The sequence below is a fragment of the Ranitomeya imitator genome, chromosome 7, assembly GCF_032444005.1.
Source record: "Ranitomeya imitator isolate aRanImi1 chromosome 7, aRanImi1.pri, whole genome shotgun sequence".
Lineage (NCBI taxonomy): Eukaryota > Metazoa > Chordata > Amphibia > Anura > Dendrobatidae > Ranitomeya > Ranitomeya imitator.
The window spans coordinates 214,090,884-214,162,972 of NC_091288.1; positions in this window are offsets into that span (position 1 = coordinate 214,090,884).

The window sequence follows — 72,089 nt, forward strand, 5'->3', positions numbered from 1 at the left end:
AGTTTCTGGTAAAGAATGAAAAGGAAGCATCCCAATCAGCTGATTTATAAGGTTATTGTAAGTTTGATCCCCATCAGTCTAATAATATAATGCCCTATACAATAATTTAATCACGAATTTGACATGGAAAAATAATTTCCACATATGTCAGTAGTTACCAAATGTTAAAAAAAGTCCTCAGTTTTAAGTTACAATCTTCATTCATTCATTTTTTTTACCTCAGAGTGCAGCTTGTAGCTTCACAGTAAGTTTCCAACCTAACTTTTGTGGATACAGCCCTTCCACTACTGCACACCGGGTGTGAGGTCTGTGCGTCCAGGATTCTCCTGTCTTCCCTGGCTCTCAGCACCTTCATTTCCAGAACATTTTTTTATTTGCAGCTCATTTGGGATCTCTCTTCTCTGTACACTTACAAAGTGTCTGTGTGATTCTTCCTCTTCCCATACAAAATATTTGATTTGCCGTCTATGAAAAATTCTGACCTGCCATGTACATCTTCATATGTAAATCTAGAAGTGGGAAACAGAGGGCAGAAAAGATTGATGCCCCATGGAGGGAGAGTAGGAGAGTTCTGGTTACGTCACCTGATGGAGATGTGACAGGCACAACTCCTATGAAGGCAAGAAGAAAAATATCTGCAGCTGCCCCGTGGATGGGGGACCAAACCTCCGAGGCATATTGGATCCAGTTGGATGAACACGTCGGTGGCCGCTCTTCTAGAGTAAATCAATCTCTCAGAAATGATGATGAGGAAAAGGCTATTTAATCACAAAGCGTTTGACCGCCATACCAGCATCCTTTTGAAGTGAGAAAACCAAACGTACATCTTCATGATATTTCTGACAATGACATAAGAGAGTGGGAGAAAAGAGATACCGACGTGCGCTATCAAATCTACATGAGAAGCAACAGCACAGCCGGCCATGTGAAGGAGTTACACTGACTCTGGTGTAGGAAAATAACAGGACATTTTTAATTAATTGAACTTTATCCTTATGTGAATTCCAGTAACTATTAATGATAAAAACAAGTTTTTCACTTCATCTCAGTAATGTTTACGTACGTGTTTCACAAAATGGCGCTTCAAAACAAATGCAGCTCGACTTGCAAAAGACAAGAGCTCATAGAAAAATAAAGTAAAATGAACGGACAAAACAAATGGGTTAATCATCTTGACAAGTTTTTCGCAGAAACGTCATTGTGCATATGTTATATATTCTTATCTGTAAGATTGTACTATGTATATGCGTGTGTAATGTTTAACCTTCATCCGGCTGAGTAGGTACAATTGTAACTATTCCGTTTTAAAATTGCAATAACTTTTTTTTTTCCAAAAAGCCGTAGAGGGCTGAATTTCGTGACATCTCTGCAGTTTTGGTCCAGAATATATTGGCCAAATTTCATTAAAATATATATGAAGGTACAATTGTACCTCTGCAGCCTATTAATGTTGTAAAATTATGCAGCCTGACTAAAGGTTAATGTAACAATGTAAATTTTATCACCAACACATTTTTCTCCTTCAAATATTATCCAGTGAAGGGTGTTTGTTTTGAGAAATCAGCTTCCACAAAAAAATTAAGTCAGTAAGCACCGCACCGAGATGACTGCCACGGGACTACTAGACATGACCACATGACTGCCTATATTTGGTTTTTCTGATTTTTAAAAAATATTTAATAATAATAATAATTTTATTTATATAGCGCCAACATATTCCGCAGCGCTTTACAAATTATAGAGGGGACTTGTACAGACAATAGACATTACAGCATAACAGAAATCACAGTTCAAAACAGATACCAGGAGGAGTGAGGGCCCTGCTGCTCGCAAGCTACAAACTATGAGAAAAAGGGGAGACACGAGAGGTGGATGGTAACAATTGCTTTAGTTATTCGGACCAGCTATAGTGTAAGGCTCGGGTGTTCATGTAAAGCTGCATGAACCAGTTAACTGCCTAAGTATGTAGCAGTACAGACACAGAGGGCTATTAACTGCATAAAGTGTATGAGAACATGATGCGAGGAACCTGATTATTTTTTTTTTTTGTATGGGCCACACAGGGATAGTTAGGGTAATGCGTTGAGGCGGTAGGCCAGTCTGAACAAATGAGTTTTTAGGGCACGCTTAAAACTGTGGGGATTGGGGATTAATCGTATTAACCTAGGTAGTGCATTCCAAAGAATCGGCGCAGCACGTGTAAAGTCTTGGAGACGGGAGTGGGAGGTTCTGATTATTGAGGATGCTAACCTGAGGTCATTAGCGGAGCGGAGGGCACGGGTAGGGTGGTAGACTGAGACCAGAGAGGAGATGTAGGGTGGTGCTGAGCCATGGAGTGCTTTGTGGATGAGGGTGGTAGTTTTGTACTGGATTCTGGAGTGGATGGTTAGCCAGTGTAATGACTGGCACAAGGTAGAGGCATCGATGTAACGGTTGGTGAGGAATATAATCCTGGCAGCAGCATTCAGGACAGATTGGAGCGGGGAGAGTTTGGTAAGAGGGAGGCCGATTAGTAGAGAGTTACAATAGTCCAGACGAGAATGAATAAGTGAAACAGTAAGAGTTTTTGCAAAGTCGAAAGTAAGAAAAGGGCGAATTCTAGAAATGTTTTTGTGGTTCCGGTTAAGAAGAGCGAGCCAGTGATCGGATGTGGGGGGTGAATGAAAGGTCAGAATCAAGGATGACCCCAAGGCAGCGGGCATGTTGCTTTGGAGTAATGGTGGAACCGCACATGGAGATGGCAATGTCAGGCAAAGGTAGGTTAGTAGAGGGAGAACACACGAGGAGTTCAGTTTTTGACAGGTTCAGTTTTAGATAGAGGGAGGACATGATGTTAGAGACAGCGGTAAGACAATCACTGGTGTTTTCTAAAAAGGTCGGCGTGATAACAGGAAAAGAAGTATAATTGGGTGTCGTCAGCATAGAGATGGTACTGGAAACCAAATCTACTGATTGTTTGTCCAATAGGGGCAGTATACAAAGAGAAGAGGAGGGGGCCTAGGACTGATCCTTGAGGAACCCCAACAGTAAGGGGAAGGTGAGAGGAGGAGGAACCAGCAAAAGATACAGTGAAAGAGCGGTCAGAGAGATAGTAGGAGAACCAGGAGAGAACGGTGTCCTTGAGGCCGATGGAACGGAGCATAGCGGGGAGGATCTGATGATCCACAGTGTCGAATGCTGCGGAGAGATTCAAGAGAATTAGCATGGAGTAGTGACCATTAGATTTAGCTGTTAGTAGGTCATTAGAGACTTTAGTGAGGGCAGTTTCAGTAGAGTGTAAAGAGCGGAAACCAGATTGAAGAGGGTCGAGAAGAGAGTTATCTGAGAGATAGCGGGTAAGACGGGAGTGGACCAGGCGTTCGAGGAGTTTGGAGATGAAGGGAAGATTAGAGACAGGTCTATAATTATCGGCACAGTTTTGATCGAGGGATGGTTTTTTAAGTAATGGATGTATGATGGCATGCTTAAATGAGGAGGGAAAAATACCGGAAGTGAGGGAAAGGTTGAATATATTTGTTAGGTGAGAGGTGACAGCTGGGGAAAGGGACTGGAGGAGATGTGATGGAATGCGTGCAAGTGGTTGGGCGAGAAGATGCAAGGAGCCTCAAATATTTGATATATTACATGTATAAATCAATATTACATTTAGTTAAGCTTGTAGTTTGCTACATTTTGTGCTAGTTTTCTGAAACACAGCTTGCGAACATTTAGCTCCTGGAAAAATTGCCTTGTTGACATTTTCTTGGCTCATTATAAGGCTGGATAGTTGGGGGTGATACTATGAGACACTTTTTTATTGGTGTGAATCAGTTTCTAGATGCAAAATAATTGTTGGAAGAAGTCAACTAAGCGTAGACGTAAAAGAAGAAAAGGAATCTAACGCCAATCAAGACGCCAAATCTATCACACAGTGTGCGCCACTGTAATAAATGTGGAGAAGGGGCGGCCATATTATTAGGTGCCAAAGTAAAGATGGGTCTTTTTGTTTATTTCTAGAAAGATCAAAAATAGTAATGAAGAATGAGACTTCTGTGAGATACTTTTACATGTTGCCATTATCTGAAGAGACAAGGAATAAACCATTAATTTCTACTTTTTTCTTTGTGATATATTTGGTCGGAGTTCTCGTCAATTCCTCCATTATCACAGTCATATATCTCGAAGTTCAGTTACATAAACCAATGTATCTTTTTATCTGTAATTTATCCATTGTAGATATATTTTATACATCGGTGATTGTTCCTAAATTACTGCACAGGTTATTGTCTGGGAATCACATTGTTTCCTTCTCACAATGTTACGCTCAGTTCTTCTTTTTCTCAGTCGTGGGTACTGCAGAGTGTATTCTCCTCTTCATTATGGCTTTTGACCGATATGTTGCCATCTGCCTCCCGTTACATTATCATCAGATTTTAAGTCAGAGAAATTGCCTCCTGATAACTATTGGGATTTGGCCAGCTGCTGTCATAAACTCTTTAATAATTGTAATCTCAGCTATGAACATGTCCTCCTGTCACTCCAACGTCATCCACCAGTTCTTCTGTGATGTTAAATCACTAACAAGGTCCACCTGTACAGGCACACTGATGTTTTCTGTGGTATCCAGTATTGATCTTTTGATCTTTGCATTTATTCCCATTATGTGCACTCTTATTTCTTATGTTAATATTTTCTCTGTCATCTTCAAGATGACATCGAGAGATGCCAGAAAAAAAGCCTTCTCCACCTGCTCGTCCCACGTCACCATCGTCTCTATTTACTATGGGGCATGCGTAATAGGGTATGTTATACCACCTTACTCTGATGTCTTGGATTTAGTCTTTAGTATAATATATACAAATATTGTTCCCGTGATAAATCCCATCATATACAGTCTACAGAATTCCAATGTACAATCGGCATTGCAGGGGTTAGTGAGAGGAATGTGGTTTTCAAATAATAGACTTTGGACATCTTCACCCTTGAAAACTGGTAACGGATGAGCAACCGAAACTCAAACATAAAGATTTATAAAATTATCCCCTAAGAACACAAGATGAAGAATTTTGGCAATTACACAATAGTACTCAGCAAAGTTGTCGCTAAATTCTTTATTATTTCTTAATACTCAGATAAAGTAATATGGTGGAACATTTTAAAAAAAATTGTTCTAACAACGCAACGTTTTCCTTTTTCGGGATTCGATGATAAATGCTTTTTACTTGGTATTAAACAATAAAAAAAACATTTAACACTACACAAAAGTCAATTCATCTCCTAAATATGTAGTTATTTGAACAACAATTGTATAATAGTCACCAGGCAAAAATGATGTTTTGGTAAAATTAGATGAGATTCCTTTTACATACTGATTTCCAGATGTTTTGTGGATTGCAAACATCGGCATACCTACAACTTCTGGGAGCATTAATGAGTGTGCGGCATTTTGTCTTTCACCACATATTTTACAACACTATAATAAACTTTTGACAATCTTCTCAACTCCAATTATTCAAATTTAGCCAAAAATAATGTAGGATTGCTAGTTAGGTAGGTAAACGATGGAAGAGGATGAGAGCAAAAGTGGTTGATGGTGTGTTCATATCTCCCAGGTTCTGTCTGATACTGTATAAATACATAATCCAAGCAGTTTGGTAATAAGCAACTCAGTATTTTTCCTGCTCCAATGAGTCACATAATAAACCCGATGCTTAGAAATGTTACTATATCAGTACATTGTAGGCATTTACTTCATCAGTATGTCAGTTCCTCTTTTGTGGCTATTTCTCATTTTACAAACATTTTTCAATATTTTGCATTTGAAATTTGTACTATAAAGTCAATTGAAGAATCTTCCCATGCTGTGCGCCCAAGCAGTAGTAATGAGGGCATTGCCACATTTGAAAGAAATTGTCAAACAAGTTTTTTGGATGCATTTTCTTTCATATCTTGTGGAAGTGAAGAAATGGAAGCTAAAGCAACATATTAGTTGAAATTATTTTTCAATTTTTCATTCCACTTTGCATTAATTCCTTTGAAGCGTCTGGAGGATTATCAAACTTCTTAAATGTGGTTTTGAATACTTTGAGTGATGCAGAGTTTAAAATAGTTTCAATTTTGGGTTTTCTAACATACAGGCCCCTTAAAGTTCGGAATAAAACTAATAAAGAAAAGATTAAGTGCATTTTTTTTAAAAATTATAATGAAACTTTTATCTCTCCTAACGTTCTAAAACAAAAAATAACAAAAACTTTGAGAGATGATTCCAACCAAGGTAAAGTAGACATATGGGATATGATATTTGTTTACTATGTTGTGTGGCATGACTATGTATTTAAAGACATAACAATTTAAAGTTTGAAAACCTATTTTTCCAAATTTTCCCAACATTTTCAATATTTTCAAAAAATAATACTGACTGACGTTTCTACTATCATCAAGTACAATATAGCACAGAAAAATCCAAATTCACAGGGATTGGAAGAAGCTTTCCACACTTATTATCACATAAAATGACTCATGTCAGAAATTAAAAATGGGACTCATTGAAGAAGGTCTAAACTGGCTTTGAAGGTAAAGGGTTAAAGAATCTGTTCATTCTGATCAACCCAGATTCAAGTGACCACTGGAGTGCAGAGATTAGTGCGCCTCGGCTGCCAAAGTGTAAGTCCTGTTTATTCAAGATGATGCGAAGCCGTGAACGATAAACATTCGTGCGCCAAACAATACTTTCACTAAATAATTGAGCATTTTGCTGGCTTGCAAAGTTATTGGCATCCTGCTTAGATTGCACATTTATTGACTAATGACTGTTACTAGGAACACAGGGTAGATGCACCGCAGGACTTCAGTCCTTCCCCCATATCAGAAACCGGAGACTCACTAAGAAGACTGATGTAGAAAATAAAGAGTGGACAAAATAAAATATATAGTTTTTGATAGTAACCATAATCAGTTGGGTTGTTTATCAAGGGAAAATAATGTCCTTTGGAAGTCTGGCTTTACCAAAATATCATTTTTAACTGCAACTAACACCACTGAATTACCAGAACTGAAGCAGAGACAGAGCTTGCTAAAAACCTTCTCTACCTGCTCATCTCACATCACTATCATCTCTATTTACCGTGGTGCAGGCTTAGTAGGCATCTGATACCATCTTACTCTGATATTATGTATTCTGTATTCAGTATAATATAAACAAATATCATCCCCACAATGAATCCCATCATATACAGTCTACAGAATTCGAATAATCGGTACTGCTACGGTTAGTGAGGCAAATGTGTTTTTTAGGAGAAATTACAGACACTAGCATCTGTGGAAGCTTTTAACTGAGGAGAAAGTGAATAATTACATGAGATGAAATATTTGACAATTACATAACATTATTTTGTGCAGTTGGTTTTCAAATCTCTTTTACTACTTAATGAACTATGGTGGAAAATTTCCAAAAAATAGTCCAAATGATGCATATGGTGACCACTTTTTTAAGACCCAATGATACTTTTTTTCCTTTTTATAAAAAATGTAAAAGAACTTAACACAGTGCTTAGAAATTAATTTGACTGACAAATATATAACAATTTGTCAAACACTTGTCATTTTATATAATATTTATCGGGTACCACTGATGTTTTGGTAAACTTTGGTGAGATACATTTATATGATGATTTCCAGAAGTGTTGATATTTCTTCCTACGTCTTGGAGCCATTATGGGTGTATCATGCGAGACTATATCAGATATCATGACAATGCATATCATGATATCTGATGAAGTCATGGGCTGGGATTTCACATTTGTAAAATATAGCCTGTTAGGGCTGGCGGAACGCACCGAGTAAATACAGAGATAATATAGGTTTGTTTGCCGCCCGGGGTCCACTGTGCAGGAGTGGAACCTGCTGCTAGTAAATGGTGGCACTATATGGCGGTACAACACCTGAATAGACATGGGTTCAGTCACCAGGTCTGTATAGGAGTGAACTCTGTTGCTTCACAGAGTTGCAAGGATTAAAGATAACGCTGTGCCATGTTAACCTCACAGAGGATCACAGCTCACTAATGGAGCAGGTAGTATACAGTGGTCATACAGTCAGCAACAGCACTCAAACAACTCCTCTCCAGAGGTGCCGGAATTCTAGTGGCAATACGCCATCCCTGAATTCACTCAAACAAACTCCTCTCCGGAGGTGCCAGATTTCTAGTGGCTATATGCCAGCCCTAAATTCACTAAAACAAACTCCTCTCCGGAGGTGCCGGAAGTCTAACAGCTTACAGCCGACCCTGAGCACATGCTGACACAGACCACAAAGTATCTAAAGCTCATACGCTCAAGAACATGAGTTGATACTAGCGCATGCCCGGCAGCCATGCAAACCTATTATAGAGGAAGCTCTCCAGGACCTTCCTAATGGTCCAATAGGAAATGCTTCAGGACCTGAGCATGTGACCCCCGACCTCCAATGAGAGGTTGTACCTTGGGCATGCTCAGTAGAAGAAAAGCAGGACTTAGTCCCAGGAGCATCGGCTCACAGCAGAACAGTGCTGGCTACAAAGGATGAGCCTGGAAGACCAGCAGTAACCAAGCGCATAGTAACTGCCTGAGCCGGCTCCACTGTGGCTGAAGAAGAATGGGAGACCGCAGCAGAGGTGGTTCGAGATTTCCCCTGTGCAGCGGCAGGAACTCAACATCTAACATTACTCCCCACCTTGATCCTTGCTACGCTCGAAGGCATCAATGAGTTGCAGAGCCTGAATGTGCTCAGCAGGCTCCCAGGACCAGTCCTCTGGGCCACAGCCCTTCCAATCTACTAAATAAAAATTTTTACCACATGCCACCATGATAGCGTTCACCTCATAATCATCCGTAAAGGAACTCGATGTCCTGGCAGATGACTCAGAAAACCGGGACATGTGAACGAGCTTAAGAAGAGACACATGAAAGGTGTCGGTGATACGTAGGCGTAGAGGAAGGGCCAGATGGTAGACCACAGGGTTAACCTGTTCCAGGACCTTAAAGGGACCCAAGTAGCGAGGTGGAAACTTAGTGTACTCAATTCGCAGCGTGATATTACAGGTGGAGAGCCACACTAAGTCGCCAGGAACAAAGGTCAGAGCGGGGTGCCAATGTGCATCAGCGAAGGACCTCATTCTCTCTTTGGAAGCCGGGATGGCATCCTGAGTGCGGTCCCAAATGTCACATGCTTCCACAGCCCAATCTGCCTCCCTGGATTCAGTGGAAGACAGGGACATAGACACAGGAACCTGCGGATGCTGGCCGCAGTTAAGGAGGGATGGGGTCTGTCCAGTGGAGTCGGCTACAGCATTGTTTAGTGCAAACTCCACCCACGGTAGCAAGGATGCCCAGTCATCCTGCCTAGCAGAAACAAAATGTTGCAAATATGTGACCAAGGTCCGGTTGGCCCTCTCTACCAACCCATTCATCTCGGGATGGTATGGTGAAAAGAGATTCAGTTCGATGCTAAGTAGATGACAGTGCTCTCTCCAGAACCGAGACACAAACTGGGGACCCCGGTCACTGACAATACCGTGTAGGTGGAAAATGTGCTTTATAAGCAACGCTGCCAAGGCCTGTGCAGAAGGTAGCCATGGAAGAGCCACCAAGTGCACCATTTTAGAAAAATGGTCAGTGATTACCCAAATGATGATGCAGCCACGGTATTTGGGTAAGCCCATGACAAAGTCCATCTTGACCATCTCCCAGGGCCTGTCTGCCACCGGCAGGGGGTTAAGTAACCCAGCTGGCCCCCGCAAGGAGACTTATTCTTGGCGCAGGAGTCACATGCCTGAATATAGTCTCCAACGTCATGGGCCATATGCGGCCACCAGTATGTCCTTGCCAGAAGCTCAGATGTCCTTTTGGTCCCAAAGTGTCCATCAAACCTGGACAAGTGAAACCAGGAGAGAACCTCCGGATGCAAATTTGATGGCACAAAAGTCTTGCCAATGGCAAAGACTCTGGCTCCTCATCCTCTCAGAAGGGACAATATGCATATGTTCCTCCGCTGATGACACTACAGAGCGGGAGAGAGCGTCGGCACAAATGATCTTCTCCCCGGAGAGAAAATGGAGGGTGAAATGGAACCGGGAGAAGAACAGGGACCATCTGGCCTGGTGAAAATTTAGCTGCCGGGCAGTCGGTATATAGACCAAATTCTTGTGGTCAGTGTAAACTTGGAAGGGACAGCGAGCCCCCTCCAGGAGGTGTCCTCACTCTGAGAAAGCCAACATCATGGCTAGCAACTCCCTGTCCCTGATGGAATAATTCCTCTCTGCTGGTGTGAAGGTCTTGGAGAAGAAGCAATGATGCTTCCGACCTTGAGCATCATTCTGGAAGAGGACTGCTCCAGCACCGATGGAAGAGGCATCCACCTCCATAATAAAAGGTTTATCAACATCCGGGCAATGTAAAATTGGAGCACTAGCAAAGTGTGACTTAATTGAGAGAAAGGCTCTGGAAACCTCTTCTGACCACAATTTGGGATTTGCTCCCTTTTTGGTGAGGGCAACCAAGGGTGCTACCAAAGTTGAGAAGTGGGAAATGAACTAGCGATAGTAATTAATGAACCCCATAAAGCGCTGCACTGCTTTGAGATAATGGGGTTCCTGCCAGTCCATCACAGCATGTAGCTTGTCGGGATCCATAGCCAATCCCTTAGCGAAGATGATATAGCTAAGGAAAGGCAATGACTCCTGCTCAAACACACACTTCTCCAACTGGGCATAGAGGGAGTTTGCCTGTAGGAGGTCGAAGACTTTGCAAACATCTCTCTGGTGGGAGTCTATATTTGGAGAGTAGTTGAGAATATCATCCAGATAGACTGTGACCGAGGTGGAGAGCATATCCCAGAAGATGTCATTTACAACGTCTTGGAGAATGGCAGGAGCATTACAAAGCCCGAAGGGCATCACCAGGTATTCATAGTGCTCGTCCCCGGTGTTAAATGCTGTCTTACATTCGTCCCCCCCACGAATGCAAATCAGGTTGTAAGCACCCCAAAGCACCGCTGTGTCTAGTAAAAATCCTCCTACGGTTACTAGACGTGGTTGTTTCCCGACCGCTGGGGACATTTCTTGGCATAATGTCCTATCTTCTGGCAGACATTACAGACCATGGGTATTTAAGCAGCCCAGGACTTAGGTCCTGCTCGAGATACCTCCATGGCCTCATGGGACTTAGACGCCTGAACAGGAGATTCCAGAGAAGTGGCGAAGATAGGAGCCAACTGGAACCTCCACCTACACTGGGTTCTCTCCAACCTTCGTTCGTTAAAACAAAGGTTGATGCGGGTGGAAATAGTTATAAGCTCTTACAGTTTGGCAGGAAACTCCCTGATGGCCAATGTGTCTTTCACATGGTCAGCCAGTCCCCTCCAGAACACCGGGATAAGGACTTTATCTGGCCACTCCAGCTCAGATGCCAAAGTCCGGAAGTAAACGGTGAATTGACCGACCATGGACGTGCCCTGTGTCAATGCCAGCAGTTAGAGCACCGTATCATGGGTGACATGAGGTCCCATAAAGACCTGTTTCAGAGAGTCCTAGAAGCGAGAAGCACTCTGCACCACACGATCATCGCGCTCCCACAGCGGCGTTGCCCACTCCAACGCCCTGCCCAGCAGAAGGGATAAAATAAATCCCATTTTAGCCCATTCCGTGGGAAAACGTGCAGCCAGAAGATCTAGATATATAGCACACTTACTCATGAATCCCCGACACAGCTCATGTCACCAGCAAATTTGTCTGGTAACGAGAGACGGGATAAAGTCGGAGCAGGGGCGGCAGTGGACAAACTGGCTGCAGCTATGCTAGCAGCCTGAACAGAGACTGTGTTGACATCCACAGCCAAGGTTGTGCGTTCAAGAACCACCAACCTACCCTCTAGCTGCTGTATGTACTGCTGTAGACTCTGATTGTCCGCCATTACTAGCCAGACCCTGGTGCTAGTATACTGTTAGGGCTGGCGGAGCGCACCAAGTAAATAAAGAGATAGGTGCATTCGCAGCCGGGGTCCACTGTGCAGGAGTGGAACCTGCTACTAGTAAAGGGCGGCACTATATGGTGGTACAACACCTGAATAGACACGGGTTCAGTCACCCGGTCTGTATAAGAGTGAACTTTGTTGCTTCACAGAGTCCCCGGGATTAAAGATAACGCTGTGCCCTGTTAACCTCACAGAGGATCACAGCTCACTAACGGAGCAGGTAGCATACAGTGGTCATACAGTCAGCAACAGCACTCAAACAACTCCTCTCTGGATGTGCCGTAATTCGAGTGGCTATACTCCAGCCCTAAATTCACTCAAAAAACTCCTCTCCGGATGTTAGGGCTAGCGGAACACACTAAATAATAAGATAGATTAAGGTGCGTTCACACCTCGGGGTCCACCGTGCAGAGATGGAACCTGCTGCCAAGTAATGACGGACTATATGGCGGTACAATGTGAATACACACACGGGTTAACTTCACCCTGTGTGAAGGAAGCGAACCCTGTTAAGTCACAGGGCAGCGGTACCGCACACAAGAGCGCAAGCAAGTAGTCACCAAGCTCAGTCCCAAGACTTGGGATCCGAGTCCGACTAGACTACTTGCGCTCGACACCGCTAAGGGGGTGTCAGCGTAACCAAAGTAATAATAACAGATGCACGAGAGTGCATGCGGTGCCGCACTGGCAGACGTCACTAACCACTTGGGTCAGGAAAGCGCTGTGAAAGCTCACGGCGCCGCAATGGCGGTCACAGCAATTAGACGCTGTATGGTGTGTAACGTGATGGTAGCTAAGTCGGGCGCTAGATAGCAATCACCCACCTTCCGCGAACAGTTATCCAATAGGGAGGGGATTTTAATTAATGACTTTCACTCACAACACACACATGTTTACAAATGTACACTAGCGCATGGCCATGCGGTCATGCGCAGCTTATATAGCTGCAGCACGTTCAGGACCTTCCAATAAAGGACCAATGGGAACCGCTGCAGCATCTGAGCATATGACCCTCGATCTCTAATGGGAGATCTCACCCTGGGCATGCTCAGAAGGGAAAAAGCAGGACTTAGATCCCAAAAGCGTCTGCTCTCCGCTGCCCAGCACTGGCTTCAATGGCAGAAGCAGGCAAAGCAGCAGTAATCCTATGCACAGAGTGAGACTGAGCAAGATGCTGGGAACGACGTCTCCGCTGAGCAGACTCCACGGCGGCTGGAGAAGAATGGGAGACTGCAGCAGAGATGGTTCGAGATTCCCCCTTTGCAGAGGCGGGAACTCGATACCTAACACTAGAGGAGCTGGAATTGTAATGGCTTACAGCCGACCCTGAGCACATGCTGACACAGACCACAAAGTAGCTAAAGCTCATACACTCAAGAACATGAGTTGATACTAGCGCATGGCCGTGCGGCCATGCAAACATTTTATAGAGGAAGCTCTCCAGGACCTTCCTAATGGTCCAATAGGAACTGCTTCAGGACTTGAGCATGTGACCCCAACCTCCAATGAGAGGTCGTCCCTTGGGCATGCTCAGTAGAGGAAAAGCAGGACTTAGTCCTAGGAGCATCTGTTCGCCACAGAACAGTGCTGGCTACAAAGGCTGAGCCTGGAAGACCAGCAGTAATCAAGTGACAGTATCTGCCTGAGCCAGATGCTGGGACCGACGTCTCCGCTGAGCAGGCTCCACTGCAGCTGAAGAATAATGGGAGACCGAAGCGGAGGTGGTTCGAGATTCCCCCTTTGCAGTGGCGGGAGCTAGACATCTAACACAGCTTTAGTCTCGGTGAGGACCCAATGCAGCGCAATGACTTTAGTTGTCTCTTGAAACTTTTGAAAAGTTTTTTTCACTTCAATCATTTCTGACAACTAAATATATACAAAATTTTTGAAAATTAGTTTAATACACCATAGTCTGAGTTTGAATTTTCAGTTACAGTCTCATGTGCTTGGGGTGTGACATTTACAGGTCAATATCCCTGATCAACTTAGACAGCAAAATATGGGAAAAAATATTTATTGCACAATGTATTGGTCACATGAAGAAGGCAGTTTTATTACTACAGAGAGTATAAGAACAGTAGTAACAGTCAGCACAGCAGATAAACTAAACCAGTCTGTGACCATTGTTCAGGTATTTGCTAACCCCATCCTTTTTTATAAGCCCTAGCTCTCAAAAAAAATTCCCATTTTAGCCTCAACCCTCAAATCAAATGTTGCCCAATGGAGGGTCTCCATGGTTGACATTTATGTCTCCATATTCCTTTATTTCATGTAGACATATACTCAAGGGTTTTTAAGTCTTACTAAAAACTAATCTAAAAAAGTAACACATGGTCCAGTGTTCATAGAACATTCTATTATTTTCTGTACCTGAGGCTTAAATCTAAAAGTTAATTTCAAATATTTTATTTATAGAATATTAAATAAAATTGTGGAAAACAAATCATAGTAAAATATTATCTCAGGACCCAGGGGACGTGCTTACGTGATCTTAAACACCTTTTTTCTCTTGAGTAATTATGAATTTATGATTATCAGAGATGATTGCCCCAACACACTATAAATCTCCTACATCGCTCTATTTTGACCCAGTAGAGAATTTTACATCAGGACAAGTGCTCGGCGACAATACTGGTAAGTCGACCAGACAATGACATTTTGGTTGTGAATTATTTGCTTTTATGAACTTTAGTACTAAAAGAATCAGAAAATTAATTCCTTACTGGGAAATAAATTCTGATATGAAATTTTATTTATGAATTGAACCTTTAACAAACTGCGCACTTATATTATTGGTGTGTCACTTCATATTGTGCTTATTTCAGTTTCATATTTTTTATCATTTACATTTTAGTTAAATCCTTTTTCCCAAAAATACGAAAGCTGAATCTCTACGGAACATCCTCTCAGATCAGTAGTGACGACTCTCTAAGAAATGGTCATGATTCTGAGAATATAAACAAAAAATGTAAGCCTGAAATAATCATCTAAAATGTGCAATGAATCATTTTCAAAATTGCTTAAATAATAAAGCTTTAGGTTTTGTTCACTGTGTTATTTTCATATCTTTTTTTTTTGTATGCAACTGAGCAGAAATTATTGAAGTATTCCCAAATGTATAGAGGAATGAATATCAGCAAGGCAGAAAAATCCATGTGGAGATATAATTGTAACTTCACAGACAAATTCAACCCTTTCCTCACTAGTCAGTTTTAAATCTGAAGAATTAAATATTTTGTTTAAATAAATTCTCATAAGAAATGTTATAAATGAATTGAACATTTAGCAATAGTGACATTATTGTTGTGTCACTTCATATTGTGCTTATTTCATTTTATATTTTTTATTATTAACATTTTAGCAAAATACATTTTAACAAAAAATCAAAAGCTGAATGTTAGGGGTCGTCCAGCCGCAGTGGAGTCTGCTCAGCAAGGACGTCGGTCCCAGCGTCTTGCTCATTCTCACTCTGTTCTGAGAGTTACTGCTGCTTCTCCAGTCTCTGCCATTAAAGTCAGTGCTGGTCAGCAGCGAGCGGACTTCTCTGGGACTAAGTCCTTGTTTGCACGTACTGAGCATGCCCAGCGTAAGGTCTTCAATTGGAGATCGAGGGTCATGTGCTCAGGCTCTGCAGCACATTCCATTGGTCCTCTTGGCAGGTCCTAGAAGGGCAAAAGTGCTGTGGCCACTTCCTGTGCTGCTGCTATATAAACTGCGCATGACCGCACGGCCATGTGCTAGTATTGTCAAACAATTGCTAATGTGTGTATGTTGTGAATGCAAGTCGTCCTTGGATACCCCTACCCTATAGTATGACTGTTCGCGGAAGGTGTATGGCTGCTACCTAGCGCCCGACTTATCCTACAGCACTAGTTACACATTATAGCATCCAGTTGCTGTGACCGCCAGTACGGCGCCGTGCACTTCCTCTGTGCTTTCCTTACCCAAGCCTGGGTGGTTAGTGGCGTTCGTCAGTGCGGCACTGCATGCTCTTCTGTTTCATTTCACAACCAGTTGCGGTGTTGCGCCAGCAAGGGTCTAATCGGACTTCAATCCCAGTTGGGGTTGAGTTCGCTGACTACTTGCTCGCGCTTTAGGTGCGGTAACGCGGTCCTGTGCCTTAACAGGATTGCTTCTTTCACGCTGGGTGAGGTTAACCCACGCGTGTATACTCTAGTGTACCGCCATATAGTCTGCTAATTGCTAGCAGCAGGTTTTCACCTGCACGGTGGACCCCGGACTGCGAACGCATCTATACCATCTGTCTTGGTGCGTTCCGCCAGTCCTAACAGAATACTAGCGCCAGGGTCTGGCTAGTAAATGGCGGACGACCAGCGTTTACAGCGGTACATCCAGCAGCTGGAGGGAAGGTTGGCGGCTCTTGAGCGTTCAACCTCAGCTGTGGATGTTACTGCTGTCGCTGTTCAGGCTGCAAGTGTGGCTGCAGCTGCCTTGTCCACTGCCGCTCCTGTACCGACGCTATCTCGCCTCCCGCTACCAGAGAAATTTTCTGGTGACAGTAAGTCCTGTAGGGGTTTCGTGAGTCAGTGCTCAATACATCTCGAGCTTCTGGCCTCTCGTTTCCCTACAGAGCGGGCTAAGGTGGGCTTTTGTAATTTCCTTATTGTCGGACAGGGCGTTGCAGTGGGCTACGCCGCTGTGGGAGCGTGGCGATCATGTGGTGCAGAGTGCTCCGTTATTCCTGAGCACTCTGAAACAGGTCTTTCTAGGACCTCGTGTCACCCATGACACGGCGCTCCAACTGTTGGCACTGACTCAGGGCTCGTCCTTGGTCAGCCTTTTTGCCGTCCATTCCCGCACTCTGGCATCTGAGCTGGAGTGGTCGGATTAAGCCCTTATCCCTATATTTTGGAGGGGGCTGGCTGACCACGTTAAGGATGCTCTGGCCACTAGGGAGATTCCCGCCACACTGGAGGAGTTAATAGCAGTATCTACTCGCATTGACCTCCGTTTTCACGAGCGGAGGTTAGAGCGAGTCCAGTGTAGGCAGAGGTTTCGGCTGGCTCCCTGTTATGGCTGGCAATCAGGCAACACAGCGTGCAGTAATCAGCGCACATACAGAGATCTGGCAATAACCCAAAACAATAGGACGAGCTCTGAGACGTGGAATCTCTGTAGACTGCAGTACCTGATCTATCCTCACACAACTGGAAGCAGCAGTGGATTGCGCCTATCAACTACCTATGCAACTCGGCACTGCCTGAGGAGCTGACTAGCCTGAAGATAGAAATACAAGCCTGACTTACCTCAGAGAAATACCCCAAAGGAATAGGCAGCCCCCACATATAATGACTGTTAGCAAGATGAAAAGACAAACGTAGGAATGAAATAGATTCAGCAAAGTGAGGCCCGATATTCTAGACAGAGCGAGGATAGCAAAGAGAACTATGCAGTCTACAAAAAACCCTAAAACGAAAACCACGCAAAGGAGCAAAAAGACCCACCGTGCCGAACTAACAGCACGGCGGTGCACCCCTTTGCTACTCAGAGCTTCCAGCAAAAGATAATAACAAGCTGGACAGAAAAAACAGAAAACAAACTAGAAGCACTTATCTAGCAGAGCAGCAGGCCCAAGGAAAGATGCAGTAGCTCAGATCCAACACTGGAACATTGACAAGGAGCAAGGAAGACAGACTCAGGTGGAGCTAAATAGCAAGGCAGCCAACGAGCTCACCAAAACACCTGAGGGAGGAAGCCCAGAGACTGCAATACCACTTGTGACCACAGAAGTGAACTCAGCCACAGAATTCACAACAGTACCCCCCCCTTGAGGAGGGGTCACCGAACCCTCACCAGAACCCCCAGGCCGACCAGGATGAGCCACATGAAAGGCACGAACAAGATCTGGGGCATGGACATCAGAGGCAAAAACCCAGGAATTATCTTCCTGAGCATAACCCTTCCATTTGACCAGATACTGGAGTTTCCGTCTAGAGACACGAGAATCCAAAATCTTCTCCACAATATACTCCAATTCCCCCTCCACCAAAACAGGGGCAGGAGGCTCCACAGATGGAACCATAGGTGCCACGTATCTCCTCAACAACGACCTATGGAATACATTATGTATGGAAAAGGAGTCTGGGAGGGTCAGACGAAAAGACACCGGATTGAGAATCTCAGAAATCCTATACGGACCAATAAAACGAGGTTTAAATTTAGGAGAGGAAACCTTCATAGGTATATGACGAGAAGATAACCAAACCAGATCCCCAACACGAAGTCGGGGTCCCACACGGCGTCTGCGATTAGCGAAAAGCTGAGCCTTCTCCTGGGACAAGGTCAAATTGTCCACTACCTGAGTCCAGATCTGCTGCAACCTGTCCACCACATAATCCACACCAGGACAGTCCGAAGACTCAACCTGTCCTGAAGAGAAACGAGGATGGAACCCAGAATTGCAGAAAAATGGAGAGACCAAGGTAGCCGAGCTGGCCCGATTATTAAGGGCGAACTCAGCCAACGGCAAAAATGACACCCAATCATCCTGGTCAGCGGAAACAAAACATCTCAGATATGTTTCCAAGGTCTGATTGGTTCGTTCGGTCTGGCCATTAGTCTGAGGATGGAAGGCCGAGGAAAAAGATAGGTCAATGCCCATCCTACCACAAAAGGCTCGCCAGAACCTCGAGACAAACTGGGAACCTCTGTCAGAAACAATATTCTCAGGAATGCCATGTAAACGAACCACATGCTGGAAGAACAAAGGCACCAAATCAGAGGAGGAAGGCAATTTAACCAAGGGCACCAGATGGACCATTTTAGAAAAGCGATCACAGACCACCCAAATGACAGACATCTTTTGAGAAACGGGAAGGTCAGAAATGAAATCCATCGAAATATGTGTCCAAGGCCTCTTCGGGACCGGCAAGGGCAAAAGCAACCCACTGGCACGTGAACAGCAGGGCTTAGCCCTAGCACAAATTCCACAGGACTGCACAAAAGCACGCACATCCCGTGACAGAGATGGCCACCAGAAGGATCTAGCAACCAACTCCCTGGTACCAAAGATTCCTGGATGACCGGCCAGCACCGAACAATGAAGTTCAGAGATAACTTTACTAGTCCACCTATCAGGGACGAACAGTTTCTCGGCCGGACAACGATCAGGTTTATTAGCCTGAAATTTCTGCAACACTCTCCGCAAATCAGGGGAGATGGCAGACACAATGACTCCTTCCTTGAGGATACTCGCCGGCTCAGATAACCCCGGAGAGTCGGGCACAAAACTCCTAGACAGAGCATCCGCCTTCACATTTTTAGAGCCCGGAAGGTATGAAATCACAAAATCAAAACGAGCAAAAAATAACGACCAACGGGCCTGTCTAGGATTCAAGCGCTTGGCAGACTCAAGATAAGTAAGGTTCTTATGATCAGTCAAAACCACCACGCGATGCTTAGCACCCTCAAGCCAATGACGCCACTCCTCGAATGCCCACTTCATGGCCAGCAACTCTCGGTTGCCCACATCATAATTACGCTCAGCAGCAGAAAATTTCCTGGAAAAGAAAGCACATGGTTTGAACACTGAGCAACCAGAACCTCTCTGTGACAAAACCGCCCCTGCACCAATCTCAGAAGCATCAACCTCGACCTGGAACGGAAGAGAAACATCAGGTTGACACAACACAGGGGCACAGCAAAAACGACGCTTCAACTCCTGAAAAGCTTCCACGGCAGCAGAAGACCAATTAACCAAATCAGCACCCTTCTTGGTCAAATCGGTCAATGGTCTGGCAATGCTAGAAAAATTACAGATGAAGCGACGATAAAAATTAGCAAAGCCCAGGAATTTCTGCAAACTTTTTAGAGATGTCGGCTGAGTCCAATCCTGGATGGCCTGAACCTTAACCGGATCCATCTCGATAGTAGAAGGGGAAAAGATGAACCCCAAAAATGAAACTTTCTGCACACCGAAGAGACACTTTGATCCCTTCACGAACAAGGAATTAGCACGCAGTACCTGGAAAACCATTCTGACTTGCTTCACATGAGACTCCCAATCATCTGAGAAGATCAAAATGTCATCCAAGTAAACAATCAAGAATTTATCCAGATACTCACGGAAAATGTCATGCATAAAAGACTGAAAAACAGATGGAGCATTGGCAAGTCCGAACGGCATCACCAGATACTCAAAATGACCCTCGGGCGTATTAAATGCCGTTTTCCATTCATCTCCCTGCCTGATTCTCACCAGATTATACGCACCACGAAGATCAATCTTAGTAAACCAACTAGCCCCCTTAATCCGAGCAAACAAGTCAGAAATCAATGGCAAGGGATACTGAAACTTAACAGTGATCTTATTAAGAAGGCGGTAATCAATACACGGTCTTAGCGAACCATCCTTCTTGGCTACAAAAAAGAACCCTGCTCCCAATGGTGACGACGATGGGCGAATATGTCCCTTCTCCAGGGACTCCTTCACATAACTGCGCATAGCGGTGTGTTCAGGTACGGACAAATTAAATAAACGACCCTTAGGGAATTTACTACCAGGAATCAAATCGATAGCACAATCACAATTCCTATGCGGAGGAAGGGCATCAGACTTGGACTCTTCAAATACATCCTGAAAGTCCGACAAGAACTCTGGGATGTCAGAAGGAATGGATGACGAAATAGACAAAAATGGAACATCACCATGTACTCCCTGACAACCCCAGCTGGTTACCGACATAGAGTTCCAATCCAATACTGGATTATGGGTTTGTAGCCATGGCAACCCCAACACGACCACATCATGCAAATTATGCAGTACCAAAAAGCGAATAACTTCCTGATGTGCAGGAGCCATGCACATGGTCAGCTGGGCCCAGTACTGAGGCTTATTCTTGGCCAGAGGTGTAGCATCAATTCCTCTCAACGGAATAGGACACCGCAAAGGCTCCAAGAAAAATCCACAACGTTTAGCATAATCCAAATCCATCAGATTCAGGGCAGCGCCTGAATCCACAAACGCCATGACAGAATATGATGACAAAGAGCACATTAAGGTAATGGACAAAAGGAATTTGGACTGTACAGTACCAATAACGGCAGAGCTATCGAACCGCCTAGTGCGTTTAGGACAATTAGAAATAGCATGAGTAGAATCACCACAATAGAAACACAGTCTGTTCAGACGTCTGTGTTCGTGCCGTTCTACTTTAGTCATAGTCCTGTCGCACTGCATAGGCTCAGGCTTACTCTCAGACAATACCGCCAGATGGTGCACAGATTTACGCTCGCGCAAGCGACGACCGATCTGAATGGCCAAGGACATAGACTCATTCAAACCAGCAGGCATAGGAAATCCCACCATTACATCCTTAAGAGCTTCAGAGAGACCCTTTCTGAACAAAGCCGCTAGTGCAGATTCATTCCACAGAGTGAGTACTGACCATTTTCTAAATTTCTGACAATATACTTCTACATCATCCTGACCCTGGCATAAAGCCAGCAGATTTTTCTCAGCTTGATCCACTGAATTAGGCTCATCGTAAAGCAATCCCAGCGCCTGGAAAAATGCATCAACATTACTCAATGCAGAATCTCCTGGTGCAAGAGAAAACGCCCAGTCCTGTGGGTCGCCGCGCAAAAAAGAAATAATAATCAAAACCTGTTGAATAGGATTACCAGAAGAATGAGGTTTCAAGGCCAAAAATAGCTTACAATTATTTCTGAAGCTCAGGAACTTAGTTCTGTCACCAAAAAACAAATCAGGAATCGGAATTCTTGGTTCTAGCATCGATTTCTGATCAATAGTATCTTGAATCTTTTGTACATTTACAACGAGATTATCCATTGAGGAGCACAGAGCCTGAATATCCATGTCCACAGCTGTGTCCTGAAGCACTCTAATGTCTAGGGGAAAAAAAAGACTGAAGACAGAGCTAAGAAAAAAAAATGATGTCAGGATTTCTTTTTTCCCTCTATTGGAAATCATTGAATGGCTCCTTGTACTGTTATGGCTGGCAATCAGGCAACACAGCGTGCAGTAATCAGCGCACATACAGAGATCTGGCAATAACCCAAAACAATAGGACGAGCTCTGAGACGTGGAATCTCTGTAGACTGCAGTACCTGATCTATCCTCACACAACTGGAAGCAGCAGTGGATTGCGCCTATCAACTACCTATGCAACTCGGCACTGCCTGAGGAGCTGACTAGCCTGAAGATAGAAATACAAGCCTGACTTACCTCAGAGAAATACCCCAAAGGAATAGGCAGCCCCCACATATAATGACTGTTAGCAAGATGAAAAGACAAACGTAGGAATGAAATAGATTCAGCAAAGTGAGGCCCGATATTCTAGACAGAGCGAGGATAGCAAAGAGAACTATGCAGTCTACAAAAAACCCTAAAACGAAAACCACGCAAAGGGGCAAAAAGACCCACCGTGCCGAACTAACAGCACGGCGGTGCACCCCTTTGCTACTCAGAGCTTCCAGCAAAAGATAATAACAAGCTGGACAGAAAAAACAGAAAACAAACTAGAAGCACTTATCTAGCAGAGCAGCAGGCCCAAGGAAAGATGCAGTAGCTCAGATCCAACACTGGAACATTGACAAGGAGCAAGGAAGACAGACTCAGGTGGAGCTAAATAGCAAGGCAGCCAACGAGCTCACCAAAACACCTGAGGGAGGAAGCCCAGAGACTGCAATACCACTTGTGACCACAGAAGTGAACTCAGCCACAGAATTCACAACAGCTCCCACCTTCGCCAAACCTTTGGAATCTCCAGTCCAGGCTCCTGAGTTCCAGGAACCTAAGGTGGTGTCACGAGCGGGATCTAAGTCCCAGACCGCTCGTGCACTCCAGGGTTGCCATGTTTGCCAACAGTCAGGACATCTTGCCACCAGATGTCATCAGCGGTCGAGGAAACGTCAGCGTCTAGTGGTAGTAGGTGGAGGTGCACTAGACACTGCGACGTTTGCCTCCAAATTGTCCTTTAAGGGGACAATTACCTTTGGCTCATCCTCCCACTCGGTAGACCTCTGCGTGGATTCTGGGGCGGAGGGCAATTTTATGTCTTCTGCCTTCACCCAACGTCACGCAATACCCCTGGTTATGCTATCTCAACCAGTAATGGTACGAGTGGTGAATGGGTCGACACTCCCCGCACAGATAACACATCAGACCATCCCTGTTACTCTGTCACTGTCGCCATCCCATCAGGAGATTATTTCTCTGCTCGTCATTCCTGAGGGTATTGATGAGGTCCTGTTGGGGATACCTTGGCTACGGTACCACTCTCCTCACATCGAGTGGTCCTCAGGCAGAATTCTGGGATGGGGTGAATCATGTGGGGGTAGGTGTCACCGAGAGTGCGTTCAGGTTGCTACTACTGAGGTACCCGCAGATCTATCCTCTCTCCCCAAGCAATATTGGTCTTACGCAGACGTGTTCTCCAAGAAGGCGGCGGAGACCCTTCCGCCCCATCGCCCCTATGACTGTCCTATCGATCTCTTGCCTGGTGCGGAGCCTCCCCGGGGTCGAGTTTATCCATTATCTCTCCCGGAGACGGAGGCCATGTCTCAGTACATTCAAGAGAATCTGGCAAGAGGGTTTATCAGAAAGTCAGTGTCACCTGCTGGGGCAGGGTTCTTCTTCGTGCAGAAGAAGAATGGGGAGCTACGTCCATGAATAGACTACAGGGGTCTTAACGCTATCACCGTTAAGAACAAGTATCCTTTGCCCTTGATATCTGAGCTCTTCGATAGGCTACGGGGAGCTAAGGTATTTACCAAATTAGACCTGCGGGGAGCTTATAACCTGATTCGCATCCGTGAGGGGGACGAATGGAAAACGGCGTTTAACACCAGAGATGGGCACTATGAGTATCTGGTGATGCCCTTCGGGCTCTGAAATGCCCCAGCCGTTTTTCAAGACTTTGTCAATGACATCTTCCGGGATATGCTTTCCGCCTCAGTTGTAGTCTATCTGGATGATATTCTCATCTTTTCTCCAGATATTGACTCCCACCGGAGAGATGTTGGCAGAGTCTTCGACCTCCTACGGGCAAACTCTCTTTACGCTAAGTTGGAGAAGTGTATGTTTGAGCAGGAGTCTTTGCCGTTCCTGGGCTATATCATCTCCGCCCAGGGATTGGCTATGGATCCTGCCAAACTACAGGCTGTGATGGACTGGCAAGAGCCCCATTCTCTTAAAGCGGTGCAGCGCTTTATGGGGTTCATTAACTATTACCGCCAGTTCATTCCCCACTTCTCAACTCTGGTAGCTCCCTTGGTAGCCCTCACCAAGAAGGCAGCGAATCCTAAATTGTGGTCGGAAGAGGTCTCCAAGGCCTTCACTTCTATTAAGTCCCACTTTGCTAGCGCTCCCATCTTACATCGTCCCGATGTGGATAAGCCATTCCTAATGGAGGTGGATGCCTCGTCCGTTGGTGCTGGAGCAGTCCTCTACCAGAAGGATGCTCAAGGTCGGAAGCATCCATACTTCTTCTTCTCTAAGACTTTCTCGCCAGCGGAGAGAAACTACTCCATCGGGGATAGGGAGCTGCTAGCAATGAAGTTGGCCTTTTCAGAGTGGAGACATCTTCTGGAAGGTGCGCGGTTTCCCTTCCAGGTTTACACTGACCACAAAAAATTTGGTCTACTTACAGACAGCCCAGCGGCTAAATTCTCGCCAAGCCAGATGGTCCTTGTTCTTTTCCCTGTTCCACTTTTCTCTTCATTTTCTCGCCGGGGAGAAGAATATTCGTGCTGATGCTCTCTCTCGCTCCCTTATGTCAACTGAAGAGGAGGAAGAGGAGCCTCGGCTTATTGTTCCCTCTGAGAGCCTGAGAACCGTAGCACCGGTTTCGCTTGAGTCTGTGCCTCCGGGCAAGACTTTTGTGCCCATTAATTTGCGACCGGAGGTTCTCTCTTGGGCTCATTCGTCCAGAGTGGGTGGACACTTTGGGACAAAGAGGACATCTGAGCTACTGGCGAGGACGTACTGGTGGCCGCATATGGTCCGGGATGTCAGGGATTATATTCTGGCGTGTGTCTCCTGCGCCAAAAATAAATCTCCACGTCAAAGGCCAGCTGGGTTGCTCTATCCCTTGCCGGTGGCAGATAGGCCCTGGGAGATGGTCGGGATGGACTTTGTCGTGGGTTTGCCCGAGTCTCGCGGCTGTACCATCATTTGGGTCATCACCGATCATTTCTCGAAAATGGTGCATTTGGTGCCGCTACCACGGTTACCTTCTGCACGGGCCTTGGCTGCGTTGTTCATTAAGCACATCTTCCGCCTACATGGTATGCCTGACAAAATTGTCAGTGACCGGGGTCCCCAGTTTGCGTCTCGGTTCTGGAGAGAGCTCTGTCGTCTTCTCAGTATTGAGTTGAATCTCTCTTCCGCTTATCATCCCGAGACGAATGGGTTGGTAGAGAGGGCCAACCAGACCTTGGTCACATACCTGCGACATTTTGTTTCAGCCAGGCAGGATGACTGGGCATCCTTGCTATCATGGGCAGAGTTTGCGCTGAACAACGCTGTAGCCGACTCCACTGGACAAACCCCATTCCTCCACAACTATGGTCAGCATCCACGGGTACCTGTGCCTATGCCCGTGTCTTCCGCAGACTCCAGGGTGGCAGACTGGGCTGTGGAGGCACGGGATATTTGGGACCGCACTCAGGATGCCATTCGGGCCTCTAAGGAGAGAATGAGGTCCTCCGCCGATGCTCATCGGCGCCCCGCCCGTCCTTTGCTCCTGGCGACTTGGTGTGGCTCTCCGCCCGTAACATCAGGCTGCGAGTTGAGTCCACTAAATTTGCTCCTCGCTACTTGGGTCCCTTCAAGGTCCTCGAACAGGTTAATCCTGTGGTCTACCGTCTGGCCCTTCCTCCACGCCTTGGTATCACCGACACCTTTCATGTGTCCCTCCTTAAGCCCGTATACATGTCTCGGTTTTCTGAGTCATCTGCCGGGACATCGGGTTCGTCTATAGACGATTTCGAGGTGAACGCTATCTTGGGGTGCAAGGTGGTACGTGGCAAAAAATTTTTTTGGGTGGACTGGAAGGGTTACGGCCCTGAGGATAGGTCCTGTGAGCCTGCTGAGCACATTCGGGCTCCGCAGCTCATTGCTGCCTTCGAACGTAGTGAGGCCCAAGGAGGGGGGGCCCTAGGAGGGGGGGTAATGTTAAGGGTCGAGTTCCCGCTTCTGCACAGGGGGAATCTCGGGCCACCTCCGCTGCGGTCTCCCATTCTTGTCCAGCCGCAGTGGAGTCTGCTCAGCAAGGACGTCGGTCCCAGCGTCTTGCTCATTCTTACTCTGTTCTGAGAGTTACTGCTGCTTCTCCAGTCTCTGCTATTAAAGTCTGTGCTGGTCAGCAGCGAGCGGACTTCTCTGGGACTAAGTCCTTGTCTGCACGTACTGAGCATGCCCAGCGTAAGGTCTCCCGTTGGAGATCGAGGGTCATGTGCTCAGGCTCTGCAGCACATTCCATTGGTCCTCTTGGCAGGTCCTAGAAGGGCAAAAGTGCTGTGGCCACTTCCTGTGCTGCTGCTATATAAACTGCGCATGACCGCACGGCCATGCGCTAGTATTGTCAAACAATTGCTAATGTGTGTATGTTGTGAGTGCAAGTCGTCCTTGGATACCCCTACCCTAAAGTATGACTGTTCGCGGAAGGTGTATGGCTGCTACCTAGCGCCCGACTTATCCTACAGCACTAGTCACACATTATAGCGTCCAGTTGCTGTGACCGCCAGTACGGCGCCGTGCACTTCCTCTGTGCTTTCCTTACCCAAGCCTGGGTGGTTAGTGGCGTTCGTCAGTGCGGCACTGCATGCTCTTCTGTTTCATTTCACACCCAGTTGCGGTGTTGCGCCAGCAAGGGTCTAATCGGACTTCAATCCCAGTTGGGGTTGAGTTCGCTGACTACTTGCTCGCGCTTTAGGTGCGGTACCGCGGTCCTGTGCCTTAACAGGATTGCTTCTTTCACGCTGGGTGAGGTTAACCCACGCGTGTATACTCTAGTGTACCGCCATATAGTCTGCTAATTGCTAGCAGCAGGTTTTCACCTGCACGGTGGACCCCGGACTACGAACGCATCTATACCATCTGTCTTGGTGCGTTCCGCCAGTCCTAACACTGAATCTCTACAGAACATCCTCTCACATGAGCAGTGATGTCTCTTTAGGAAATGATCATGATTCTAAGAATGTAAATAAATGAAATGTAAGCCTGAAATAATCACCTAAAATGTGCAGGTAGAAAAGATTTTTACTGAAATTTCCTTACCCAAAAACGTTTTAGGTTTTTTTTTACTGTGTTATTTTCATATTTTTTTTGCCTATAACTGAGCAGAAAATATTGAAGTATTCTCAAATGCATAAAGGAATGAATATCAACCAGGCAACAAAAATCTATATGGAGATATAATTAGATCTTCACACACAAATTTAACCCTTTGCTCATTAGTCAATTGTAAAAACTAAAGATTTAAATATTTTCTTTAATTTGAACAGATTTTAAAATACTTTTACTATTTTGCATTATATAATTTATTGCACAGAGGAGAAACTCTATGACTTTGTGGAAACGTTTCAATTTAGCTAAAAAAAATGGTGCTGATGTGCAACATAAAGTTCTGCCTTTACCAAAAGTATAGAGTTGTGTCTGGTAAAGAATGAAAAGGAAGCATCCCAATCAGCCGATTTATAAGGTTATTGTAATTTGATCCCCATCAGTCTAATAATATAATGCCCTATACAATAATTTAATCATGAATTTGACATGGAAAAATAATTTCCACATATGTCAGTAGTTACCAAATGTTAAAAAAAGTCCTCAGTTTTAAGCAGCAATCTTCATTCATTCATTTTTTTGACCTCAGAGTGCAGCTTGTAACTTCACAGTAAGTTTCCATCCTAACTTTTGTGGACACAGCCCTTCCACTACTGCACACTGGGTGTGGGGTCTGTGCGTCCAGGATTCTCCTGTCTTCCCTGGCTCTCAGCACCTTCATTTCCAGAACATTTTTTTTATTTTCAGCTCATTTAGGATCTCTCTTCTCTGTACACTTACAAAGTGTCTGTGTGATTCTTCCTCTTCCCCTACAAAATATTTGTCTACAGCCTATTAGATTTGCCGTCTATGAAAAAATTCTGATCTGCCATGTACATCTTCATATGTAAATCTAGAAGTGGGAAACAGAGGGCAGAATAGATTGATGCCCCATGGAGAGAGAGTAGGAGATTGCTGGTTACGTCACCTGATGGAGATGTGACAGGCACAACTCCTATGAATGCAAGAAGAAAAATATCTGCAGCTGCCCCGTGGATGGGGGACCAAACCTCGGAGGCATATTGGATCCAGTTGAATGAACACGTCGGTGGCTGCTCTTCTAGAGTAAATCAATCTTTCAGAAATGATAAAGGAAAAGGCTATTTAATCACAAAGCGTTTGACCGCCATACCAGCATCCTTTTGAAGTGAGAAAACCAAACATACATCTTCATGATATTTCTGACAATGACATAAGAGAGTGGGAGAGGAAAGAGATACCGACGTGCGCTATCAAATCTACATGAGAAGCAACAGCACAGCCGGCCATGTGAAGGAGTTACACTGACTCTGGTGTAGGAAAATAACAGGACATTTTTAATTAATTGAACTTTATCCTTATGTGAATAACAGTAACTATTAATAATAAAAACAAGTTTTTCACTTCATCTCAGTAAATCGCACTACATTGCCAAATGTGTTTCTGTCCCAGAGACCACAACACCAGTGAGAACACCGCCTAAAACCTGTTCAGCCTGAAAACTTAACCAGTAATTAAGAAAAGCGTAGACTCTTCCACAATCTTCCAAATGCAAAGACATTTCTTTTATATCTCATAAAAAATCCAGCAAAAAATGAATATGATTGTACCAATTTTGAAAAACGAAGTCACTGGACAAGCAATTCCCATGATGCTACTTATGTAATTGTGTTGGTGACCTGATTTTCTGGCACTCACTAATTCATAGATATTTCAGTTTATCATCTTTCCTTACAAACTGCACAGATCTGCTGTTCTTGAAATGATGGAGAACTTTCACAGGTCTGCAAAAATAAGTTTTAAGAGCTGTTTTGGTTATTCCATGTAATCTTTACGTTTTTAAATGTGCTGAATCCGAAAATGACCTCCGTTTTGTCATAGGACATCACCTTTTCTGACAATTTAAGCAACTATGTTAAATAAGACAATACCTCAAAATAAATGAAAATAGACTGCTAAAATTAAATTTTTATTACAAATGTTTCATGAAAATAATTTTTTAACTGCAATGAGCTCACTAACACACACTAAAATCGATTCTTCTTCCCTGTGAGGCTTCTCTTGGTACATTGACGCTTGTGAGGAGCATCTGGAATGTCTCTCTGAAGCGTCCAACAGTCGTCTGCCGTCATTGTAATGCTCCATCTTCCCTGGTATCTTCTTTCCATCTCTTTAATGTCCCGGTGGAATCGTTCACCTTGCTCTTCACTCACAGCTCCCACATTTTCAGGAAAGTTGTCAAGGTGGGAATGGAGGAAATGCACTTTCCAACTCATCAGGCGACCTAAAGCTTGAAATGCTTTCAGCATTCATCCTATTATTTTTTTGTAGTCAGGGTCTTTGTTATTGCCTAAAAATTTCTCCACGACAGCTTGAAATGCAAACACCCTTCTTTTTGAGGATATTCTCCACAAATGTAACAGAAACTGTCAGGTGAATTAATACACTTCCGCTTAGCCATAATGCTAATTTTGGGAAACACGGTTGAATATGACGAGCTAACACGAACTGAGATGAAAAAGTGTGAACCAAGATAAAACAATCGAATCAAGCCCGGGCATGTCAGAGCCTGCTCGTTCAGCTTGCAACATGTTGATGCTGGTTTCAGTAGCTCACTCTGAAAGTTCTTTTCTTTGAAATTTATATATTTTTTTAGCATTGTATATCTTCAATGCATTGATGTGAATTAATTAATAGTAATTTTGACTTTCAAAACTCTAAGATAAAAATTCCAAAAATTGAGAAAAATATACTAAACTTGAAGAGAATTTTGCATTTTGTGGCAAATCCTGACGTTCAGGATTTTTTCTATTTTTTTTTCATTTTCAGCACACCAAAATACATGGAAATAAGATGAAAATAATCAAACAGGTTTTAGTCACAGACCTGTAGTCAGCCCTGTCCACCAAACGCCTCCAACTGAGAAACACTGGACATTTTAAAACAGTTCTTCAACTGGAGAGTGATGATGGACATTTCTGGTCATACGTTTATTCATCAACAACATTTTATTACAGGAGAGCTGTGCAACATGATTAATCATTAAATGGGATTAAAAAGGAACGATTGTACTTTTTCTCTATTAAACCCATAAAAATGTAGCACAAGTGTAATGTTTACGTACGTCTTTCACAAAATGGCGCTTCAAAAAAACTGCAGCTTGACTTGCAAAAGACAAGAGCTCATAAAAAAAAGTACAATGAACGGACAAAACAAATTGGTTAATCATCTTGACAAGTTCTTTACAGAAACGTCATTGTGTATATACATGTGTCATGTGTAGGTGCATATGTGATATATTCTTATGTGTAAGATTGTACTATGTATATGCGTGTGTAATGTTTAATGTGTGCACAATGTAAATTTTATCCCCAACACAGGAATTACATTTCTTCTCCTTCAAATATTATCCAGTGAAGGGTGTTTGTTTTGAGAAATCAGCTTCCACAAAAAAATTAAGTCAGCAAGCACCGCACCGAGATGACCGCCACGGGACTACTAGATATGACCACATGACTGCCTATATTTGGTTTTTCAGATTTTTTTAAATATTTGATATATTACATGTATAAATCAATACTACATTTGGTTAAGCTTGTAGTTTGCCACATTTTGTGCTAGTTTTCTGATACACGGCTTGCGAACATTTATCTCCTGGAAAAATTGCCTTGTTGACACTTCCTTTGCTCATTATAGTAGGATAGCTGGATAGTTGGGGGTGATACTATGAGACACTTTTTTATTGGTGTGAATCAGTTTTTAGATGCAAAATAATTGTTGGAAGAAGTCAACTAAGCGTAGACGTAAAAGAAGAAAAGGAATCTAACGCCAATCAAGACGCCAAATCTATCACACAGTGTGCGCCACTGTAATAAATGTGGAGTAGGGGCAGCCATAATATTAGGCGCCAAAGTAAAGATGGGTCTTTTTGTTTATTTCTAGGAAGATCAAAAATAGTAATGAAGAATGAGACTTCTGTGAGATATTTTTACATGTTGCCATTATCTGAAGAGACAAGGAATAAACCACTAATTTCTACTTTTTTCTTTGTGATATATTTGGTCGGAGTTCTCGTCAATTCCTCCATTATCACAGTCATATATCTCGAAGTTCAATTACATAAACCAATGTATCTCTTTATCTGTAATTTATCCGTTGTAGATATATTTTATACATCGGTGATTGTTCCTAAATTACTGCACAGGTTATTATCCGGGAATCACATTGTTTCCTTCTCACAGTGTTACGCTCAGTTGTACTTTTTCTCAGCTGTGGGTAGCGCAGAGTGTATTCTCCTCTTCATTATGGCTTATGACCGATATGTTGCCATCTGCCTCCCGTTACATTATCATCAGATCTTAAGTCAGAGAAATTGCCTCCAGATAACTATTGGGATTTGGGCAGCTGCTGTCAAAAATGCTTTAATAATTGTAATCTCAGCTATGAACATGTCCTCCTGTCACTCTAACATCATCCACCAGTTCTTCTGTGATATTAAATCTCTAACAAAGTCCACCTGTACAGGCACACTGATGTTTTTTGTGGTAACCGGTATTGAGATTTTGATCTTTACATTTATTCCCATTATGTGCACTCTTATTTCTTATATTAATATTTTCTCTGTCATCTTCAAGATGACATCGAAAGATGCCAGAAAAAAAGCCTTCTCCACCTGCTCGTCCCACGTCACCGTCGTCTCTATTTACTATGGGGCAGGCTTAGTAGAGTATCTGATACCACCTTACTCTGATGTCTTGGATTTAGTCTTCACTGTAATATATACAAATATTGTTCCCATGATAAATCCCATCATATACAGTCTACAGAATTCCAATGTACAATCGGCATTACTGGGGTTGGTGAGAGGAATGTGGTTTTCAAATAGTTGACTTTGGACACCTTCACCCTTGTAAACTGGTAACGGATGAGCAACCGAAACTCAAACATAAAGATTTATAAAATTATCCCCTAAGAACACAAGATGAAGAATTTTGGCAATTAGACAATCGTACTCAGCAAAGTTGTCTCTAAATTCCTTATTATTTCTTACTACTCAGATAAATTAATGTGTTGGAACGTTTAAAAAAATTTGTCATAACAACGCAACATTTTCCTTTTTTCGGGATTCGATGATACACCTTGGCCTGGGACATTTCATAGAATCTCATGGCTTTCAGTATCACCTCTATGCTGATGACACACAGATCTACATCTCTGGACCAGATATCACCTCCCTACTAACCAGAATCCCTCAATGTCTATCCGCTATTTCATCCTTCTTCTCCGCTAGATTTCTGAATCTTAACATGGACAAAACAGAATTCATCATCTTTCCCCCATCTCACGTGACCCCCCCCAATGAACCTATCCATTGCAGTAAATGGCTGCCCACTCTCCCCAGTCCCACAAGCTCGCTGCCTCGGGGTAATCCTTGATGCTCATCTCTCCTTCAAACCACATATCCAAGCCCTTTCCACTTCCTGCCGACTTCAACTGAAAAATATTTCACGAATCCGTTCATTCCTCAACCAAGAATCCGCAAAAACCCTAGTCCACGCCCTCATCATCTCTCGCCTTGACTACTGCAATGTCCTGCTCTGTGGCCTCCCCTCTAACACTCTTGCACCCCTCCAATCTATTCTAAACTCTGCTGCCCGACTAATCCACCTGTCCCCCCGCTATTCCCCGGCCTCTCCCCTCTGTCAATCCCTTCACTGGCTCCCCATTGCCCAGAGACTCCAGTACAAAACCCTAACCATGACATACGAAGCAATCCACAACCTGTATCCTCCATACATCTGTGACCTCGTCTCCCAGTACTTTCCTGCATGCAACCTCCGATCCACACAAGGTCTCCTTCTCTACTCCTCTCTTATCTCCTCTTCCCACAATCGCATACAAGATTTCTCTCACGCATCCCCCCTACTCTGGAACCCTCTACCTCAACACATCAGACTCTCGCCTACCATCGAAACCTTCAAAAAGAGCCTGAAGACCCACCTCTTCCGACAAGCCTACAACCTGCAGTAACCACCGATCGACCAAACCGCTGCATGACCAGCTCTACCCTCGCCTACTGTATTCTCACCCATCCCTTGTAGATTGTGAGCCTTCGCGGGCAGGGTCCTCTCTCCTCCTGTACCAGTTATGACTTGTATTGTTTAAGATTGTTGTACTTGTTTTTATTATGTATACCCCTCCTCACATGTAAAGCGCCATGGAATAAATGGCGCTATAACAATAAATAATAATAATAATATATGCTTTTTACTTGGTATTAAACCATAAAAAACATATAACACTACACGAAAGTCAATTCGTCTCCTAAATATGTACAGTTAGGGCCAGAAATATTTGGACAGTGACACAAGTTTTGTTATTTTAGCTGTTTACAAAAACATGTTCAGAAATACAATTATATATATAATATGGGCTGAAAGTGCACACTCCCAGCTGCAATATGATAGTTTCCACATCCAAATCGGAGAAAAGGTTTAGGAATCATAGCTCTGTAATGCATAGCGTCCTCTTTTTCAAGGGACCAAAAGTAATTGGACAATGGACTCTAAGGGCTGCAATTAACTCTGAAGGCGTCTCCCTCGTTAACCTGTAATCAATGAAGTAGTTAAAAGGTCAGGGGTGGATTCCAGGTGTGTGGTTTTGCATTTGGAAGCTGTTGCTGTGAGCAGACAACATGCGGTCAAAGGAACTCTCAATTGAGGTGAAGCAGAACATCCTGAGGCTGAAAAAAAAGAAAAAATCCATCAGAGAGATAGCAGACATGCTTGGAGTAGCAAAATCAACAGTTGGGTACATTCTGAGAAAAAAGGAATTGACTGGTGAGCTTGGGAACTCAAAAAGGCCTGGGTGTCCACGGATGACAACAGTGGTGGATGATCGCCGCATACTTAATTTGGTGAAGAAGAACCCGTTCACAACATCAACTGAAGTCCAGAACACTCTCAGTGAAGTAGGTGTATCTGTCTCTAAGTCAATAGTAAAGAGAAGACTCTATGACAGTAAATACAAAGGGTTCACATCTAGATGCAAACCATTCATCAATACCAAAAATAGACAGGCCAGAGTTAAATTTGCAGAAAAACACCTCAAGAAGCCAGCTCAGTTCTGGAAAAGTATTCTATGGACAGATGAGACAAAGATCAACCTGTACCAGAATGATGGGAAGAAAAAAGTTTGGAGAAGAAAGGGAACGGCACATGATCCAAGGCACACCACATCCTCTGTAAAACATGGTGGAGGCAACGTGATGGCATGGGCATGCATGGCTTTCAATGGCACTGGGTCACTTGTGTTTATTGATGACATAAGAGCAGACAAGAGTAGCCGGATGAATTCTGAAGTGTACCGGGATATACTTTCAGCCCAGATTCAGCCAAATGCTGCAAAGTTGATTGGACGGCGCTTCATAGTACAGATGGACAATGACCCCAAGCATACATCCAAAGCTACCCAGGAGTTCATGAGTGCCAAAAAGTGGAACATTCTGCAATGGCCAAGTCAATCTCCAGATCTAAACCCAATTGAGCATGCATTTCACTTGCTCAAATCCAGACTTAAGACGGAAAGACCCACAAACAAGCAAGACCTGAAGGCTGCGGCTGTAAAGGCCTGGCAAAGCATTAAGAAGGAGGAAACCCAGCGTTTGGTGATGTCCATGGGTTCCAGACTTAAGGCAGTGATTGCCTCCAAAGGATTTGCAACAAAATATTGAAAATAAAAATATTTTGTTTGGGTTATGTTTATTTGTCCAATTACTTTTGACCTCCTAAAATGTGGAGTGTTTGTAAAGAAATGTGTACAATTCCTACATTTTCTATCAGATATTTTTGTTCAACCCTTCAAATTAAACGTTACAATCTGCACTTGAATTCTGTTGTAGAGGTTTCATTTCAAATCCAATGTGGTGGCATGCAGAGCCCAACTCGCGAAAATTGTGTCACTGTCCAAATATTTCTGGCCCTAACTGTAGTTATTTGATCAACAATTGTATAATAGTCATCAGGCAAAAATGATGTTTTGGTAAAATTAGATGAGATTCCTTTTACATACTGATTTCCAGATGTTTTGTGGATTGCAAACATCGGCATACCTACAACTTCTGGGAGCATTAATGAGTGTGCGGCATTTTGTCTTTCACCATACATATTTTACAACACTATAATAAACTTTTGACAATCTTCTCAACTCCAATTATTCAAATTTTGCCAAAGATAGTGTAGGAATGCTAGTTAGGTAGGTACACGATGGAAGAGGACAAGAGCAAAAGTGGTTGACGGTGTGTTCATATCTCCCAGGTTCTGTCTGATACTGTGTAAATACATAATCCAAGCAGTTTGGTAATAAGCAACTCAGTATTTTCCCTGCTCCAATGAGTCACATAATAAACCTGATGCTTAGAAATGTTACTATATCAGTACATTGTAGGCATTTACTTCATCGGTATGTCAGTTCCTCTTTTGTGTCTATTTCTCACTTTACAAACATTTTTCAATATTTTGCATTTGAAATTTGTACTATAAAGTCAATCGAAGAATCTTCCCATGCTGTGCGCCCAAGCAGTAGTAATGGGGGCATTGCCACATTTGAAAGAAATTGTCAAACACATTTTTTGGATGCATTTTCTTTCATATCTTGTGGAATTGAAGAAATGGAAGCTAAAGCAACATATTAGTTGAAAGTATTTTTCAATTTTTCATTCCACTTTGCATTAATTCCTTTGGAGCGTCTGGAGGATTAGCAAACTTCTTAAATGTGGTTTTGAATACTTTGAGTGATGCAGAGTTTAAAATAGTTTCAGTTTTGGGGTTTTCTAACATACAGGCCCATTATAGTTCGGAATAAAACTAATAAAGAAAAGATTAAGTGCATTTTTTTGAAAAATTATAATGAAACTTTTATCTCTCCTAACGTTCTAAAACAAAAAATAACAAAAACTTTGAGAGATGATTCAAACCAAGGTAAAGTAGACATATGGGATATGATATTTGTTTACTATGTTGTGTGGCATGACTATGTATTTAAAGACATAATTTAAAATTTGAAAACATCTTTTTCCAAATTTTCCCAACATTTTCAATATTTTCAAAAAATAATACTGACTGACGCCTGCTACTACCATCAAGTACAAAATAGCACAGAAAAATCCAAATTCACAGGGATTGGAAAAAGCTTTCCACACTTATTATCACATAAAATGACTCATGACAGAATTGAAAAATGGGACTCATTGAAGAAGGTCTAAACTGGCTTTGAAGGTAAAGGGTTAAAGAATCTGTTCATTCTGGTCAACCCAGATTCAAGTGAACACTGGAGCGCAGAGCTTAGTGCGCCTCGGCTGCCAAAGTGTAAGTCCTGTTTATTCAAGATGATGTGCAGCCGTGAACGATAAACTTTCGTGCCCCAAACATTACTTTCACCAAATAAATGAGCATTTTCCTGGCTTGCAAAGTTATTGGCTTCCTGCTTAGATTGCACATTTATTGACTAATGACTGTTACTAGGAACACAGTGTAGATGCACCGCAGGACTTCAGTCCTTCCCCCATATCAGACACCGGAGACTTACTAAGAAGACTGATGCAGAAAATAAAGAGTGGACAAAATAAAATATATAGCTTTTGATAGTAATCATAATCAGTTGGGTTGTTTATCAAGGGAAAATAATGTCCTTTGGAAGTCTGGCTTCACCAAAATATCATTTTTAGCTGCAACTAACACCACTGAATTACCAGAACTGAAGCAGAGACAGAGCTTGCTAAAAGCCTTCTCTACCTGCTCATCCCACATCACTATCATCTCGATTTACCCTGGTGACGGCTTAGTAGGCATCTGATACCATCTTACTCTGATATTCTGCATTCTGACTTCAGTATAATATAAACAAATATCATCCCCACAATGAATCCCATCATATACAGTCTGCAGAATTCGAATATTTAATCGGTACTGCTAGGGTTAGTGAGGCAAATGTGTTTTTTAGGAGAAATTGCAGACACTAGCATCTGTGAAAGCTTTTAACTGACGAGAAAGTGAAAAATTAGACGAGATGACATATTTGACAATACATAACATTATTTTGTACTGTTGGTTTTCAATTCTTTTTTACTACTTAATGAACTACAGTATGGTGGAGAATTTCCTCCAAAAAAGTCCAAATGATGCACATGACCACTTTTTCAAGACCCAATGATACTTTTTTTTTCTTTTTATTAAAAATGTGAAATAACTTAACACTGTGCTTAGAAATTAATTTGACTGACAATTATATAACAATTTGTCAAACACTTGTCCTTTTATATAATATAATATTATATAATATTTAACGGGTACCACTGATGTTTTGGTAAACTTTGGTGAGATACATTTAAATAATGATTTCCAGATGTGTTGATATTTCTTCCTACATCTTGGAGCCATTATGGGTGTATCATGCAAGACTATATCAGATATCATGACATTGCATATCATGATATCTGATGTAGTCATGGGCTGGGATTTCACATTTGTAAAATATAGCCTGTTAGGGCTGGCGGAATGCACCGAGTAAATACAGAGATAATATAGATTTGTTTGCCGCCCGGGGTCCACTGTGCAGGAGTGGAACCTGCTGCTAGTAAATGGTGGCACTATATGGTGGTACAACACCTGAATAGACACGGGTTCAGTCACCAGGTCTGTATAGGAGCGAACTCTGTTGCTTCACAGAGTTGCCAGGATTAAAGATAATGCTGTGCGATGTTAACCTCACAGAGGATCACAGCTCACCAACGGAGCAGGTAGTATACAGTGGTCAAACAGTTAGCAACAGCACTCAAAGAACTCATCTCCGGAGGTGCCGGATTTCTAGTGGCTATATGCCAGCCCTAAATTCATTCAAACAAACTCCTCTCCGGAGGTGCCGGAAGTCTAACAGCTTACAGCCGACCCTGAGCACATGCTGACACAGACCACAAAGTATCTAAAGCTCATACGCTCAAGAACATGAGTTGATACCAGCCATGCCATCCTTTTATAGAGGAAGCTCTCCAGGACCTTCCTAATGGTCCAATAGGAACTGCTTCAGGACCTGAGCATGTGACCCCCAACCTACAATGAGAGGTTGTCCCTTGGGCATGCTCAGTAGAAGAAAATAATAAAACAATCCCACAATGGCCAGCAGAGTACTTGGTCTTATACACATCCTATTAGTACTGTGTTAAAACAACAAGACCAAGATAAGCATAAAGTATAGGACACTCCAACACTACATAGAGACACTAGAGAGCATACGGAGTCTAAGTCCCATTAATCCAAAATATAAGTACAAATCTTTATTAGTAAAACCGTAAATTACATAACAAAATACAAGAAGACATAAATAAATTGTAACAGACATATAATATTCAAACAAGGAACCAAAAAGCAGCACTGAAAAGAGTCCCTGCTAGACGGCAACCCCTACAAATCCCTGTCAATTGTATGCTCATAAAGTGCCAGTAGTGCATCAAGTCAGGGTGAAGGACACCAAATAAACCCAAAACACTAGTACTCCATCCGTTTACCTCCCCTCATGGGATCCTACGTGCCAAAGTGTGGCTATTGTCATCTTAAGTCGGGCTCAGTGTCTCTTACCCATGGGACAGGAGTATAAGGGTCACCGCCATGGCCCCAACGCGCGTTTTGCGTTGGCTTCGTACTAGTCTTTTGGGTTTATTTGGTGTCCTTCACCCTGACTTGATGCACTACTGGCACTTTATGAGCTTACAATTGACAGGGATTTGTAGGATTAATGGGACTTATACTCCGCATGTTCTCTAGAGTCTCTCAGTAGAAGAAAAGCAGGACTTAGTCCCAGGAGCATCGGCTCACATCAGAACAGTGCTGGCTACAAAGACTGAGCCAGACCAGGAGTAACCAAGCGCATAGTATCTGCCTGAGTCGGCTCCACTGTGGCTGAAGAAGAATGGGAGACCGCAGCAGAGGTGGTTCGAGATTCCCCATCTAACATTACCCCCCACCTCGAGCCTTGCTACGCTCGAAGGCATTAATGAGTTGCAGAGCCTGAATGTGCTCAACCGTAAAGGAACTCGATGTTCTGGCATTTGACTCAGAAAACTGGGACATGAGAACGAGCTTAAGAAGAGACACATGAAAGGTGTCGGTGATACGTAGGCGTAGAGGAAGGGCCTTACGGTAGACCACAGGGTTAACCTGTTCCAGGACCTTGAAGGGACCCAAGTAGTGAGATGCAAACTTAGTGGACTCAACTCGCAGCCTGATGTTACAGGCGGAGAGCCACACTAAGTCGCCAGGAACATAGGTCAGAGCGGGGCGCTGATGTGCATCAGCGAAGGACCACTTTCTCTCCTTGGAAGCCGGGATGGCATCCTGAGTGCGGTCCCAAATGTCACGTGCTTCCACAGACCAATCTGCCTCCATGGACTCAGTGGAAGACAGGGACATAGACACAGGAACCCGCGGATGCTGGCCGCAGTTAAGGAGAAATGGGGTCTGTCCAGTGGAGTTGGCTACAGTATTGTTTAGCGCAAACTCTACCCACAGTAGCAAGGATGCCCAGTCATCCTGCCTAGCAGAAACAAAATGTTGCAGATATGTGACCAAGGTCTGGTTGGCCCTCTCTACCAACCCATTCATCTCAGGATGGTATGCTGAAAAGAGATTCAGCTCGATGCTAAGTAGATGACAGGGCTCTCTCCAGAACCGAGACGCAAACTGGGGAGCCCGGTCACTGACAATACCGTGCAGGTGGAAAATGTGCTTTATAAGCAACGCTGCCCAGGCCTGTGCAGAAGGTAGCCATGGAAGAGCCACCAAGTGCACCATTTTAGAAAAATGGTCAGTGATTACCCAAATGATGATGCAGCCATGGTACTTGGGTAAGCCCACGACAAAGTCCATCTTGACCATCTCCCAGGGCCTGTCTGCCACCGGCAGGGGGTTAAGTAACCCAGCTGGCACCGCAAGGAGACTTATTCTTGGCGCAGGAGACACATGCTCTCCAGGACCTTCCTAACGGTCCAATAGGAACTGCTTCAGGACCTGAGCATGTGACCTCAACCTCCAATGAGAGGTCATCCCTTGGGCATGCTCAGTAGAGGAAAAGCAGGACTTAGTCCTAGGAGCATCTGTTTGCCACAGAACAGTGCTGGCTACAAAGGCTGAGACTGGAAGACCAGCAGTAATCAAGCGACAGTATCTGCCTGAGCCAGACGCTGGGACCGACGTCTCCGCTGAGCAGGCTCCACTGCAGCTGAAGAAGAATGGGAGACCGCAGCGGAGGTGGTTTGAGATTCCCCCTTTGCAGTGGCGGGAACTAGACATCTAACACAGCTTTAGTCTCGGTGAGGACCCAATGCAGCACAATGACTTTAGTTGTCTCTTCAAACTTTTGAAAAGTTTCCTTCACTTCAATCATTTCTGACAACTAAATATATACAAAAATTTTGAAAATTAGTTTAATACACCATAGTCTGAGTTTGCATTTTCAGTTACAGTCTCATGTGCTTGGGGTGTGACATTTACAGGTCAATATCCCTGCTCAACTTAGAGAGCAAAATATGGGAAAAAATATTTATTGCACAATGTATTGGTCACATGAAGAAGGCAGTTTTATTACCACAGAGAGTGTAAGAACAGTAGTAACAGTCAGCGCAGCAGATAAACTAAACCAGTCTGTGACCATTGTTCAGGTATTTGCTAACCCCATCCTTTTTTATAAGCCCTAACTCTCAAAGAAAATTCCCATTTTAGCCACAACCCTCAAATCAAATGTTACCCAATGGAGGGTCTGCAAGGTTGACATTTATGTCTCCATATGCTTTTATTTCATGTAGACATATACTCAAGGGTTTTTAAGTCTTACTAAAAACTAATCTAAAAAAAGTAACCCATGGTCCAGTGTTCATAGAACATTCTATTATTTTCTGTACCTGAGGCTTAAATCTAAAAGTTAATTTCAAATATTTTATTTATAGAATATTAAATGAAATTGTGGAAAACAGATCATAGTAAAATATTATCTCAGGACCCAGGGGACGCGCTTACGTGATCTTAAACACATTTTTTCTCCTGAGTAATTATGAATTTATGATTATCAGAGATGATTGCCCCAACACACTATAAATCTCCTACATCGCTCTATTTTGACCCAGTAGAGAAGTTTACATCAGGACAAGTGCTCGGCGACGATACTGGTAAGTCGACCAGACAATGACATTTTGGTTGTGAATTATTTGCTTTTATGAACTTTAGTTCTGTAAGAATCAGAAAATTAATTCCTTACTGGGAAAAAAATTCTGATATGAAATTTTATTTAAGAATTGAACCTTTAGCAAACTGCATACATATATTATTGGTGTGTCACTTCATATTGTGCTTATTTAAGTTTTATATTTTTTATTATTTACATTTTAGTTAAATCCTTTTTCCCAAAAATATGAAAGCTGAATCTCTTCAGAACATCCTCTCACATCAGTAGTGATGACTCTCTAAGAAATGGTCATGATTCTGAGAATATAAATAAAGGAAATGTAAGCCTGAAATAATCATCTAAAATGTGCAATGAATCATTTTCAATTTTTTTTAAATAATAAAGCTTTAGGTTTTGTTCACTGTGTTATTTTCATATCTTTTTTTGTCTATAACTGAGCAGAAATTATTGAAGTATTCCCAAATGTATAGAGGAATGAATATCAGCAAGGCAGAAAAATCCATGTGGAGATATAATTGTAACTTCACACAAACATTCAACACTTTGCTCACTAGTAAGTTATAAAACTGAAGAATTAAATATTTTAGTTAAATAAATTCTCATAAGAAATGTTATAAATGAATTGAACATTTAGCAATAGTGACATTATTGATGTGTCACTTCATATTGTGTTTATTTCATTTTTATATTTTTTTATTATTTACATTTTAGTAAAATACATTTTAACAAAAAATCAAAAGCTGAATCTCTACAGAACATCCTCTCACATGAGCAGTGATGTCTCTTTAGGAAATGGTCATGATTCTAAGAATGTAAATAAATGAAATGTAAGCCTGAAATAATCACCTAAAATGTGCACGTAGAAAAGATTTTTACTGAAATTTTCTTACCAAAAAAAGTTTTAGGTTTTTTTTTACTGTGTTATTTTCATTTTTTATTTTGCCTATAACTGAGCAGAAATTATTGAAGTATTCTCAAATGTATAAAGGAATGAATATCAACCAGGCAAAAAAATCTACATGGAGATATAATTAGATCATCACACACAAATTTAACTCTTTTCCTCATTAGTCAATTGTAAAAAGTAAAGATTTAAATTTTTTCGTTAATTTGAGCAGATTTTAAAATACTTTTACTATTTTGCATTATATAATTTATTGCAGAGAGGAGAAACTCTATGACTTTGTGGAACACTTTCAATTTAGCTAAAAAATGGTGCTGATGTGCAACATAAAGTTCTGCCTTTACCAAAAGTATAGAGTTGTGTCTGGTAAAGAATGAAAAGGAAGCATCCCAATCAGCCGATTTATAAGGTTATTGTAAGTTTGATCCCCATCAGTCTAATAATATAATGCCCTATACAATAATTTAATCACAAATTTGACATGGAAAAATAATTTCCACATATGTCAGTAGTTACCAAATGTAAAAAAAAGTTCTCGGTTTTAAGCTGCAATCTTCATTCATTCATTTTTTTTTTACCTCAGAGTGCAGCTTGTAGCTTCACAGTAAGTTTTCTACCTAACTTTTGTGTATACAGTCCTTCCACTACTGCACACTGGGTGTGGGGTCTGTGCGTCCAGGATTCTCCTGTCTTCCCTGGCTCTCAGCACCTTCATTTCCAGAACATTTTTTATTTGCAGCTCATTTAGGATCTCTCTTCTCTCTACACTTACAAAGTGTCTGTGTGATTCTTCCTCTTCCCCTACAAACTATTTGTCTACAGCCTATTAGATTTGCCGTCTATGAAAAAATTCTGACCTGCCATGTACATCTTCATATGTAAATCTAGAAGTGGGAAACAGAGGGCAGAATAGATTGATGCCCCATGGAGGGAATGTAGGAGAGTTCTGGTTACGTCACCTGATGGAGATGTGACAGGCACAACTCCTATGAAGGCAAGAAGAAAAATATCTGCAGCTGCCCCGTGGATGGTAGGCCAAACCTCCGAGGCATATTGGATCCAGTTGGATGAACACGTCGGTGGCCGCTCTTCTAGAGTAAATCAATCTTTCAGAAATGATGATGAGGAAAAGGCTATTTAATCACAAAGCGTTTGACCGCCATACCAGCATCCTTTTGAAGTGAGAAAACCAAACATACATCTTCATGATATTTCTGACAATGACATAAGAGAGTGGGAGAGCAAAGAGATACAGACGTGCGCTATCAAATCTACATGAGAAGCAACAGCACAGCCGGCCATGTGAAGGAGTTACACTGACTCTAGTGTAGGAAAATAACAGGACATTTTTAATTAATTGAACTTTATCCTTATGTGAATCACAGTAACTATTAATAAGAAAAACAAGTTTTTCACTTCATCTCAGTGAATCGTACTACATTGCCAAATGTGTTTCTGTCCCAGAGACCACAACACCAGTGAGAACACCGCCTAAAACCTGTTCAGCCTGAATACTTAACCAGTAATTAAGAAAAGCGTAGACTCTTCCACAACCTTCCAAATGCAAACACATTTCTTTTATATCTCATCAAAAATCCAACAAAAAATGAATATGATTGTACCAATTTTGAAAAATGAAGTCACTTGGACAAGCAATTCCCATGATGCTACTTATGTAATTGTGTTGGTGACCTGATTTTTTGGCACTGACTAATTCATAGATATTTCAGTTTATCATCTTTCCTTACAGACTGCACAGATCTGCTGTTCTTGAAATGATGGAGAACCTTCACAGGTCTGCAAAAAAAAGTATTTCAAGAGCTGTTTTGGTTATTCCACGTAATCTTTATGTATATAAATGCGCTGAATCCGAAAATGACCTCCGTTTTGTCATAGGACATCACGTTTTCAGACAATTTAAGTAACTATGTTAAATAAGACAATACCTCAAAATAAATGAAAATAGACTCATAAAGTTAATTTTTTATTACAAATGTTTCATGAAAATCATTTTTATTTGCAATGAGCTCACTAACACACACTAAAATCAATTCTTCTTCCCTGAGAGGCTTCTCTTGGTACATTGACGCTTGTGAGGAGCATCTGGAATGTCTCTCTGAAGGGTCCAACAGTCGTCTGCCATCAGTGTAATGCTCCATCTTCCCTGGTGTCTTCTTTCCATCACTTTAATGTCCTGGTGGAATCGTTCACCTTGCTCTTCACTCACAGCTCCCAAATTTTCAGGAAAGTTGTCAAGGTGGGAATGGAGGAAATGCACGTTCAAAGTCATCAGGCGACCTAAAGCTTGAAATGCTTTCAGCATTCGTCTGACGATTTTTTTGTAGTCAGGGTCTTTGTTATTGCCTAAAATTTTCTCTACGACCTCTTTAAATGCAAACCACCCTTCCTTTTGAGACTATCACCACAAATGTAACAGAAACTGTCAGGCGAATTATTACACTTCCTCTGAGCCATAATGCTAATTTTGGGAAATGCGGTTGAATATGACGAGCTAACACGAACTGAGATGAAAAAGTGTGAACAGGCGAGAACCAAGATAAAACAATCGAATCAAGCCCAAGCATGTCAGAGTTTGCTCGTCCAGCTTGCAACATGTTGATGCTGGTTTCATTAGCTCACTCTGTTCTTTTCTTTGAAATGTATATTTTTTAGCATTGTATATCTTCAATGCATTGATGTGAATTAATTAATAGTAATTTTTACTTTCAAAACCCTAAGATAAAAATACCAAAAATTGAGAAAAATATACTAAACTTGAAGAGAATTTTGCATTTTGTGGTAAATCCTGACATTCAGGATTTTTTTTCTATATTTTTTTCATTTTCAGCACACCAACATACATGGAAATTGGATGAAAATAATCACACAGGTTTTTAGTTGCAGACCTGTGATCAGCCCTGTCCACCAAACGCCTCCAACTGAGAAACACTGGACATTATATTACAGTTCTTCAACTGGAGAGTGATGATGGACATTTCTGGTCATACGTTTATTCATCAACAACATTTTATTACAGGAGAGCTGTGCAACATGATTAATCATTAAATGGGATTAAAAAGGAACGATTGTACTTTTTCTCTATTAAACCCATAAAAATGTAACACAATGTTTACCTGCGTGTTTCACAAAATGGCACTTCAAAAAAAACTGCAGCTCGACTTGCAAAAGACAAGAGCTCATAAAAAAATAAAGTACAATGAACGAACAAATGGGTTAATCATCTTGACAAGTTTTTCACAGAAACGTCATTGTGTATATACATGTGTCATGTGTAGGTGCATATGTTATATATTCTTATGTGTAAGATTGTACTATGTATTTGCGTGTGTAATGTTTAATGTGTGCACAATGTAAATTTTATCACCAACACAGGAATTACATTTCTTCTCCTTCAAATATTATCCAGAGAATGGTGTTTGTTTTGAGAAATCAGCTTCCACAAAAAAATTAAGTCAGCAAGCACGGCACCAAGATGACCGCCACGGGACGACTAGACATGACCACATGATGTTAGGGCTAGCGGAACGCACCGAGTAGAAATAGATATTTATTATTAATGGTGCGTTCGCAGCCCGGGGTCCACCGTGCAGGAAGAACCTGCTGCTAGTGAATGGTGGCACAATATGGCGGTGTAGACTAGCTCTGTTACCTCACAGAGCAGCCGCGAGAGGAAAGCACTGCGCCCTGTTAGCCTCACAGGAGCACAAGCTTACTGCCAAGCTGATAGCAGTCTGTGGTTAAGCAACACGCAATCTCCTCACCGGAGAAGCCGGTATTCTAGGGGCTTATTTCAGCCGGGTCCCTGATCACACTCATACAATCTCCTCACCGGAGGTGCCGGTATTCTAGGGGCTTATTTCAGCCGGGTCCCTGAACACACTTATGCTAACCACACTGGCGCAAAGCAGATATGACTTGATACTAGCGCATGGCCGTGCGGTCATGCGCAGTTTATATAGCTGCAGCACAGGAAGTGGCTATAGAACTTTTGCCCTTCCAAGACCTGCCAAGAGGACCAATGGAATGTGCCGCAGAGCCTGAGCACATGACCCTCGATCTCCAACGGGAGATCTTGCCCTGGGCATGCTCAGTGTGTGCAGATAAGGACTTAGTCCCAGAGAAGTCCGCTCGCTGCTGACCAGTATAGGCTTTAAAGGCAGAAGCTGGAAAAGCAGCAGTAACTCTTCTCACAGAGTCAGACTGAGCGAGACGCTGGGATCGACGTCCCTGCTGAGCAGACTCCACTGCGGCTGGAGGAGAATGGGAGACCGCAGCGGAGACGGATCGAGATTCCCCCTGTGCAGCAGAGGAAACTCGACTCCTAACACATGATTTCCTGTATTTGCTTTTTCTGATTTTTTTTAATATTTGATATATTACATGTATAAATCAATGCTACATTTAGTTAAGCTTGTAGTTTGCCACATTTTGTGCTAGTTTTCTGAAACACGGCTTGCGAACATTTAGCTCCTGGAAACATTGCCTTGTTGACATTTTCTTGGCTCATTATATGGCTGGATAGTTGGGGGTGATACTATGAGACACTTTTTTTATTGGTGTGAATCAGTTTCTAGATGCAAAATAATTGTTGGAAAAAGTCAACTAAGCGTAGACGTAAAAGAAGAAAAGGAATCTAACGCCAATCAAGACGCCAAATCTATCACACAGTGTGCGCCGTTGTAATAAATGTGGAGTAGGGGCGGCCATAATATTAGGCGCCAAAGTAAAGATGGGTCTTTTTGTTTATTTCTAGAAAGATCAAAAATAGTAATGAAGAATGAGACTTCTGTGAGATACTTTTACATGTTGCCATTATCTGGAGAGACAAGGAATAAACCATTAATTTCTACTTTTTTCTTTGCGATATATTTGGTTGGAGTTCTCGTCAATTCCTCCGTTATCACAGTCATATGTCTGGAAGTTCAGTTACATAAACCAATGTATCTCTTTATCTGTAATTTATCCATTGTAGACATATTTTATACATCGGTGATCGTTCCTAAATTACTGCACAGGTTATTGTCCGGGAATCACATTGTTTCCTTCTCACAATGTTACGCTCAGTTCTACTTTTTTTCAGCTGTGGCGACAGCAGAGTGTATTCTCCTCTTCATTATGGCTTATGACCGATATGTCGCCATCTGTCTCCCGTTACATTATCAGCAGATCTTAAGTCAGAGAAATTGCCTCCTGATAACTGTTGGGATTTGGGCAGCTGCTGTCATAAACGCTTTAATATTCGTAATCTCAGCTATGAACATGTCCTCCTGTCACTCCAACGTCATCCACCAGTTCTTCTGTGATATTAAATCACTAACAAAGACCACCTGTACAGGCACACTGATGTTTTTTGTGGTAACCAGTATTGAGATTTTGATCTTTACATTTATTCCCATTATGTGCACTCTTATTTCATATATTAATATTTTCTCTGTCATCTTCAAGATGACATCAAGAGATGCCAGAAAAAAAGCCTTCTCTACCTGCTCGTCCCACGTCACCGTCGTCTCTATTTACTATGGGGCAGGCTTAGTAGGGTATCTGATACCATCTTACTCTGAGGTCTTGGATTTAGTCTTCAGTGTAATATATACAAATATTGTTCCCGTGATAAATCCCATCATATACAGTCTACAGAATTCCAATGTACAATCGGCATTACTGGAGTTAGTGAGAGGAATGTGGTTTTCAAATAATAGACTTTGGACATCTTCACCCTTGTAAACTGGTAATGGATGAGCAACCGAAACTCAAACATAAAGATTTATAAAATTATCCCCTAAGAACACAAGATGAAGAATTTTGGCAATTAGACAATAGTACTCAGCAAAGTTGTCGCTAAATTCTTTATTATTTCTTACTACTCACATAAAGTAATGTGGTGGAACATTAAAAAAGAATTTGTCCTAACAACGCAACGTTTTCCTTTTTCGGGATTCGATGATAAATGCTTTTTACTTGGTATTAAACCATAAAAAAATATAACACTACACAAAAGTCAATTCGTCTCCTCAATATGTAGTTATTTGAACAACAATTGTATAATAGTCACCAGGCAAAAATGATGTTTTGGTAAAATTAGATGAGATTCCTTTTTTGCATACTGATTTCCAGATGTTTTGTGGATTGCAAACATCGGCATACCTACAACTACTGGGAGCATTAATGAGTGTGCGGCATTTTGTCTTTCACCACATATTTTACAACACTATAATAAACTTTTGACAATCTTCTCAACTCCAATTATTGAAATTTTGCCAAAAATAATGTAGGAATGCTAGTTAGGTAGGTACATGATGGAAGAGGATGAGAGCAAAAGTGGTTGATGGTGTGTTCATATCTCCCAGGTTCTGTCTGATACTGTATAAATATATAATCCAAGCAGATTGGTAATAAGCAACTCAGTATTTTCCCTGCTCCAATGAGTCACATAATAAACCTAAAGGTTAGAAATGTTACTATATCAGTACATTGTTGGCATTTACTTCATCAGTATGTCAGTTCCTCTTTTGCATCTATTTCTCATTTTACAAACATTTTTCAATATTTTGCATTTGAAATTTGTACTATAAAGTCAATCGGAGCATCTTCCAATGCTGTGCGCCCAAGCAGTAGTAATGGGGGTATTGCCACATTTGAAAGAAATTGTCAAACAAATTTTTTGGATGCATTTTCCTTCACATCTTGTGGAAGTGAAAAAATGGAAGCTAAAGCAACATATTAATTGAAATTATTTTTAAATTTTTCATTCCACTTTGCATTAATTCCTTTGAAGCATCTGGAGGATTAACAAACTTCTTAAATGTGGTTTTGATACTTTGAGTGATGCAGAGTTTAAAATAGTATCAGATTTTGGGTTTTCTAACATACAGGCCCCTTAAAGTATCTAAAAAATAAAAGATTAAGTGCATTTTTTTGAAAAATTACAATAAAACTTTTATCTCTCCTAACGTTTTAAAACAAAAAATAACAAAAATTTAAGAGATGATTCCAACCAAGGTAAAGTAGACATATGGGATATGATATTTGTTTGCTATTTTGTGTGGCATGACTATGTATTTAAAGACATAACAATTTAAAGTTTAAAAACGTATTTTTCCTGAGGACCCAATGCAGCGCAATGACTTTAGTTGTCTCTTCAAACTTTTGAAAACTTTTTTTCACTTCAATTATTTCTGACAACTAAATATATTCAAAAATTTCAGATATTAGTTTAATACACCATAGTCTGAGTTTGCATTTTCAGTTACAGTCTCATGTGCTTGGGGTGTGTGTTATGACCTGGTGGTGAGGACAATAATGGACCTGGTGGTTAAGAGCACACGGAATGACCTGATAGTTACTAATAATACAGAACAAGCTCTGAGACGTGGGAACTCTGCTGACCGCAATCCCTAATCCTATCACACACACTAGAAATAGCCGTGGATTGCTCCTAACGCTCCCTATGCAACTCGACACAGCCTAAGGAACTAGCTAGCCCTAAAGATAGAAAAATAAAGCCTACCTTGCCTCAGAGAAATTCCCCAAAGGAACAGGCAGCCCCCCACATATAATGACTGTGAGTTAAGATGAAAATTACAAACACAGAGATGAAATAGATTAAGCAAAGTGAGGCCCGACTTACTGAACAGACAGAGGATAGGAAAGGTAACTTTGCGGTCAGCACAAAAAACTACAAAAAGACCACGCAGAGGGCGCAAAAAGACCCTCCGCACCGACTCACGGTGCGGAGGTGCTCCCTCTGAGTCCCAGAGCTTCCAGCAAGCAAGACAAAAATCAAAATAGCAAGCTGGACAGAAAAAATAGCAAACAGAGAAAAACAAGCAGGAACTTAGCTTCTGCTGGGAAGACAGGTCACAAGAACGATCCAGGAGCGAACTAGACCAATACTGGAACATTGACAGGTGGCATGGAGCAAAGATCTAGGTGGAGTTAAATAGAGCAGCCAGCTAACGAATTAACCTCGTCACCTGTGGAAGGAAACTCAGAAGCAGCAGCTCCACTCACAGCCACCAGAGGAAGCCCATGGACAGAACCAGCCGAAGTACCATTCATGACCACAGGAGGGAGCATAACAACAGAATTCACAACAGGTGTGACATTCACAGGTCAATATCCCTGCTCAACTTAGAGAGCAAAATATGGGAAAAAATATTTATTGCACAATTTATTGGTAAAATGAAGAAGTCAGTTTTATTACTACAGAGAGTGTAAGGACAGTAGTAACAAATATTTTTAGACCTTGCCCCAAATCAGCACAGCAGATAAACTAAACCAGTCTGTGACCAATGTTCAGGTATTTGTTAACCCGATCCTTTTTAATAAGCCCTAGCTCTAAAAAAAAATCCTATTTTAGTCTCAACCCTCAAATCTTACCCAATGGAGGGTCTCCAAAGTTGACATCTCTGTCTCCATATGTTTTTATTTCATACAGATATATACAGAAGGGGGTTTTTTAATTGTACTAAAACTAATCTAATCAAAGTAACACATGGTCCAGTGTTCATAGAACATTCTAGTCTTTTCTGTACCTGAGACCTAAATCTAAAAGTTAATTTCAAATATTTTATTTATACAATATTAAATAAAATTGCAGAAAACAGATCTTAGTAAAATATTATCTCAGGACCCAGGAGATACGATTATGTGATCTTAAACACCTTGTTTCTCTTGAGTAATTATGAATTCATGATTATCAGAGATGATTGTCCCAACACACTATAAATCTCCTACATCGCTCTATTTTGACCCAGTAGAGAATTTTACATCAGGAAAAGCCCTCGGTGAGAATACTGGTAAGTCGACCAGACAATGACATTTTGGTTGTGAATTATTTGTTTTTATGAACTTTAGTACTGAAAGAATCAGAAAATGTATTCCTTACTGGGAAATAAATTCTCATAAGAAATGTTATAAATAAATTAAACATTTAGCAATAGTGACATTATTGATGTGTCACTTCGTATTGGGCTTATTTCATTTTATATTTTTTATTATTTACATTTTAGTAAAATACATTTTAACAAAAAATCAAAAGCTGAATCTCTACAGAACATCCTCTCACATCAGCAGTGATGTCTCTTAGAAAATGGTCATGATTCTAAGAATGTAAATAAATGAAATGTAAGCCTGAAATAATCACCTAAAATGTGCAGGTAGAAAAGATTTTTACTGAAATTTCCTTACCAAAAAAAGTTTTAGGTTTTATTTTACTGTGTTATTTTCATTTTTTTTTGCCTATAACTGAGCAGAAATTATTGAAGTATTCTTAAATGTATAAAGGAATGAATATCAACCAGGCAAAAAAAATCTATATGGAGATATAATTAGATCTTCACACACAAATTTAACCCTTTGCTCATTAGTCAATTGTAAAAATTAAACATTTAAATATTTTCTTTTATTTGAACAGATTTTAAAATACTTTTACTATTTTGCATTATATAATTTATTGCAGAGAGGAGAAACTCTATGACTTTGTGGAAAACTTTCAATTTAGCTAATAAAAATGGTGCTGACGTGCAACATAAAGTTCTGCCTTTACCAAAAGTATAGAGCCGTGTCTGGTAAAGAATGAAAAGGAAGCATCCCAATCAGCCGATTTATAAAGTTGTTGTAAGTTTGATCCCCATCAGTCTAATAATATAATGCCCTATACAATAATTTAATCACGAATTTGACATGGAAAAATAATTTCCACATATGTCAGTAGTTACCAAATGTTATAAAAAAAAGTCCTCAGTTTTAAGCTGCAATCTTCATTCATTCATTTTTTTTACCTCAGAGTGCAGCTTGTAGCTTCACAGTAAGTTTTCTACCTAACTTTTGTGGATACAGCCCTTCCACTACTGCACACTGGGTGTGAGGTCTGTGCGTCCAGGATTCTCCTGTCTTCCCTGGCTCTCAGTGTTAGGACTGGCGGAACGCACCAAGAAAGATGATATAGATGCGTTCGCAGTCCGGGGTCCACCGTGCAGGCGAAACCCGCTGCTAGTAAATGACAGACTATATGGCGGTACTTAAAAGTATAAACACGTGGGTTAAACCTCACCCAACGTGAAGAAAGCAATCCTGTTAAGTCACAGGACCGCGGTACCGCACATAGAGCGCGAGCAAGTAGTCAGCGAACTTAACCCCAAAAGGGATTGAAGTCCGATTAGACCCTTGCTGGCACAACAGCGCAACTGGGTGTGTAAAGAACCTTATCAGCAATATATGAGCACAAGAGTGCGTGCGATGCCGCACTGACGGACGCCACTAACCACCCAGGCATGGGTATGGAAAGCGCAAGGCAAGCGCACGGCGCCGTACTGGCAGGCACAGCAAAAGGACGCTGTGATGTGTGTAACATACAGATGGATAGTCGGGCGCTAGAGAGCTACCATCATCCGCGAGCAATCAACAACTCAAGGGAGGGATATTTAGGAGCTTTCATCCATCGACATACATCCATCTACACACACACATAATAATTGTACACTAGCGCATGGCCGTGCGGTCATGCGCAGTTTATATAGTTGCAGGACAGGAAGTGGCCACAGAAACTTTGCCCTTCCAGGACCTGCCAAGAGGACCAATGGAATGCGCTGCAGAGCCTGAGCACATGACCCTCGATCTCCAATGGGAGATCTTGCCCTGGGCATGCTCAGTACGTGCAGACAAGGACTTCGTCCCAGAGAAGTCCGCTCGCTGCTGACCAGCACTGACTTTAATGGCAGGAGCTGAAGAAGCAGCAGTAACTCTCTGTACAGAGCGAGACCGAGCAAGACGCTGGGACCGACGTCCCTGCTGAGCAGACTCCACTGCGGCTGGATAGGAATGGGAGACCGCAGCGGAAACGGCCCGAGATTCCCCCTGTGCAGAAGTGGGAACTCGAGACCTAACACTCAGCACCTTCATTTCCAGTGGTAAACAGAGGGCAGAATAGATTGATGCCCCATGGATGGAGAGTAGGAGAGTGCTGGTTACGTCACCTGATGGAGATGTGACAGGCACAACTCCTATGAATGCAAGAAGAAAAATATCTGCAGCTGCCCCGTGGATGGGGGACCAAACCTCCGAGGCATATTGGATCCAGTTGAATGAACACGTCGGTGGCTGCTCTCCTAGAGTAAATCAATCTTTCAGAAATGATAAAGGAAAAGGCTATTTAATCACAAAGCGTTTGACCGCCATACCAGCATCCTTTTGAAGTGAGAAAACCAAACATACATCTTCATGATATTTCTGACAATGACATAAGAGAGTGGGAGAGGAAAGAGATACCGACGTGCGCTATCAAATCTACATGAGAAGCAACAGCACAGCCAGCCATGTGAAGGAGTTACACTGACTCTGGTGTAGGAAAATAACAGGACATTTCTAATTAATTGAACTTTATCCTTATGTGAATTACAGTAACTATTAATAATAAAAACAAGTTTTTCACTTCATCTCAGTAAATCGCACTACATTGCCAAATGTGTTTCTGTCCCAGAGACCACAACACCAGTGAGAACACCGCCTAAAACCTGTTCAGCCTGAAAACTTAACCAGTAATTAAGAAAAGCGTAGACTCTTCCACAATCTTCCAAATGCAAAGACATTTCTTTTATATCTCATAAAAAATCCAGCAAAAAATTAATATGATTGTACCAATTTTGAAAAACGAAGTCACTGGACAAGCAATTCCCATGATGCTACTTATGTAATTGTGTTGGTGACCTGATTTTCTGGCACTCACTAATTCATAGATATTTCAGTTTATCATCTTTCCTTACAAACTGCACAGATCTGCTGTTCTTGAAATGATGGAGAACTTTCACAGGTCTGCAAAAATAAGTTTTAAGAGCTGTTTTGGTTATTCCATGTAATCTTTACGTTTTTAAATGTGCTGAATCCGAAAATGACCTCCATTTTGTCATAGGACATCACGTTTTCTGACAATTTAAGCAACTATGTTAAATAAGACAATACCTCAAAATAAATGAAAATAGACTCATAAAATTAATTTTTTATTACAAATGTTTCATGAAAATAATTTTTTAACTGCAATGAGCTCACTAACACACACTAAAATTGAGTTGTCTTCCCTGTGAGGCTTCTCTTGGTACATTGACGCTTGTGAGGAGCATCTGGAATGTCTCTCTGAAGCGTCCAACAGTAGTCTACCATCAGTGTAATGCTCCATCTTCCCTGGTTATCTTCTTTCCATCACTTTAATGTCCTGTTGGAATCATTCACCTTGCTCTTCACTCACAGCTCCCACATTTTCAGGAAAGTTGTCAAGGTGGGAATAGAGGAAATCCACTTTCAAACTCATCAGGCGACCTAAAGCTTGAAATGCTTTCAGCACTCGTCTGACGATTGTTTTGTAGTCAGGGTCTTTGTTATTGCCTAAAAAATTCTCTACGACAGCTTTAAATGCAAACCACCCTTCTTTTTGATGATATTCTCCACAAATGTAACAGAAACTGTCAGGCGAATTAATACACTTCCGCTGGGCCATAATGCTAATTTTGGGAAACACGGTTGAATATGACGAGCTAACACGAACTGAGATGAAAAAGTGTGAACAAGCGAGAACCAAGATAAAACAATTGAATCAAGCCCGGGCATGTCAGAGCCTGCTCGCTCAGCTTGCAACATGTTGATGCTGGTTTCATTAGCTCACTCTGAAAGTTCTTTTCTTTGAAAGTTAAATTTTTTTGACATTGTATATCTTCAATGCATTGATGTGAATTAATTAATAGTAATTTTGACTTTCAAAACTCTAAGATAAAAATTCCAAAAATTGAGAAAAATATACTAAACTTGAAGAGAATTTTGCATTTTGTGGCAAATCCTGACGTTCAGGATTTTTTCTATATTTTTTCCATTTTCAGCACACCAACATACATGGAAATAAGATGAAAATAATCAAACAGGTTTTTAGTCGCAGACCTGTGATCAGCCCTGGGATTAATAAGGAACGATTGTACTTTTTCTCTATTAAACCCATAATAATGTAACACAAGTGTAATGTTTACGTGCATGTTTCACAAACTGGCGCTTCAAAAAAAACTGCAGCTCGAAAAAGAAAAAAACTGCAGCTTGCAAAAGACAAGAGCTCATAAAAAAATAAAGTACAATGAACGGACAAAACAAATGGGTTAATCATCTTGACAAGTTTATCACAGAAACGTCATTGTGTATATACATGTGTCATGTGTAGGTGCATATGTTATATATTCTTATGTGTAAGATTGTACTATGTATATGCGTGTGTAATGTTTAATGTGTGCACAATGTAAATTTTATCCCCAACACAGGAATTACATTTCTTCTCCTTCAAATATTATCCAGTGAAGGGTGTTTGTTTTGAGAAATCAGCTTCCACAAAAAAATTAAGTCAGCAAGCACCGCACCAAGATGACCGCCACGGGACTACTAGACATGACCACATGACTGCCTATATTTGGTTTTTCAGATTTTTTTAAATATTTGATATATCACATGTATAAATCAATACTACGTTTAGTTAAGCTTGTAGTTTGCCACATTTTGTGCTAGTTTTCTGATAAACGGCTTGCGAACATTTATCTCCTGGAAAAATTGCCTTGTTGACACTTCCTTTGCTCATTATAGTAGGATAGCTAGATAGTTGGGGTGATACTATGAGACACTTTTTTATTGGTGTGAATCAGTTTTTAGATGCAAAATAATTGTTGGAAGAAGTCAACTAAGCGTAGACGTAAAAGAAGAAAAGGAATCTAACGCCAATCAAGACGCCAAATCTATCACACATTGTGCGCCACTGTAATAAATGTGGAGTAGGGGCGGCCATAATATTAGGCGCCAAAGTAAAGATGGGTCTTTTTGTTTATTTCTAGGAAGATCAAAAATAGTAATGAAGAATGAGACTTCTGTGAGATATTTTTACATGTTGCCATTATCTGAAGAGACAAGAAATAAACCATTAATTTCTACTTTTTTCTTTGTGATATATTTGGTCGGAGTTCTCGTCAATTCTTCCATTATCGCAGTCATATGTCTGGAAGTTCAGTTACATAAACCAATGTATCTCTTTATCTGTAATTTATCCGTTGTAGATATATTTTATACATCGGTCACGGTTCCTAAATTACTGCACAGGTTATTGTCCGGGAATCACATTGTTTCCTTCTCACAGTGTTACGCTCAGTTGTACTTTTTCTCAGCTGTGGGTACTGCAGAGTGTATTCTCCTCTTCATTATGGCTTATGACCGATATGTTGCCATCTGCCTCCCGTTACATTATCATCAGATCTTAAGTCAGAGAAATTGCCTCCAGATAACTATTGGGATTTGGGCAGCTGCTGTCAAAAATGCTTTAATAATTGTAATCTCAGCTATGAACATGTCCTCCTGTCACTCTAACATCATCCACCAGTTCTTCTGTGATATTAAATCTCTAACAAAGTCCACCTGTACAGGCACACTGATGTTTTTTGTGGTAACCGGTATTGAGATTTTGATCTTTACATTTATTCCCATTATGTGCACTCTTATTTCTTATATTAATATTTTCTCTGTCATCTTCAAGATGACATCGAAAGATGCCAGAAAAAAAGCCTTCTCCACCTGCTCGTCCCACGTCACCGTCGTCTCTATTTACTATGGGGCAGGCTTAGTAGGGTATCTGATACCACCTTACTCTGATGTCTTGGATTTAGTCTTCACTGTAATATATACAAATATTGTTCCCATGATAAATCCCATCATATACAGTCTACAGAATTCCAATGTACAATCGGCATTACTGGGGTTGGTGAGAGGAATGTGGTTTTCAAATAGTTGACTTTGGACACCTTCACCCTTGTAAACTGGTAACGGATGAGCAACCGAAACTCAAACATAAAGATTTATAAAATTATCCCCTAAGAACACAAGATGAAGAATTTTGGCAATTAGACAATCGTACTCAGCAAAGTTGTCTCTAAATTCCTTATTATTTCTTACTACTCAGATAAATTAATGTGTTGGAACGTTTAAAAAAATTTGTCATAACAACGCAACATTTTCCTTTTTTCGGGATTCGATGATACACCTTGGCCTGGGACATTTCATAGAATCTCATGGCTTTCAGTATCACCTCTATGCTGATGACACACAGATCTACATCTCTGGACCAGATATCACCTCCCTACTAACCAGAATCCCTCAATGTCTATCCGCTATTTCATCCTTCTTCTCCGCTAGATTTCTGAATCTTAACATGGACAAAACAGAATTCATCATCTTTCCCCCATCTCACGTGACCCCCCCAATGAACCTATCCATTGCAGTAAATGGCTGCCCACTCTCCCCAGTCCCACAAGCTCGCTGCCTCGGGGTAATCCTTGATGCTCATCTCTCCTTCAAACCACATATCCAAGCCCTTTCCACTTCCTGCCGACTTCAACTGAAAAATATTTCACGAATCCGTTCATTCCTCAACCAAGAATCCGCAAAAACCCTAGTCCACGCCCTCATCATCTCTCGCCTTGACTACTGCAACGTCCTGCTCTGTGGCCTCCCCTCTAACACTCTTGCACCCCTCCAATCTATTCTAAACTCTGCTGCCCGACTAATCCACCTGTCCCCTCGCTATTCCCTGGCCTCTCCCCTCTGTCAATCCCTTCACTGGCTCCCCATTGCCCAGAGACTCCAGTACAAAACCCTAACCATGACATACGAAGCAATCCACAACCTGTATCCTCCATACATCTGTGACCTCGTCTCCCAGTACTTTCCTGCACGCAACCTCCGATCCACACAAGGTCTCCTTCTCTACTCCTCTCTTATCTCCTCTTCCCACAATCGCATACAAGATTTCTCTCACGCATCCCCCCTACTCTGGAACCCTCTACCTCAACACATCAGACTCTCGCCTACCATCGAAACCTTCAAAAAGAGCCTGAAGACCCACCTCTTCCGACAAGCCTACAACCTGCAGTAACCACCGATCGACCAAACCGCTGCATGACCAGCTCTACCCTCGCCTACTGTATTCTCACCCATCCCTTGTAGATTGTGAGCCTTCGCGGGCAGGGTCCTCTCTCCTCCTGTACCAGTTTTGACTTGTATTGTTTAAGATTGTTGTACTTGTTTTTATTATGTATACCCCTCCTCACATGTAAAGCGCCATGGAATAAATGGCGCTATAACAATAAATAATAATAATAATATATGCTTTTTACTTGGTATTAAACCATAAAAAACATATAACACTACACGAAAGTCAATTCGTCTCCTAAATATGTACAGTTAGGGCCAGAAATATTTGGACAGTGACACAAGTTTTGTTATTTTAGCTGTTTACAAAAACATGTTCAGAAATACAATTATATATATAATATGGGCTGAAAGTGCACACTCCCAGCTGCAATATGATAGTTTCCACATCCAAATCGGAGAAAAGGTTTAGGAATCATAGCTCTGTAATGCATAGCGTCCTCTTTTTCAAGGGACCAAAAGTAATTGGACAATGGACTCTAAGGGCTGCAATTAACTCTGAAGGCGTCTCCCTCGTTAACCTGTAATCAATGAAGTAGTTAAAAGGTCAGGGGTGGATTCCAGGTGTGTGGTTTTGCATTTGGAAGCTGTTGCTGTGAGCAGACAACATGCGGTCAAAGGAACTCTCAATTGAGGTGAAGCAGAACATCCTGAGGCTGAAAAAAAAGAAAAAATCCATCAGAGAGATAGCAGACATGCTTGGAGTAGCAAAATCAACAGTTGGGTACATTCTGAGAAAAAAGGAATTGACTGGTGAGCTTGGGAACTCAAAAAGGCCTGGGTGTCCACGGATGACAACAGTGGTGGATGATCGCCGCATACTTAATTTGGTGAAGAAGAACCCGTTCACAACATCAACTGAAGTCCAGAACACTCTCAGTGAAGTAGGTGTATCTGTCTCTAAGTCAATAGTAAAGAGAAGACTCTATGACAGTAAATACAAAGGGTTCACATCTAGATGCAAACCATTCATCAATACCAAAAATAGACAGAAAAACACCTCAAGAAGCCAGCTCAGTTCTGGAAAAGTATTCTATGGACAGATGAGACAAAGATCAACCTGTACCAGAATGATGGGAAGAAAAAAGTTTGGAGAAGAAAGGGAACGGCACATGATCCAAGGCACACCACATCCTCTGTAAAACATGGTGGAGGCAACGTGATGGCATGGGCATGCATGGCTTTCAATGGCACTGGGTCACTTGTGTTTATTGATGACATAAGAGCAGACAAGAGTAGCCGGATGAATTCTGAAGTGTACCGGGATATACTTTCAGCCCAGATTCAGCCAAATGCTGCAAAGTTGATTGGACGGCGCTTCATAGTACAGATGGACAATGACCCCAAGCATACAGCCAAAGCTACCCAGGAGTTCATGAGTGCCAAAAAGTGGAACATTCTGCAATGGCCAAGTCAATCTCCAGATCTAAACCCAATTGAGCATGCATTTCACTTGCTCAAATCCAGACTTAAGACGGAAAGACCCACAAACAAGCAAGACCTGAAGGTTGCGGCTGTAAAGGCCTGGCAAAGCATTAAGAAGGAGGAAACCCAGCGTTTGGTGATGTCCATGGGTTCCAGACTTAAGGCAGTGATTGCCTCCAAAGGATTTGCAACAAAATATTGAAAATAAAAATATTTTGTTTGGGTTATGTTTATTTGTCCAATTACTTTTGACCTCCTAAAATGTGGAGTGTTTGTAAAGAAATGTGTACAATTCCTACATTTTCTATCAGATATTTTTGTTCAACCCTTCAAATTAAACGTTACAATCTGCACTTGAATTCTGTTGTAGAGGTTTCATTTCAAATCCAATGTGGTGGCATGCAGAGCCCAACTGGCGAAAATTGTGTCACTGTCCAAATATTTCTGGCCCTAACTGTAGTTATTTGATCAACAATTGTATAATAGTCATCAGGCAAAAATGATGTTTTGGTAAAATTAGATGAGATTCCTTTTACATACTGATTTCCAGATGTTTTGTGGATTGCAAACATCGGCATACCTACAACTTCTGGGAGCATTAATGAGTGTGCGGCATTTTGTCTTTCACCATACATATTTTACAACACTATAATAAACTTTTGACAATCTTCTCAACTCCAATTATTCAAATTTTGCCAAAGATAGTGTAGGAATGCTAGTTAGGTAGGTACACGATGGAAGAGGACAAGAGCAAAAGTGGTTGACGTTGTGTTCATATCTCCCAGGTTCTGTCTGATACTGTGTAAATACATAATCCAAGCAGTTTGGTAATAAGCAACTCAGTATTTTCCCTGCTCCAATGAGTCACATAATAAACCTGATGCTTAGAAATGTTACTATATCAGTACATTGTAGGCATTTACTTCATCGGTATGTCAGTTCCTCTTTTGTGGCTATTTCTCACTTTACAAACATTTTTCAATATTTTGCATTTGAAATTTGTACTATAAAGTCAATCGAAGAATCTTCCCATGCTGTGCGCCCAAGCAGTAGTAATGGGGGTATTGCCACATTTGAAAGAAATTGTCAAACACATTTTTTGGATGCATTTTCTTTCATATCTTGTGGAATTGAAGAAATGGAAGCTAAAGCAACATATTAGTTGAAAGTATTTTTCAATTTTTCATTCCACTTTGCATTAATTCCTTTGGAGCGTCTGGAGGATTAGCAAACTTCTTAAATGTGGTTTTGAATACTTTGAGTGATGCAGAGTTTAAAATAGTTTCAGTTTTGGGGTTTTCTAACATACAGGCCCATTATAGTTCGGAATAAAACTAATAAAGAAAAGATTAAGTGCATTTTTTTGAAAAATTATAATGAAACTTTTATCTCTCCTAACGTTCTAAAACAAAAAATAACAAAAACTTTGAGAGATGATTCAAACCAAGGTAAAGTAGACATATGGCATATATTTGTTTACTATTTTTTGTGGCATGACTATGTATTTAAAGACATAATTTAAAATTTGAAAACATATTTTTCCAAATTTTCCCAACATTTTCAATATTTTCAAAAAATAATACTGACTGACGCCTGCTACTACCAACAAGTACAAAATAGCACAGAAAAATCCAGATTCACAGGGATTGGAAGAAGCTTTCCACACTTATTATCACATAAAATGACTCATGACAGAATTGAAAAATGGGACTCATTGAAGAAGGTCTAAACTGGCTTTGAAGGTAAAGGGTTAAAGAATCTGTTCATTCTGGTCAACCCAGATTCAAGTGAACACTGGAGCGCAGAGATTAGTGCGCCTCGGCTGCCAAAGTGTAAGTCCTGTTTATTCAAGATGATGCGCAGCCGTGAACGATAAACATTTGTGCGCCAAACAATACTTTCACCAAATAAATGAGCATTTTGCTGGCTTGCAAAGTTATTGGCTTCCTGCTTAGATTGCACATTTATTGACTAATGACTGTTACTAGGAACACAGTGTAGATGCACCGCAGGACTTCAGTCCTTCCCCCATATCAGAGACCGGAGACATACTAAGAAGACTGATGCAGAAAATAAAGAGTGGACAAAATAAAATATATAGGTTTTGATAGTAATCATAATCAGTTGGGTTGTTTATCAAGGGAAAATAATGTCCTTTGGAAGTCTGGCTTCACCAAAATATCATTTTTAGCTGCAACTAACACCACTGAATTACCAGAACTGAAGCAGAGACAGAGCTTGCTAAAAGCCTTCTCCACCTGCTCATCTCACATCACTATCATCTCTATTTACCGTGGTGACGGCTTAGTAGGCATCTGATACCATCTTACTCTGATATTCTGTATTCTGACTTCAGTATAATATAAACAAATATCATCCCCACAATGAATCCCATCATATACAGTCTGCAGAATTCGAATATTTAATCGGTACTGCTAGGGTTAGTGAGGCAAATGTGTTTTTTAGGAGAAATTGCAGACGCTAGTGTGACGCCCAGGAGACCGGGATACCCAGCACCGGACCAATGGAGTCTGTCTCTTGAGGGGGATGTCACGGGTGGCTTGACCCGGTGCTGTGGCCTCAGGCAATGCACAGTGTAAGGGGTATCATGAGGGGACATGCACTTACTTGATCAGCAGCAGGTTCTCCCAGCGGTGACGATCTCGATCCTGGATAGATGGCTATTGTCCAAATGAAAGACTGAGGCACTGAAACGTTTAACCAGTTTACTTTAACATAAAAGGATTTACAACCAGTCCTGTCACCGGAGTCTGTATGGGAACTCTGAGTTACTTTGACCCTGCCGGGGTCTTCGCCTCTTATTGTGCGCAATTTCTGTGTGGCCCTGCTGCTGTATGTGAACTGGCTGCCGGCCCAATCTGTCCCCTCCGGGTCCTGGTTCGACGGGCAACCCGAGTCCTTTTATCGGTTTACCCCCTCTGGGAGTACCGCTGAACTCTGTGTCTGTTGCTGCATCCGACCCTAGTGAAGCTGATATCACCTCACGTTTTTCCGGTTGCTGTATTATATATAATGAATACAGCCACGGATCCGGTATCCGTCTTTGCGCCTGTTCTGGGTAGTGATTAATGCTACCCGGTTCTCACAATGTCCTTTTTCTCTATCCCTCTTCTCCTCAGGCCGGTGATTTAGGCCTGGTAACAGTCACAGGGCTGTTAGAGATTCAACTGTATGACCTCTCACTATCAGCTCCTTGGCCCAACTGCCATTTCTTCTCTCAGACCAGAATGGATCAAGGGGAGTCTCTGGAGCTCCCCCTTCTGGCCGGAGGTGGTAGTGCAGTCTTGCTATTTTAGTATTTGTACTTACTGTCAGTAACTATTTTTGTGGCAAATACCCCTAGGGGTGCCACATTCCCCCTTAGTTAAGAACAGTACTCCGGGACTGTGGGACAATAACATTTTGAAATAACAATTAATATGTACAGAGTCTTAAAAATGAAAAGTTACAAAAACCACTCAAGGAAACAAAAATAGAGTTCTGTAAAAAGTCACTTCAAATAGCGTCCATTAATACAGTTCTATCCGTGAAGGTATTAGGAACGGCACTGTACTTAGTGTCCAGGAATTTAGTTCCATTTTTCCAACGGAGTTATCAATATAAAGTCTAAAGAAAGTTCAAAAAGAGCAAAAAGCAAAGTTCAAAAAGCAGTCTTTCCGGAGCTTTGATTTAGTGCCTCCGGGCTGATAAAAAGTTCAAGAATATGCAATAAGTTCATACAGACAAGTCTCTGTAGGCACTGGGCTTAAACGTTGCAGACTGATACGGCTTCCCACTGATTGTCCAGTTTATTGGTTCGACGATTTCTCTTGAGCACTTGGTCACCCGGTCTTAATGGGGTCGCTAGAGTATTCTGGTTGAAAGTTCGCTCTTGTCTTTCTCTAGTTTGCTGAAGGCTTCTTTCCACACTCTCTTGCACTTGGCGATACTGCTTTTGCCGTATGATATCCCAATTGGAGTCTTGAACTTCTGCGTCTGGTTTCAGAATTCCCATTTCTAGATCGATTGGTAATTGGCCGGGTCTTGCACGCATAAGGTAAGCTGGGGTGCAGTTGGTGGAGCTCACCGGGACATGATTATACAGATCCACCAAGTCAGGCAATTTCTCTGGCCATTGATTCCTTTCTGTCTCAGGTAAAGTCTTTAGTAGGTCTATTACAATATGGTTCATCTTCTCGCATAAGCCGTTTGTTTGTGGATGATAGGCCGTCGTCCGGATCTTTTTGCAACCATACATATTACAGAATTCTCTGAAGATCTCTGATTCAAAGGCTGTACCTTGGTCGGTGAGAACCTGTTCCGGATATCCATGGGGTCTACAAAAGTACGTTTGGAACGCTTTGGCTGCTGTTTTTGCTGTCAGATCTTTTACGGGTACTACTACCAAGAAACGTGAATAATGGTCCACGATGGTCAAGGCATAGACATAGCCGGACCGGCTTGGTGTCAACTTCACGTGGTCCATGGCTACAAGTTCAAGTGGTTGTTTGGTGATTATGGGTTGCAGTGGTGCTCTTTGGTTCTTTTGATCGTTTCTTCTGAGGTTACACGGGCCACAATTTCTGCACCACTGTTCGATTGATTTTCTCATCCCGACCCAATAAAATCTTTCTCTTAGAAGTACTTCTAACTTTTTCCAACCGAAGTGACCAGCACCATTATGGTAAGCTTCGAGGACCATCTTCACATCTTGTTTAGGCACAATAATCTGCCAAACCAATTCATGTGTTTTCGGATTGGTGTATCTTCTACAGAGCTTCCCTTGATACAGGAACATTTTGCCTCTCTCTTTCCAGAGTTGATGCGTCTCTTCTGGGGCATCCTCATAGGGATATGCACTTTGCTCAGTCAACAGTTCCTTCACCAACTTCACAGCCGGATTGCTGTCTTGGGTGTCAGCCCATCTATGGTGTGCTAACGGATTAAAATTCACCTCTTGTTGTTTCTGATAGGTACTTGACTGATGATGTTTTGCCTTGGGACGATGGAAGGCTGGTAGTTCAATTTCTTCAAGCTCCCCCGTTTCCTCTTCTACATCTCTCAAGTGTGGCATCCGGGATAGGGCATCGGCATTTCCATTCTTGCGACCTGCTCGATACTTGATTATGAAGTTGTAATTAGATAACCGGGCTATCCATCGCTGTTCTAACGCACCTAATTTGGCTGTGTCCAGGTGGGTCAACGGATTGTTGTCAGTATAGACAATAAATTCTGCAGCGGCCAGATAGTGTTTGAAACGCTCCGTCACAGCCCAAACTACTGCCAGTAGTTCCAATTTGAAGGAGCTGTAATTTTCTGAATTTCTTTCAGTAGGCCGGAGCTTTCTACTTGCAAAGGCGATGACTTTCTCCCGACCTTCTTGCTTTTGTGACAGCACCGCTCCTAGTCCCACATTACTGGCATCGGTGTAGAGGATGAAAGGTTTATGGTAATCTGGGTATGCCAGAACCTCTTCTCCGGTTAGTGCCTTCTTTAGTTGTTCAAAGGAGTCTTCCCTTTCGTCGTTCCACTGAAAAGGAGGGTTTTGGTTTGAAGGTTTCTTCGTCTGCCCTACCAAGGTGTCTTGCAAGGGTGCTGCCAACTTGGTAAATCCTTTTATAAATCTGCGATAGTAACCCACCAATCCCAGGAATTGTCTCACTTCTTTTGCGCTGGTAGGTCTTGGCCAATCCCTTATGGCGCTTATTTTCTCGGGATCTGGTGCTACTCCCTCCGAACTCACGATGTGTCCCAGGTACTGTACCTTTGGCTTGAGAAGGTGACATTTGGATGGCTTGACTTTCATGCCATACCTGGATAAGGCTTCAAACACTTCTGCCAGGTCTATTAAGTGTTGTTCGTAAGTCTTTGAGTAGACGATCACATCATCTAGGTACAGGAGGACGGTCTCGAAGTTCTTGTGTCCGAGGCAGCATTCCATCAGCCGCTGGAAGGTACCGGATGCGTTGCAGAGTCCGAACGGCATGCGATTAAATTCACATAGACCCATTGGTGTGGTGAATGCCGTCTTTTCCTTATCTCTCTCAGCCACAGGGACTTGCCAATACCCGCTTGTTAAGTCTAAGGTGGAAAAATAATTAGCAGATTTCAAAGCAGTTAAGGACTCTTCTATCCTAGGCAAGGGGTAGGCGTCTTTATGGGTGATGTTATTAATCTTCCGGTAGTCTACGCACATTCTCATGGTTCCGTCCTTTTTTTTGACAATCACTAGAGGGGCCGCCCAGGGGCTACAGCTGTCTCTTATTACCCCGGCCTGTTTCATTTCCCTCAGCATATCTTTTGCACATTGATAGTGAGCGGGCGGTATGGGTCTATATCTTTCTTTTATTGGGGGATGGTCACCTGTGGGGATTGTGTGTTCTACCCCTTCTATCCGTCCGAAGTCCAATGGGTGTTTACTGAAGACTTGTTCATATTCCGTCACTAGCCTATACACCCCTTGTTTTTGATGGGTAGGTGTTGAATTTATGCCCACGTGTAGCTGTTGGCACCAATCCTCCATTTCTCCATCTGAGCCATTGCCTTCCACCTGACAGGTTGGTTCTAAGGGCTCAATGGTTGTGATGGCATTGTTGTCAACAGTATATAGCTTTGCCATTGTAGCATACCTTGGCAAAGTGACCTCTTCCTCTCCACAGTTCAAAAGTCGTACCGGCACTCGTCCCCGGTGTACCTCGACTATCCCTCGTGCTGTGAGTATAGTGGGCCTGCTGTCGGTGTACACTGGTTCTATTAAGGCTTGATAATCTCGTCCCTTAGTACCAATGGCTTCTCTACACCATACCAGCATTTCTGTTTTTGGTGGGATTACAATAGACGTTGGATCACTTACCCTCACACTGCCGATTTCTCCACCTGCAACTTCTACCTGTTGCCTTAACATCAATACTTTTATTTCCCTCCGGAGAACTCTCTGCTGGCAGGATTGGGCAGTTTCAGCAATTTGCTGTAAGACAGAAATGACTTCGGAAAAGCAGTTCTCTAACACATTCATTCCTATCAATACAGTTGGTTCACAGTTCCGCCGGTCAACATCAACAACAATTATACCCTGTTTCTTCAGTTCTACTTTACCAATCTTTATGGTCATCTCCCTGAATCCTAGTTTCGGTACCAACTTACCATTACTGGCCCATATATCTAGTTCAACATCAGAGGGCCCTTTATCAATATCTGCATCAGCCCAGTACCTCTTATAAAGGATATACGGTATAGATGAAATCTGGGAACCTGTGTCCAGCAAAGTGTTGAGGGGAATTCCGTCCAGCATGATAGGGATAATGGGTCGTCCTCCGATGTACCTGTCGTGCCAGGGTGTTGGGCCTTGAAAGTTCATTCCTGCGAAGCGGCCCGCATTCCCAGGGGATTCCCGTTTAAATCACAATCTCGTGCAAAGTGGCCCGGCTGCTGGCAACGGCGGCAAATGGGCTGTCCATCCGGTTGGTAGCGGTCGCGGGGTCGTCCTCTCCATGTCGGGTATCTCCGGGGTCTCATCCATGGAACATCCTCTCTACAGTTTGCCAACTCCATCTTGTGTCCTCTCATCTCCTGCATGGTTTTAGCCATTGAAGCAACAACATCAGCTAAAGAGTCAAGCTTTTGTTGAAGAGCCTCATTAGTACTGGGCCCCAGGGGCTTAGCAATGGCCCCAGACATAGCTGATGTCACTGGCACTCCCTGTTGTTGAGGTGCCTCTGCCATGGGTTGCGCAGGATCCTGATCCCGAGGTGCCTCTGCCAGCTGGAGACGTATAGCGCTCTCCTTTAATTGGGCAAATATCAATTCAGGGTTCTTAAAAACAAGCATGCTCACATGCCCCCGGTGAGAAGGGGTGTAGAGTCCCTCAATAAATTGATCTCTTAGCAGTTTATCCGCTCCGGTGTTAAAAATGGGTTCAGCCAGTGTAAGTGATTTAAGGGCTTCCTGCAGGTTTAAGGCAAAGTCTCTCACGCCCTCATTAGCTTTTTGTTTGCAACTAAAGAATCGTATTTTAGCTTTGCTGCTGGCCGTGGTTTCAAATGTAGCTTTTAATCCAGCAAATATGCGTTCAACAGTGCCTTTTAGATCAGCTGCCCATGCTGTGACTTCTCGCTTAGCATGGCCACTTAACTGCATCATCAGGAGACTAACACGCTGAACTTCACCCACAGGGAACATGTCAAAATGGGCCAGCATCTTTTCTCTGAAATCGTCAAGGGTATTAGGCTCACCTTCATACATTGGAAGCCATGGGCCACCCGGGGTATATGGCATCAGCACCGGCATGATGGGCGCCACTCCTTGCACCGCTGCGCTGCCGGACTCTCTATTGACACTCTGTCTTTCAGCTGCATTAGCGTTGCCGAGTGCTGCGGCGTCTCCGTGCTGCGACATACTGTGCCCCCTTAGTTAATCCGGACCCTTCCGGTCCTCCGCTTCCGTCGGGATAGTGTAGATTCGTTCCGCTGTGCAGCAGGATCGATTTTCCCCTTGCTCTGATGTCAGAGCGCTCAGCTTGGTGCCGCCCACAATGACACGCCCCCTGCTGCTCCCACCCACCGCGCTCTGTAATGGCGGATTCTGAAGTTTTTCAGTTAGACTGGGGCTCAGGTGATGGCGTAGCTCAATTAAGAGTCTCGTGCCTAACGGTTATGAAGTGATTACCTCAGGGGATGGCGGCCATCTTTACTCCATTATAACCAATGGGGAAAAGTCACTTTCAATAGTTTTCAATGGGGAATGGATTTTTCTTTAATAAAGTCAATTTTCAAGATTTTTCATCCCAGTTTTCACAGTTTTGGGCTCCAATTACGGCACACAATACCCGGTATACGGGCTGGCTAGATCCTGTTCGTGACGCCAATTGTGACGCCCAGGAGACCGGGATACCCAGCACCGGACCAATGGAGTCTGTCTCTTGAGGGGGATGTCACGGGTGGCTTGACCCGGTGCTGTGGCCTCAGGCAATGCACAGTGTAAGGGGTATCATGAGGGGACATGCACTTACTTGATCAGCAGCAGGTTCTCCCAGCGGTGACGATCTCGATCCTGGATAGATGGCTATTGTCCAAATGAAAGACTGAGGCACTGAAACGTTTAACCAGTTTACTTTAACATAAAAGGATTTACAACCAGTCCTGTCACCGGAGTCTGTATGGGAACTCTGAGTTACTTTGACCCTGCCGGGGTCTTCGCCTCTTATTGTGCGCAATTTCTGTGTGGCCCTGCTGCTGTATGTGAACTGGCTGCCGGCCCAATCTGTCCCCTCCGGGTCCTGGTTCGACGGGCAACCCGAGTCCTTTTATCGGTTTACCCCCTCTGGGAGTACCGCTGAACTCTGTGTCTGTTGCTGCATCCGACCCTAGTGAAGCTGATATCACCTCACGTTTTTCCGGTTGCTGTATTATATATAATGAATACAGCCACGGATCCGGTATCCGTCTTTGCGCCTGTTCTGGGTAGTGATTAATGCTACCCGGTTCTCACAATGTCCTTTTTCTCTATCCCTCTTCTCCTCAGGCCGGTGATTTAGGCCTGGTAACAGTCACAGGGCTGTTAGAGATTCAACTGTATGACCTCTCACTATCAGCTCCTTGGCCCAACTGCCATTTCTTCTCTCAGACCAGAATGGATCAAGGGGAGTCTCTGGAGCTCCCCCTTCTGGCTGGAGGTGGTAGTGCAGTCTTGCTATTTTAGTATTTGTACTTACTGTCAGTAACTATTTTTGTGGCAAATACCCATAGGGGTGCCACACTAGCATCTGTGAAAGCTTTTAACTGACGAGAAAGTGAAAAATTAGACGAGATGAAATATTTGACAATACATAACATTATTTTGTACTGTTGGTTTTCAATTCTTTTTTACTACTTAATGAACTACAGTATGGTGGAAAATTTCCTCCAAAAAAGTCCAAATGATGCACATGACCACTTTTTCAAGACCCAATGATACTTTTTTTTTCTTTTTATTAAAAATGTGAAATAACTTAACACTGTGCTTAGAAATTAATTTGACTGACAATTATATAACAATTTGTCAAACACTTGTCCTTTTATATAATATAATATTATATAATATTTAACGGGTACCACTGATGTTTTGGTAAACTTTGGTGAGATACATTTAAATGATGATTTCCAGATGTGTTGATATTTCTTCCTACATCTTGGAGCCATTATGGGTGTATCATGCAAGACTATATCAGATATCATGACATTGCATATCATGATATCTGATGTAGTCATGGGTTGGGATTTCACATTTGTAAAATATAGCCTGTTAGGGCTGGCGGAATGCACCGAGTAAATACAGAGATAATATAGGTTTGTTTGCCGCCAGGGGTCCACTGTGCAGGAGTGGAACCTGCTGCTAGTAAATGGTGGCACTATATGGCGGTACAACACCTGAATAGACACGGGTTCAGTCACCAGGTCTGTATAGGAGCGAACTCTGTTGCTTCACAGAGTTGCCAGGATTAAAGATAACGCTGTGCGATGTTAACCTCACGGAGGATCACAGCTCACCAACGGAGCAGGTAGTATACAGTGGTCATACAGTTAGCAACAGCACTCAAAGAACTCATCTCCGGAGGTGCCGGATTTCTAGTGGCTATATGCCAGCCCTAAATTCATTCAAACAAACTCCTCTCCGGAGGTGCCGGAAGTCTAACAGCTTACAGCCGACCCTGAGCACATGCTGACACAGACCACAAAGTATCTAAAGCTCATACGCTCAAGAACATGAGTTGATACCAGCCATGCCATCCTTTTATAGAGGAAGCTCTCCAGGACCTTCCTAATGGTCCAATAGGAACTGCTTCAGGACCTGAGCATGTGACCCCCAACCTACAATGAGAGGTTGTCCCTTGGGCATGCTCAGTAGAAGAAAATAATAAAACCATCCCACAATGGCCAGCAGAGTACTTGGTCTTATACACATCCTATTAGTACTGTGTTAAAACAACAAGACCAAGATAAGCATAAAGTATAGGACACTCCAACACTACATAGAGACACTAGAGAACATACGGAGTCTAAGTCCCATTAATCCAAAATATAAGTACAAATCTTTATTAGTAAAACCGTAAATTACATAACAAAATACAAGAAGACATAAATAAATTGTAACAGACATATAATATTCAAACAAGGAACCAAAAAGCAGCACTGAAAAGAGTCCCTGCTAGACGGCAACCCCTACAAATCCCTGTCAATTGTATGCTCATAAAGTGCCAGTAGTGCATCAAGTCAGGGTGAAGGACACCAAATAAACCCAAAAGACTAGTACTCCATCCGTTTACCTCCCCTCATGGGATCCTACGTGCCAAAGTGTGGCTATTGTCATCTTAAGTCGGGCTCAGTGTCTCTTACCCATGGGACAGGAGTATAAGGGTCACCGCCATGGCCCCAACGCGCGTTTTGCGTTGGCTTCGTACTAGTCTTTTGGGTTTATTTGGTGTCCTTCACCCTGACTTGATGCACTACTGGCACTTTATGAGCTTACAATTGACAGGGATTTGTAGGATTAATGGGACTTATATTCCGCATGTTCTCTAGAGTCTCTCAGTAGAAGAAAAGCAGGACTTAGTCCCAGGAGCATCGGCTCACATCAGAACAGTGCTGGCTACAAAGACTGAGCCAGACCAGGAGTAACCAAGCGCATAGTATCTGCCTGAGTCGGCTCCACTGTGGCTGAAGAAGAATGTGAGACCGCAGCAGAGGTGGTTCGAGATTCCCCATCTAACATTACCCCCCACCTCGAGCCTTGCTACGCTCGAAGGCATCAATGAGTTGCAGAGCCTGAATGTGCTCAACCGTAAAGGAACTCGATGTTCTGGCATTTGACTCAGAAAACTGGGACATGAGAACGAGCTTAAGAAGAGACACATGAAAGGTGTCGGTGATACGTAGGTGTAGAGGAAGGGCCTTACGGTAGACCACAGGGTTAACCTGTTCCAGGACCTTGAAGGGACCCAAGTAGTGAGATGCAAACTTAGTGGACTCAACTCGCAGCCTGATGTTACAGGCGGAGAGCCACACTAAGTCGCCAGGAACATAGGTCAGAGCGGGGCGCTGATGTGCATCAGCGAAGGACCACTTTCTCTCCTTGGAAGCCGGGATGGCATCCTGAGTGCGGTCCCAAATGTCACGTGCTTCCACAGACCAATCTGCCTCCATGGACTCAGTGGAAGACAGGGATATAGACACAGGAACCCGCGGATGCTGGCCGCAGTTAAGGAGAAATG